The sequence below is a fragment of the Capra hircus genome, chromosome 12 (assembly GCF_001704415.2).
Source record: "Capra hircus breed San Clemente chromosome 12, ASM170441v1, whole genome shotgun sequence".
Taxonomy (NCBI): Eukaryota; Metazoa; Chordata; class Mammalia; order Artiodactyla; family Bovidae; genus Capra; species Capra hircus.
Window position 1 is genome coordinate 56,323,386 of NC_030819.1, and position 60,948 is coordinate 56,384,333.

A 60,948-nucleotide genomic window follows, 5' to 3' on the forward strand; every position below is an offset into this window, starting at 1 on the left:
CAACAGGTTGCCACACGTCTCATAAGAAAGAACTGTCTGTATGTTATCAAAATGTTCCATTTTCAGCTTGATGCAAAAAGGACATATGCACACCAGAATACTCATTGTTGAAAGGGATTTGCCAACTGCTCCCCCGCACCCCCTACCCACTCCTGGACAGTGCACAGGGAGGCATCGGTGGACACACTGTTACTAAAACCCCACAGAAATGAAAGACGGTTATACGCCGCTTCATCAGCTTTCATCTAAACTCATAGAATAGGGTTCTTGTTCCCTTGAGTCTTAAATTTTACCTTTGGCTCCCTTACATACCTAGGTTGAAATCCCAGGCGGAGAGGTCTTGTTCAAGGGCGGAACTCGCTTCTCAAGTCTCAGTTCCAAGATAAATACGTCTTTCCTGCCATGCACTTAGCTTCCAGAAACACAGCCGTGAGGAAAAGCCTTCATGCACTGCAATGCCAGAGGTGCGATCGAACTTCCAAAGGGGATCAACTGCATCGTGTTAGGAAAAGTGTAGAAAACGAAAAGTGTCTCTAAAAGAAAATCTGAAATACCCCACCACCCAAATTCATCTTAGGGAGAAGGAGGAGAAATGGAGGGGTTTCATGGAGCACCACGTTTGTTCTAGCAGGCCGTCTGTTCACATTGTGCTGGGAAGGGAGTGTGTGAACTTGCGTCCAGCCGTGTCCAAATCTACTCTTTGTAAATAAGACAACAAACACTCAGGATTCTAGTTACCATCACACCTCCAGGGCAGAAAAGGTACTGAAACATTTAAGAAAAACAAGAATTTACCTGCAATGCAGGAGACCCGAGTTCCAGAAGATCCTCCGGAGAAAAGAATGGCAACCCACTCCAGTATTCTTGCCTGGGAAATCCCATGGACAGAGGAGCCTGGTGGGTACAGTCCATGGGGTCACAAAGAGTTGGACGTGACTGAACAACTTTCATGTAATAATCACACGCTAATTTTATTCATGTTTCTTAGATCATGTCTTTCAGGAAAAAGTTAAAGACCAGGACCCTAGAAACAGATGACTTGTTGCAAATTCTAGTGGAGTCTTTCTGTTCCACGACCTTGGGTAAAGTAAGTGACCTCTCTAAGCCTCTTGTTTCCTCAGCTGTAAAACAGAGGTTGTAAGTAGCACCTACCCCTTCTCTGGTGGTTCAGTGGCTAAGACTCCCAATGCAGGGGACCCGGGTACAATCCCTGGTCAGGGAACTAGATACCGTGCAGCTAAGAGTTTGCATGCCAAAACTAAAAGATCCCTTGTGTTGCAGCTAAGACTTGGCACAGCCAAATAAATAAATAAATATTACAATAAAAAAACAAAACAAACTGTGGTAAGGGTTAAGTGAGTCATTCCACAGGAAAATTCAGGACTTATATTGGCAGATACTAAATAGCCAATAAATATTAGCACTTATCATGGTTTGATTATTTCCACCAGGAGTCAGAGTCTCGGGTCCTGCCTGGGACATGCTAGTTTGCTTTGCAAAGACATACTTCTGCCCTGTAGCTAAAATTTCTGCCTCTCACCTCAGCTAACACCTTTAAATGCATGTTTCTAAGGGCCTCAGCAAAAGGGTGAGGATGAGTCAGCTACCAAACCTCAAATTAAAGTCAGGGGCAGCTTCTCCATATTTAAAAAGCAGCACTTGTACTATGAAATAATATGGATTCTTAAGGAAGAACCATGCTGCTGCTGCTGCTAAGTCACTTCGGTTGTGTCTGACTCTGAGCGACCCCACAGACGGCAGCCCACCAGGCTCCCCCGTCCCTGGGATTCTCCAGGCAAGAATACTGGCGTGGGTTGCCATTTCCTTCTCGTGAAAGTGAAAACTGAAAGTGAAGTCACTCAGTCATGTCCGACTTTTAGCGATCCCATGGACTGCAGCCCACCAGGCTCCTCCGTCCATGGGATTTTCCAGGCAAGCGGGGAAAACTTTCCTGGAGTGGGGTGCCTGCTAGGATCATTCCAAATCCGACTTCAAGAGAGATTTGTCAAGCGGAGATGCAACATACATCACCATTCAAAATCCCCAAAGTCACACTTTGGATTTCCCTGTTGGCTCAACAGTAAAGAATCCACCTGCCAATGCAGGAGACAGGGGTTCGATCCATGATCTGGGAAGATCCCATGTGCCACAGAGCAACTAAGCCACATCTGTGGAGACCAGGCTTCACAAGCACTGAAGCGCACACACCCTAGAGCCAGGGCTCCATAATGAGAGAAGCCGCTGCAATGAGAAGCCTGCACACCCTAACTAGAGGGTAGAGAGTGAGCCCCACTTGCTGCAACTGGAGAAAAGCCCACACGGCAACAAAGACCCAGCCTGGCCAAAAAGAAGCAACTACAAACAGACAACAAAAAAGGATTTTTAAGTCACCCTTTGCTGAAACTTCAAATTGCTAAGGATGAGATTGATACTATCTTTCTAAAAATAGAAATCCCAGGGAAAAACTGAACAAAATTAAAAAAAACAAAACAAAACACACCTTACAAAGGAAAACCCAGATCCTTCTAGTTCGTAGCTGTCCAGGCTTGCTTAACACTGAAGTACTGTTTAAGAAAAAAAAAAGCCAAATCAGGTTTCATGAACTAATCTTCGTGGTTTATAAAAAGGCAATCATTCAGTTTATTAAATAGTGAGTAGCCGGATTTCCAATTTTAAATGCTGCTGCTCTGAATAATTAACATAGAAGGAAAAGTTGAGACAAATCCTGAACTTTTTCTGGGCTCCCTTGCCCTTGTTTGCTTGCAGTGAGGCTCTATTTAATACCTTCAGCATTTGCTCTTGCCTTGAAGCAATAGACAAGTATGTGCCGCTCTGTTCTAAATATGGGAACAGCGAGTACAAACAGAAGATTGAAGATTGCTTTGAAGCTGATGTTGCCAGTGCAGAGCCTTCCCCAAGTGCTGGGAGCAGGCAGCCGGGCCCTGCAGAGGGAGAGAGCTCCCTGCTTTTAACTGTAACATATTAATTCTAGGCAGTATCTGGTTAGACCGAAGGTCAAGAATCTGATTTTCACCTTAGTGCTTATCGGACTCTCATGGGAATCCTGAGAGTGGCTGAATAAATGCTATAATATAACTAATAATTAATAATGATGATAATGTCCCAAGATTCTTGTTTGAGTGCTTTCTGTCTCCCAAACGGATGCTGGGAAAGACTGAAGGCAAAAGGAGAAGGGGGGTGGCAGAGGTTAAGATGGTTAGATAGCTTCACTGACTCAATGGATATGAATTTGAGCAAATTCCGGGAGATAGTGGAGGACAGAGGAGACTGGCGTGCTGCAGTCCATGGGGTCGCAGAGAGACAGACTCGACTTAGAGACTGAACGGCAACAACAATCTCCCAAAGGTTTCAAATCACTTCACAGACCAATTGTTTCACCTCCTGTTGGCCTGTAACCCACGCAGGCATAGAAAACTGCCCCACCGTAGAGAAGACAGGGACGCTAAGCCTGTTTAAGCATGAAGAAAGATACCCACTGAAAATTTAAGTGTAAATTTTAGGTAGGCACGTTATAATTATCACCCATTGTAAGTCAGGCCAAGAAATGGCATTTAATACTCTTCTCTTTTGAAAAGCACCCAGGCAGCTTTCCTGACCATAAACAGACCTCAAATATTCATCTCCTCTAACTTAAGTTTTCTCAGCCTTGGCACTATTGACATTTGGGACTGGATCATTTTCTGTTGTGGGGTGAAGTGGCATCTTGGGCACTGTAGGGGTTTAGCAGTATCCCTGGCCTCTATCCACAGATGCCAGTAACACATACACACACACAGTTGTGACAACTGACTCTGTCTCCGTGCATGCATGTACAGTCACTCAGTTATGTCCGACTCCTTGCGACTCTTTGGACCATAGCATGCCAGGCTCCTTTGTCCATGGGATTCTGAAGGAAAGAATACTGGAAATGGTTGCCATGCCCTCCTCCAGGGAATCTTCTTGACCCATGGATCGAACCCAAGTTTCCTGTGTCTCCTGCATCACAGGGGGATTCTTTACCCGCTGAGCCATCGTGGAAGTCAGACATTGCCAAATGTCTCCAGGGGATGAAGGCGTCCTCAGTTAAGAACCACACAGATCTAAGTCAATACGTTTGCAAGGAGGTTAGAAGCTCCTGAATTACCAGGACCGTCCATTCCCACAGACTGCTTGAAGGATTCCTTGTGGAAGAGAGACACTCACTTGCTTTTAGGATTCAGAGAAACTTGAATTATGAAACAGGACTTTGATTATGAAACAGGGACTTGAAATTAGGTCTCCCATCCCCCCTCCAAATTAAAGACAATACACAACCCTAGACGATCAAATGCACACACACACTGCCCCCCCCCCCCCGCCCTGCATAGCAAGGGACCTCATCCTGGCATGTGACTTCCCCCAAAGGGCTGTCTGTTGTAGGTTATAACAGGACAGTGCTCCAACGTCCAGACATCCACAGCTCCCACCCAGCTCTTAAACTTCACAGTCTCTGTCAAGCTGCAGAACTGCACCTGCATTCAATCACCTGAAGACACTGTGGTAACAGCAGCCCCCTCTCTGACCATGACCCCTGGCTGGGGCTCCTCATATGCCCCCACGGCACCCACAAAACCTCCTGGGACCTCAGCTCCAGGAGGGTTCCCTTACCGCCTGATCCACATGCCCTCCACAGCCCAGACAGTGGAGACCTCAAACCTTCTCATTGTATTGGGTTGGCCAAAGAGTTCATTGGATTAGGGATTCTACTGTTCAATAAACGCCTTTCCTTCTTACTTAAAACCAAATGACGTTTTTGGCCAAGCCAAGAGTCTACATCACGAACCCCCACCCAGCTCACGTCTACACAAATATATTTTATACTTCTTAAACTTTTTATCTTGAACTAATTTTAAACTTACAGAAAATTTGTGAAAATAGTACAGATTCCCATATATCCCTTGCTATGATCTGAATGCTGTGCTCCTACCCCCGCCCCCGCCACCAACTTCATGTGTTGAAACCCTCTGCACAATGTGATGGTATTAACAGGTGAGGTTTTGGGAGGTGATCAGGTCATGAGGGTGGGGGGCTCCATGAATGAAATTCAGTTCAGTTCAGTCGCTCAGTCATGTCCGACTCTTTGCGATCCCATGAATCACAGCACGCCAGGCCTCCCTGCCCATCACCAACTCCCGGAGTTCACTCAGACTCATGTCCATCAAGTCAGTGATGCCATCCAGCCATCTCATCCTCTGTCGTCCCCTTTTCCTCCTTGCCCCAATCCCTCCCAACATCAGAGTCTTTTCCAATGAGTCAACTCTTCACATGAGGTGGCCAAAGTACTGGAGTTTCAGCTTTAGCATCAGTCCTTCCAAAGAACACCCAGGGCTGATCTCCTTTAGAATGGACTAGTTGGATCTCCTTGCAGTCCAAGGGACTCTCAAGAGTCTTCTCCAACACCACAGTTCAAAAGCATCAATTCTTCAGCCCTCAGCTTTCTTCACAGTCCAACTCTCACATCCATATATGAATGGAGCAACAGGAAAAATCATAGCCTTGACTAGACGGACCTTTGTTGGCAAAGTAATGTCTCTGCTTTTCAATATGCTATCTAGGTTGGTCATAACTTTCCTTCCAAGGAGTAAGTGTCTTTTAAATTAGTATCTTATAAAAGAGGCTGGAGGGCTCCCTGGCCTCCAAGACACAGCAAAAAGGCAGCATCTGTGAACCAGGAAGCAGGCTATCACCAGACACACAATCTGTCAGCACTATGATTTTGGATTTCCAACCTCCAGAATGGTCAGAAATACATGTCTGTTGTTTACAAGCCAGCCAAAACAGACTGGCTCCCCCTGGAAGAGATCCTCACCCAGCTTCTCCAAGTGTTAACATCTAATCGAGCCACACTGTAATTGTCAAAACTGTCACCTGCAAACCCAGCTGGGGTCCTGGGGGAAAATAAGATGGAATCTACATAATAAGGCCTAACCTCTTCTTTCATGCTTAATGTAGTTTCATTTGCCTGTGTCCAGCCATTTGCAGGGGGCTTGCACCTGAAGAGTTGCACGAGAGCTCCTAGTGAAGGCCGGCTGCTGTCAGACACCTCTGCTCCTGGCCATGTGCAGAAGCACCCTGAAGGCTACCATGATTCAAGATGGTGGAGGTGGCCTTGGGCAGAGGCTACAGGGCACAGCTGCACATGGGCAAGCCTCCCCAACCCCGACCACCCCCACTTCCCCTAGAGACCCTATAAAGCAGCCCCATCCCATGGCCTGCCGGCAGAGTACATCCTCTAGAGCCCACGTTCCCACCTCCCTGTTCCCTGATCAAAGGATAAAACTCCTTGGCTTCTGAGCTGAACTTGGTGTTGTTCTATTGGCTGGAATGACCCAGCCAGGACCCTTGGGCCAGGAGGACTCTTGCTGTGGATGGTCTTGGGAAAGAGTAGGTAACAAAACCAGGAAATTAACATCTGTGCAATACTGTTAACTAAACCAAAGGCCCTGGTGGCTCAAACAGTTAAAAAATCCAGCTGCAATGCAGAAAACCCATGTTCCATCCCTGGATGGGAAAGATACCCTGGAGAAGGAAGTGGCAACCCATTCCAGTAGTCTTGCCTAGAGAATTCCATGAACCGAGGAGACTGCTGGCTACAGTCTATAGGGTCTCGAAGAGTCGGATACGACTGAGCAAATAACACAACAACAAAAAGTCCCCAGGTTTCCACTGATGTCCCTTTTCTGTTCCGGGATCCTGTGAAGGAGCCCACATGGCATTTAGTTGTTTCTCCTCAGTTCTGTGAGTCTGTGACGGCACCTCCACCTTCTCTTGGCTTTTAAGATCTTGAGGCATTTGAATAGCATGGATGAGTTTTTTGTCAAACGTCCCTCAATTTTGGTTTTTCTGATGTTTATGCAGCTTGCCTTGAGGTTATACATTTCTGGCAAGAATGACACAAGAATGATGCTGTGCTCCCACCCCAAAATACATAAATTTCAAAAAAAACATGAATTTCAAACAGAAATCCACAGAACTTTATCTTTGCCATGTTAAATACATGCTGAGACTTTTCTATTATTGTTTGAAATGCTGGTTTCACAACCATATTGCTTCACAGCCAGAAAACACTGCCCGAGGCCAGCTTATGTTTGAGGCCCTCTCCTCCTCCTGCCGGTTCTTTCTTGAGTATCTTTCCTCTCTGAGACTCAGTGACACTGCACTGACCAGGTTTTCTTTCTTAGTCTCTGAAGAGCTCTTCCCTGTACATTTTGGCCTTTTTGCCCCACCCCCACCCCATGTTTACATGGTGGTGATGGGTGTAAACACTGCAAATGTTCTCTGATGATACCTTGCTAGACGTGTTTCCTCCGTGAGTTGACCCACTCCTTCCATTCTGGCTCCACACAGGTGACCCCACCTCTGCTCTCCCATCCAGGCTCTGCCTTCCTGCTGCCTTTAGGACCCAGGTGGGTGCCCTGCTCTCCTTTCAACAGGATCAAAATAACATTTATTCGTGGCTCTCCCCCTCTGATCCTCACCAACTGGATCGCCTTCCCTCCATCCTATGCCTGTCAGCATTATACCCTATTCCTCCTGTCTTATTTTGGCCCCAAGCCTGGCTTTCACAGTCTAGCACCTGGGAATGCCACCCGGCTGGTTCCTTTACTATCCCTGTCCTAATCAGGGCATTCTCAATTTAGAGAATACCACTTTAGAGAATACCACAATCACCTAGGGGGCTTCTTAAAAACTGAGCTGGGGCCCACCCCCAGAGATTGTAATTTGGGATGTCTAGGGTGGGGCCCTCAGACTGGCCTTTCTAGCGAGTTCTCAGGAGAGGGTGATGCTCCTTTGGGAACCACTGCTCTTACCACCCCCAGATAGTAATTCCAGACTCCTGAGCACTTCCGGGACCGGGCGGCAGGCACTATCCCACCTCCCCAACCCGGCCAGGAGAAGCTCATAGTAAGCCAGGCTTTCCCGGACATGGAGGGCCCAGTCCATCCTCTTGCCTTCCAAGGACTCCAGTCTCCCCTACTCCACGGGGATTCGCTCCAGATCAGCAGCCCCCAAGGCTTTGTTCTTCTCCAGCTTGCATGCAGCTGTTTCTCCTAGTGCTTGGTGATAGGAAAAGGGCGATTACAACTGCAAGGTTATTAGTCCTGCCTCTGCGAACGAGACGTGCTCAGGAAGCCCCAGGCTCATAGGAAGCTGTTTTTCCTCTGTGCTCACCGCCCTTTGCACGCTTCTTTTCATTCTGATTTCTAGTACATTCCGTCTTCACCTTGCACACCCTCCCAGACACGTTCAGGCCCATGCACGCGCGCGCGCACACACACACAGGTACAAGCACTAGTCTACGGCTTTGCCTGCAACTGTTTGCCCAAGAGCCATCTGGTGAGTCTCCGTGAACTTGAAAAAAACCGAGTGAGACCTCGCCCTGTTTTCAGGGACTCGCTGAGTCAGGACAGCGGCTCTCGGGTTCTCTGTGCCCAGCGGTTGGTGCGGGGTGAGGGGGTGGGGGACCCTGGGTGGTGCGAGTTGTTGAGGGGAAGGGGGCAGGCAGCGGGTACCTCTGGGCAGCCCTACACGGGCACACACGTCTTTTAAAATCTTCTGGAAGGGATCACGCCGAGTCCTTGGAAGTGAGACCAAGGACAGGATGGCAAAGGACAGGATGGCAAAGGACAGGAGCGTCGGGGGCTCGCGCCCCCTCCCCGCCGGCCGGCGTGGGGAGGTGGGGGGCCGCAGTGCCGGGCCCGGCCGGCAGGGGTCTCCGTCCCGAGCCTGCTGTGGACTCGCCAAATGGAGGCTCCCGGGGCGGAGCGAGTGCGCCCTCGGCGCTTCCGCCCTCACCTTTGAGACGCTTGGTGGCCGCACGGGTGCGGCGGGAGAGGGGCGAGGGGCTGGGGGAGTGGGGGTGGAGGGATGGTGCAGTGACATTGTCACGTGGGGGAGGACTTGCTTTCCTTGCCTCCCGACCTGCCGGCTCCGGTTCCGTAGCTCTACGGGCCGGACGAGCGAGGCCCGACAACCCAAGGCCAGCGGCCCGCACGGGACCGGGAGCCTAGCAAGCTGCACCCCGGGTCTTTCCTCATCTTTCCAGACAGTGGCCGGGACCGGGCCGCTGCCCTGACATCTGTGCCCTTCGGGGAAGTTCTGTTTCCTAACCTGCCTCTTGTGAAAGAGGTCCATTTGCTGGGTAATGACGGGCCGAGGAGGCGCAGGTCGGGCCAGGAGCGATCACTTTATTTCTTCATCTAACAAGTGCCCGTTGGTCATCTCCGGGTGCCAGGCACAGGGTCCCGAGTGAGCAAGGACTCAGACCCTGGCCTCACTACCCAGAAAGCCAAAGAAGTGAGTTTTCGGGAATACCTGAAAACGTATGCTCTGATGGCCCTCAGCATTAAGAGCTGTGGAGTCCTAGCCACTGGACAACCAGGGAATTCTCAAGGTTCTCTCTTTATATAGCTTTTATATAGCTCCGTTTTGGCTGTTGTTTTCCTGTGCTGAAATTATCTTTGGTCTCTCTTGCTTGCCTTTTGAGATACGTTTTAAAAATCCAGACTTCCAGGAAAGACTCTTTTTCTACATATTAGGTTAACAGAACACTCGCTGTGGGGTTTCAACCTCCAACGTTTCCAAGCAGCAGAAATCTCATCACACAGCCAGAGAAACAGTCACAAATTCCCATGACACACTTTCGGGCCGTATCTCTGCTCTTGGCCCGCTTCATGGCTGTGGGAGGAAAGGCAGTGCTCCGGAGATCAGCCGGGAGTCACTTGGAATCCCTCCACACTGATATTTTGTGCCTTCTCCCCTTGAGTGAGAAACGCAGAGTACAAGCACTGTTATGTGTTTCTTGTTTGTTTGATTTTATAAAAATACGCAGACCTCTATGTTCCCTGTTCTCTGAGTGCTGTGTTAATATTCAACATTTAGTGCTATAAAAAAGGAAAATTTTGACTCGTTAAAGGAGCATACCAGAGTCTTGCTTACTCTTTTGTCTGTCTGTTCATACCAGGATAATTCCTGACTGACTACCTAAAGTGCCTGAGCAGTTACAAAGGGATCGTTTATTTCCTTTCTCAGCTGTTGAGCGCTAAAATCATTCTCCTTAAAACAGATGCCATGACTTATCTAGAAAGGTACTCAGGAAGCAACATTTATTATTATTGACAAGGGTGGTAAGCACATCGGACACGTGAATAAGAGAAATTAGGTACGTTCTGCTCATTCTGAGGATGCCCTCAGAGAATGACATTTCCCACAACATCAAAGCCCTCGCCTCTAAATCTCATGTATTCCCTTCCATGTTTCAGAAAATGAGCATCGTTCTACGAATGGAATCCCATTATCACCTGTAACACAGAGAAGGTGTTCACATAGAAAAAGCTATTTCAGCAGACTGAATTCAAAGTTGTTTTCAATGACAGGCCGACCTGTGACCACCTCACAAAATTTTGGAGTGGAAGCCAAGTCTTCAGTATCAGTGAACGCAACTTCCAGACAATATCCCTGGCAAGTGGCCTCCTCACACTTGAGTGTGAGGAGGTGGCAGCAGGCTTCCAGAGGCAAAGTCTTTGGCAACAGTACTTCCCTGGGGCCCGAGATTCCGAAGCTCCTCTCCTCTGTGCCCACTCACCTCTCCAGCCTGGCCACGTGCGAAAAGCCTCGCCAACGGAGCAGCTCCTTCAGTGTCTGAGTAGCTCCCAGAGGCTTCTCTCTTTCAGGTTTACAGTGCGTGCGCAGCCGCTCAGGTTCCCATTAAAGCCTTGCTTTCTTCATTGTGTGTGTGCCTAGGCGCTCAGTCGTGTCCAACCCTTTTCAACCACATGGACTGTAGCTCTCCAGGCTCCTCTGTCCATGGGATTTTTTTCAGCCAGGAATACTGAGGTGGGTTGTCATTTCCTTCTTCAGGGGATCTTCCCGACCCAGGGATTGAACCTGTGTCTCCTGCATTGGCAGGCAGATTCTTTCCCCTCTGAGCCATCTGGGAAACCCTTTTATTCACTGAGTCTGTTACAGATTGCTCACTGAGGTTTATCAGGAGAGAGAGATGGAATTGGGAACCAGACAAGTCCCTAGCCTTCCTGGGACTTGTCTTCTACTGAGGAAGACAAGACACACGGTGAAACAAGTGAATGCATAATACTGTGGCAGGTAACAATAAAGGCACTGATGGAAAAGCAAGTTCCAAGACTGGGGAAGGGGAGAGCTTCTTTAGGTTGGGAGGCAAGGGAGCCCCCATGAGGAGGTGACATTTGACACAGGCCTGAGGGGATGAGCCCTGTGAATGGGAGAGGGGAGGGGAGGGAGCAAAGGGCCTGCCATGATAAGTGTGTGATATGTGAGGAATATCAAGGGGGTCAGAGAGGCTGAGGTGCAGTCAGGGGAGAGGGGTAGGAAGTGAGGTCTGAGGGGTAGCCAGGAGTTCTGTGGTCTTGAAAGGGCCTCGTTCTGCAGGATTGAGAGCAGGGCTGTGATCTGATTTCAAGCCCTCACCCATCTTAGTTGCTGCCTTCTCTTTTTCTGGTTGGTCAAAGTCTCTGTCAGAGGTAGTAACCTAGACTTGTCTCCAATGTTCCAGCTGAAGCCTGACTTGAAGAGTAGAGCAGGGCCAACCCTCTTTAATTCTGGACGTAATAGTCCTCTTAAAAATACCATCTAAGACCTCTCAGATTGCATTTTAGGAAGCCATTTATTGAATTTGCTATTTTCTTTGCACCTTCCACTCTTTTTTTTTTCTCCTCTGCATACTGCACTCTTAAAGCACACGCCCCATCTGAGTATCTTCCTCATTCTCATCCTCATCCACCTTGGCCCAATACCTTCCAACATCATGGAGCTTCAGGGAACATCCTAGAACCCAAGTGGTAGCCTACTCAGAACACTGTCTTTACAGACACATTTTTGTATTTGTCTCATCCTGGTACCATTTTAACATGCCAGGTTCCAAACACCCTAGGCTTGTTTGGATGGCTTTGGGGGGTCCAACGGTGGGATTACCTCTCTATTAAATTCTATCTTCTAAGACTTGGCATCTAGTTTTAGTTTTTAAACATATTTTTGGACCCTAAAGTGATAGCATCATAATGTATAAGCTATCTTTTCCGGATTTCTTCAGGATGTCATTTATAAGAAGACTGTATTGCAGGAGGCTGAGACAAAGCCCTGTGGCAAGTCAACAGAGACCTCCATCAGAGTTGGAATGTATCCATTACCAAGACTTTTGGGAAGTGATTGTTCAACGAGCTGCAAACCAATCTAATTGGCCCTATATCTACCCTACATCTCTTCATTACTCAACAAGGACACTAAAAGATTCTTGTCTAAAATACTGAGATGTACACGCACCCACCATCTTGACCTTCCAACCCAACCCTGCTGTAAGACAAAGAAATGAAGTCCTACGTACACCTCACATTTGTATTTTCTTTGGCATCTCTCTTTTGCCAACTCTGGACTTTTCCTTCTGGCCTGAGGCTCCCCTAACATCAGACAGTGGCCATACCTAGAAGCTTGCTTCCTTCTTTGTTACTGTAATTGTACAACGTAGTTTTGTCTTCCTGAATGCATTATACATGCACTGAAAAGTTGTGCTAACTTGAATCATGTTTTAAGTATCAGTTCAGTTCAGTCGCTCAGTCGTGTCTGACTCTTTGAGACCCCATGAACTGCAGCACGCCAGGCCTCCCATCGCCAACTACTGGAGTCTACCCAAACCCATGTCCATTGAGTCGGTGATGCCATCCAACCATCTCATCCTCTGTCGTCCCCCTCTCCTCCTGCCCTCAATCTTTCCCAGCATCAGGGGCTTTCCAAATGAGTCAGCTCTTTACATCAGGTGGCCAAAGTATTGGAATTTCAGCTTCAACATCAGTCCTTCCAGTGAACACCCAGGACTGATCTCCTTTTATTTATTTTTTTTTCTGATCTCCTTTAGGATGGACTGGTTGGATCTCCTTGCAGTCCAAGTGACCCGCAAGAGTCTTCTCCAACACCACAGTTCAAAAGCATCAAATCTTCGGCACTCAGCTTGCTTCACAGTCCAACTCTCACATCCATACATGATTACTGGAAAAACCATAGCCTTGACTAGATGGATCTTTGTTGACAAAGTAATGTCTCTGCTTTTTAATATGCTGTCTAGGTTGGTCATAACTTTCCTTCTAAGGAGTAAGCGTCTTTTAATTTCATGGCTGCACTCACCATCTGCAGTGATTTTGGAGCCCAGAAAAATAAAGTCAACCACTGTTTCCCCATCTATTTCCCATGAAGTGATGGGACAACATGCCATGATCTTAGTTTTCTGAATGTTGAGCTTTCACTCTCCTCTTTCATCAAGAGGCTCTTTAGTTCTTCTTCACTTTCTGCCATAAGGGTGGTGTCATCTGTATGTCTGAGGTTATTGCTATTTCTCCTGGCAATCTTAATTCCAGCTTGTGCTTTCTCCAGCCCAGCATTTCTCATGATGTACTCTGCATATAAGTTAAATAACGGGGTGCCAATATACAGCCTTGACATATACAGTGAACTTTTCATTTCATCAATTAAAAAAAAAATGTTAGTTGCTCAGTCGTGCCTGACTCTTTGCAACCCCATGGACTGTAGCCCACCACCAGGCTCCTCTGTCCATGGGATTCTCCAAGCAGGAATACTGGATTGGATAGCTGTTCCCTTCTCCAGGGGATCTTCCCAACCCAGGGACTGAACCCAGGTCTCCTGCATTGCAGGTAGACTCTTTACTATTTGAGCCACCAGGGAAGCCCTATCAATAAAGGTATTGGTCATTTCCTTGAAAAGTCTAACATCTCCAAATTGAAGACTCTTAAAAATACAAGTATAAAAACAAAGAAACAAACAAAAAAAATGAAATGCAAGTCTAATACTAATTTAGATTTTTGTTTACCTATACTCAATTTGCTCAAAATGTATAATATCTTCAAACACAATAATAACAGGCCAAGGCTGCTGTAACTTGAAACACATGATGTGATTCAATATCTGGCATGTGATGTCCTCCTGCCAGGAAATCCTTTAACCTCAGATCTCCAGACTCAGTAAAATAAATAGTATTTTTTTTAATTGGTAGTTCAGTGAAAATAAACAAAAGCAGTTTCCACCTTGTTTGACATTGATCCTGAATTATTTTCAAGTGTGCCCCCTTTTCAAACTAGATCACAAATCTTTTATTTTTATCCTTTAAAAGTCTGATTTATTTATTTAAAATAAAAGTTAACTTTTAAAAACAAGCAACACTCCTTTAAATATTCACATACTTCTTTTCCAAACAATAAATCAAAAATATAATTCCCTAAAATCCATACTTTGATTAGAAACTTAAACATATCAAAATGTACATTAAAAGCATATCAGATTTTCTTGGTAACTCTCTGTAGTAAGCTGAATAGTGACCACCTAAAGATATCCGGTCGTAATTCCTAAATCTTGTAAATGTTACTTTATAAGGAGCAGTGGCCTTTGTTGGTGTGATTATTTATCTCTCTTTGCTTTTTTAAAAAAAGCAAAAGCCTTTTAGCCCCTTTAATTGGCTATATCTAATCTTTTATATTTTAATTTTAATTTTTTTAAATTATGAAAGTATGGTAACAATCACAGGAGACATGGAAAATACAGAACAAGGTTACATATAGTTCTACTATATATTACAACTTTTTTTAAGTAGATAAATTAAGATTTTTAGTTGGAGTTTCAATATCAAACTCCCCAAAATTAATAGAAAGAATATACAGAGAAGTAGGTGGATATAGCAGACCTGAAAAGCAACAGGAACCAGTTCAACATAATTAAGATTTACACATTTTCACAGAACAGTAGGATACAAATTCCACTCATGTTCCCATAGACTATAAACTAGGAGACACTGGAACATATTCAGGGACATAAAGCAATGTGCAAAAATTTCATGGTCTAAAGGTATAGAAATCATACGGAATCTGTTCTCTTATCACTGTGGAATTGTTAGAAATCACTATCAAAAGATATTTGAAACTAACTCACATATTTTCAAATGACATTTACCAAGAAAGATCTTTGACTTAGCCATCAAAAACTTCAATAAAGTTAGACTGAAAAAAAACACATAGGGTGACTGCAGAGAAGAAAGCCTTTAAGTGAGAAATAAGTATCAAAATGAGACATTAATAGTAAAGATACTTTAAACAAAATCCTATGTATTTAGAAATTAAATGTCCACTTTAAATGAAGGGTGTCAGATCACAAATCTTGAGGAGGGCAGAGGTCACGCTAGTCTTACCCCTTACACCCTCACAGAGTCCAGCACAACACCTGGAACATATATAATAGGGGCTCAATACATGTTTCCTGAACAGATAAAATGAGCCATAAATGAAAGTTTGTGTACAAAAATAGTAGCCATTCATAGTTTTGCCCAGAATCAAATAGAGACATGCCCAATGCCTTCTAAAAGAGAAATTGGGGGGCAAAAATCACCATCTCAGATAGGTAAATAATAGCAATAATCTCAAAGTACGTGCGTGCTAGGTTGCTTCAGTTGTATCCTACTCTTTGCAACCCTATGGACTGGAGCCCACCAGATTCCTCTGACCATGGGATTCGCCCTCCTCAGAGGGATCATCCCAACACAGGGATCAAACCTGAGTCTCATGTCTCCTGCATTGGCAGGTGGGTTCTTTACCACAACCATTTTGGTCTCAGTACACCTTTATGCTATTAAAAATTATCAAGAACCCCAGAATTTTTGCTTATACAGGACACACCCATCAATATTTTGGGTTTCCCAGGTGGCACTATCGATGATAGGGAATTTGTCACTCAAGAGTTTAGGCAAATTCAGCCTTTAGAGTAACCCCGACTCTCACCTACACTGACCACTTTTCTATAAGAACAGTTAATTGGAATGCTTCCTAGGAAAGTCACCTTGGGAAGTGACTTTTCACTGCACTTCATTCTCCTGTTTTGGACCCTCAGCCTGCTCATGGGCCTACCTGTGGCCACTTTGCTTGAATCAGGTTGTGTGCCTGATCCAGCCTGGGCCAATCGCATCCTCCCATCTGAGAATTTGGTACTGGCCTGAGGACAACCAGTTGCTTGGCTAATAATCTCTGTAGCAGATATTAGTGGTCATAACAGTGGTCATCATAGAGGGATCATCTCCCACCCGGCCCAGCTGCCCACCAAGAGGAAGAAACAAAGTCGACTGCAGAGAGAGAGAGAGACAGGCATAAGGGACGAAGCTGGAGAGGGGTCCTTCCTGGCTGAGTGGCAGCCACCTGTCCTGGGCCTCAATGAGACATGGCTTTATCTATGTACATCCCTTCCCACTTCAGCCAGTTTAGGTTGGTGACTTGCAACCCAAAGGTCTTAACTGAGGCAAAGACAGAGCCAGAAGCATCCATGGGTCTTTCTCGACAGCCAGGTGCCTTAAAGGATTCTGGAGAGCTCTGCAGGCCCTGGATACACATTTACTCTCTGAAGACTCGACCAGACAAAAACATCTTTCCAATCCAAGGCCAACGAGATTAGGAAATAGCATTTCCTCCAGCTTTCCAGCCCCCGAGGCCAAATGTACAGATGACTGCAGTTGGCAATTGACTCTGTGGGTTAGTATTTGCTGAGGGCACACACCCAGGGACTTGAGCGACAGAAATCCCCAGATGCCAGGCAGGAGGCTGGCCCATTAAGCTTCCAAGCACTGGCCTGTCCTCCGTCCTCTAAGTCAGCACTCACCGTAGCCCCAGCCCACCATGACCGGTAGGATGACCCACTTTTAAAAGTGCCAATTTTTAGCAGCTGGAAACAATGAACATAGAGGGAGGTGAAGATGCCAGAGGATGGATTTCTCTCTGTGTGTGTGTGCACTAAGTCACTTCCGTCATATCTGAGTCTCTGCGGCCCCATGGAATACAGCTCGCCAGGCTCCTCTGTTCATGGGATTTCCCAGCCACAGTACTGGAGTGGGTTGCCATTTTCTCCTCCTGGGGATCTTCCCAACCCAGGGATCAAACCCACGACTCCCACATCTCCTGCATTGCAGGAGGCTTCTTCACAGCAAGGCCACCAGGGATTTCTCTTTACCTGTTTTCAAAAGATACTCTAGGACCAGGGACCCATTCCAAGGATGTAACGCAACAGCCATGCAAAGCTGGTACAGCTGGAGCAGCTGTGTGACAGTCGGTTAGTCCACACATCTCCCTGGGCCTCGGTTTTTACAGCTGCAGAATGAGGAGGTAGACGGAGACTGTATTTAATATCCTTTTCATCCTCAACTTTCTACAATCTTTGTGCGCTGGAGAGATTTACACAGAACTTCATCTTGTTTTTATTACTCGTAGTTCATCTTCCTCTGACAGAGCCAGCGGCAGCCTGTGCAGAAGTAAGTGGCTCTCTCTTCCAGGATGATTTAAGAGGCGTTGACAACCCCAAGCACCTTCCTCACGTTCTGTCACAGCCCAGGCCCAAAGCTTACCCATCCCACAGCCAGCCCTGGGATCTGAGCATGGTCTGTCAACTGTTGTTCAGTCACTCAGTTGTGTCCAACTCTTTGCGATCCCGTGGACTGTAGCGTGCCCAGCTTCCCTGTCCTTCACCATCTCCGGGAGCCTACTCAAACTCGTGTCCTTTGAGTCGGTGATGCCATCCAACCATCTCATCCTCTGTTGCCCCCTTCTCCTCCTGTCCTCAATCTTTCCCAGCATCAGGGTCTTCTCCAATGAGTCGGGTCTTTTCTAATGAGTCGGGTCTTTTCCAGTGAGTCAGCTCTCTGAATCAGGTGGCCAAAGTATTGGAGCTTTGGCTTTAGCATCAGTCCTTCCAAGGAATATTCAGGGTTGATTTCCTTCAGGATTGACTGGTTTGATCTCAAGAGTTTTCTCCAACACCACAGTTCAACAGCATCAATTCTTCGGCACTCGATTTTCTTTATGGTCCAACACTCACATCTATACATGACTACTGGAAAAACCATTGCTTTGACTAGAAGGACCTTTGTTGACAAAGTAATGTCTCTGCTTTTTAATACACTGTGTAGGCTAGTCACAGCTTTTCTTCCAAGGAGCAAGCATCTTTTAATGGGATCTGTTGATGGTCCCCACCAAAAGGCAGATACCTACACTCCCCATTGTTTCTCAGGGAGAGTATTAGCCTGGACTCCCCTCTGGATTCCCTAGAAACGGTACTGAGAATGGGATTCGGCAGAGGCACCGTGGCCAGAAGGGTCTGGGGCCCAGGGCACGGTGGTTCCAAACCCTCCTGGGCGGGCGAGTGTGCAGGTAGCGAAGGCTCCAAGCGGAGATGAAGCAGCAGCTCTGAGTCCACTGCACTGGCCGCTGGCTGAGACAGGAGAGTGGTCAGGTGCATTGCTCTCGCCTGAGTCTCTTCTCCTCTTCAGGGTGCCCAGCGGGAAGTAGATGAGTCTCTGGCCACCCTCCACAGGTCCTTCCTCCAGTCAGGGAGCGCCTGCCCTTAGGCCCCAAGAGATGATCCTGACAACAAGACGAGGGAAGGTGGCCACCCTGGAGACAGTGGCCTGATTCTGCTGTGGCACAGTTGCCCAGAACCACAGGTGCCCCTTGCATTGCAGGGGTTCATGGCTGCTGCCCTCTGGCACCGGCTTCCTTCCCTTCCTGGCTGTCTGCCTAAGAACACAGCTCACTATGGCACCCGCCCACTCCAAAGACAAGGCTTGGGTAGAACGTCACTGGCAGTCCAGCAACTAAGACTTCGCGCTAACAATTCAGGAGTCCAGGTTCCATCCCTGGTCAGGGAACTAACTAGATCCTGCAAGCTGCGACTAAGAGTTCACATGCCTCAACTATAACCCGGCACAGTCAAATAAATAAATACACAAAAATAAATTAAAGAAAAGAAAAGGGCTTGTATGTCAGGTTGTACTAATCCCCATTTCTGGTGGCTTCTGCTCTTAAACCATAAAAAAGGAGAAAGGATAACCAGAAAGAGAACTTCTTAGTGCTCCTATGGGGGGATTTATTTATCAATATGGGAGCTATATGAGGTTTAGGAATAAATGAGCCATCAGATAGCACCCTGAGGTATTATTCTTCGACACAGTATCTTAAACACGGATTCCCCTGCACTGTATTGGAACAGATGTCACACGTTACATTAGAGAACCAAGCTTCCCACGGACTTTCTTAGAAGGCTAGGCTTGTCAAACCTTTATCTCATTTGTGGGTGAGGATTAGGGTGTGTTCTGGTAATTTATGGGTGTGTAGATATTAAGTAGAAGTAAAAACAGCAACGGAAGCAAAAACCTTCCTTAGCAGTGTCTTGAAATTTTCTGAAAAGACACTGTGGAAGAGCCCGAGAGAACCAAATGTGTTTTACATTTCCTGGGGATAAACAGGAAAGGAACACACGTGTATGGAGAACCACGAGAGTTCCATCACCACCTTTCTCCTTTGTCTCCAGAGCAAACATCTTGTAAAGTACCCAAAGGTCCCAAATTCCAATTATTCCCAGGGGTTCTCCATGGTCCAGCAGAGGTTTCTGGGTATGTTGCATGAGTCCCATTAAACCTTCAAGTTTAACTCATCTTGGCTGGTTTCCCGCTACTGTAGATTTCCTTTGCAAGAGAACGGGAACTGGGGGGATTAAAGAACTCTTATTGGGTAGTCTAGCAATTTTGCACCAGGACACCAGCCTGGGGCCTAGGGAATTTCCCTAATGAACCCCTGGTATACTTGGGTTAACTCCAGGCAGGCATAGCTCCTCCAGCACTCGACTCTGGAGAGGGTCTAGGAATCCAGAGACTCCCGTTAATGAAAGGTCTGCTCAACATCCTGGGGCTAAAGATGAACCGATTACCTTCACTGTGAAACAGGAATCTGCAAAGAATTCTGAGCACATACCTACCTGCAAATCTACCTGCCTGTCCCGCAAACAAGGTGTGCTAAAGCCGAAACGTTTGTCTGAACCAGCCAATACTAGGTCACAGTAACAGTAGAATATGGGTTAGGAGTCACAGACATCTAGGTTTGAACCCTGGGTGGGCTACCAAGAGCTGTGTGGACGCACCCAAGGCACTCAGCCTGTCCCCTGCCTCAATGTTCTCGTGTGCAAATGGGAATAAAACAGACTCACACGATCTGGAGCTACTGAGTCTGAAGAAGTGGGAAACGAGTACGAGTATTTCTGCAGGCAGAAATACCACACACTTATTTCCCTGGGGTTTCGAGGTCCGGGCCACCTGGTCGGTACACCGACCGGCCCCTGCAGCGCAATTCCGCCCTCAAGGACCCTCCATCCCCGGCCCACCGCACCAACTTGCTCCCCGCTCTCTCTTGCCTCCCTCTCTCTCCCATCTGGCGCTCTCACAACACTTTCTAAAACAGAAAGTACTACCGCCCTTTAATCCGTGCTCAACGTCAAGGGCAGAATCGTCATGAAAGGGAGCAGTCCGGCTTTCCGGGTGCGGACGGGCAGGGCTAGAGGCCGGTCCCGGGCAGCTGGCGAGGCCAGCCCGCTTTCCCCAGCCGAATGCCAGATTCGGAGCCTGGGACCACACAGCCCGAGCGTGTGTGCTACGGCCGACACCCGGGAGGAGCCCGCAGCCCTGGGGGGCCGAGGCGCGGAGATCTGGGAGGAGGGGTGGGAAAGAAGATGCGGAGGGAGGAGGTGGAGGAAGGAGGAGGCAGGAGGTGAGAGGAGGAAGGGAGGGGAAGAGGCGAGGAAGTTGGAGAAAGGGAGGTCGGGGTTGGGGGGAGGTGGGGGAGGGAGGAAATGGGGGAAGGAGGGAGTACGAGGGAGGGGAGCAGGGGTGGGAGGAGGAGACGGTGCGGGGCCCGCAGGCGCTTGCCGGGGGAGTGGAGGGGGAGAGAGGGAGGGGGAGAGAGGGAGGGGGTGGGGGAGGGGCGCGGGGGAGGAAGGAGGAAGTGGGGGTCAGAGGAGGAGGAGGAGGGCGTGGACCCCTCCCCTGCGAAGCCGGAGGACCGGTGGATGCGGACCGCGAACACTGCTCTGGGACAGCGGCCCCACTTTGGAAGAGTAGGGTAGCACGGCGGGGCTTTCCTGGAACAAGCAAAAACAAAACAAAACAAAAAGGCGAAAAACAACAACCACCAAACCAAGCGCAGGCCGCCCCGCCCCACCCGGCCCGGGCCTCGGCGGCAGCAGCACCGGCGGCGGCGCCGGGGACATCGGGGAGCGGGGACCGTGGCCCTCGGGACGCGGGGGGCGCTCCCCGGGGCCCGCGGCCGCACAGTCCGGGAACTGGGCTCCGTCAGACTTCCGGGAGGCAGGAGGCTGCTCTTCTCCAAAATCCACCAGACTCCTCTGATGCGCTTTTCTTAACAGTGGAAAACTACAAAAAAAAAAAAAAAGTCATGAAAATAAGTGAGAATAGAACCCGCCGGCTTCACTTCCATGGAGGCTTTCTGTTGAGTCTTGAGATTCGGAGTCTTTGCGGGTGAGCCTTGTGAGCGCCTCTCTAATCCATCCACACTGATGCATGTGCGTCTCTGCTGTGTTTAACACTGGGTGACGGTGACGTGGTGACACCGTGTGAAGTTGATTTGGTGATGATTTCTGCTTTGGGCCGGTTACCTTGCTTCACTTGATAACACGACGTAAAAGCACACACGTTGCAAAAATAAATGCACAGAAGGAGCAGTAGCCTTTTAACTCTGCCTTAAAATAGATGAGGCGTCCTAAGGCGCTGCCCGCACTGAAAGAAAGAAGGGTTAAAAGCGACAGTTATGCATTGGCTCCTTCAGAGTCATTCTCCATAAGTTAACATTGTAAATCATTAAATAAAAGGGACGAAAACCCTATTCGTTGTTACAAATTTACAGTTTTAGAAAGTGTGTCATTACATCATAGGTGCTGAATCACATTATCAGGTCTGTATGTGAGAAATGATTTCTGCTCTGAAATAGAGCAGCTTTAATGCTTAAGTGCCAAGAAGTGCTTCTTAGGAAATTTCCAAATGCAATCAATTAATACAAAACAGATGCAGTAGGGGGTGCTTACTAAAACTGAAGGCTCTTCTCCCAACGAACGCACCCTATTTTCCTTTCAAATGAGCCTGGAAGTCATTCATCTTCAGTTGGCCAATGAGGTTTGACGATCACTCCAAAATCGGAATGGGGCATCTTTTCCATGGTACATTAATAGAAAGGCCCAATTTAGTTTACAAAAATGTCTTTGGGCCAGGTCTCATTCACCTGCATAAAATCAAAGACGCGGTGATGTGTGTTTTATCACATTGAACAGCAGCACTGATAGGATGGATGTTCATGGGAACAGGATGCCCCAACAGAGGTTTCACTGAACCACATCCTAGCTAATGCATGCAGAAAAGTCCCTGGGAGGTAGGTTGTAGGCTGGTGCCCCATCCTCCACTCCTGTTTTCCAGGCCTGTTTGTTTGCCCTTTGAAGTGTGTTTTAAACTTTTGAATTCGTTATCTGTATTAAAAATCAGGATATTTCACAGGGAAAGCTGGACTTTTGGCTTCTCTTTGAAATCTGAGAAGATCTGGAGCAGAGTGGCAGTGTCAGAAGTGACCGTTCGCGTGCCCACGAGCGTGCGCGCGCGCGCGCGCGCACACACACACACACACACACACACACACACACACACCGCTGTTGTCCTCTTAAGATACTTGTTTGCCCTGTACCCTGAGTTTTCTGATCCCGGACAAACTACTTCATCTATTGTTCAGCCGTTTCATAAGGATCATTAAAGTCATAGGTGGTTTTGACACTCTCTGTCTAGATCTAATGCATGTATAAACCCTCGGATCTTGACTTTCAGAAATTCATCTTGACAGATTCTGCAAATCAGAAACTGAATAAAGACAGACACAACGGAATGTCCTGACTCCTCCATGGGGCATTTCCCCCAAATGCAGCAAGACACAGGGGAGCATGTGGTCCCAGCAATTAAACTATGTACCTGCTAGGCAATGTTAGGCAAGTTATTTACTATCCTAACCAGCCCAAGTTATTTACTATCCTTACTTCCCTGGTGGCTCAGATGGTAAAGAATCTGTCTACACTGCAGGAGACCCAGGTTCGATCCCTTTGTCAGGAAGATCCTCTGGAGAAGGGCATGGCTACCCACTCTAGCATTCTTGCCTGGAGAATCCCATCCATGGAGAGGGGGCTTGGGGGCGACAGTCCATGGGGGTCTCAAAGAGTCGGACACAACTGAGCAACTAACACACCAGCACAATTCTGTAAAGCAATTATCCTTCAATTAAAAATAAGTAAATTTAAAATTAAAAAATACATACTTAAACTATCCTTTTGAATGATTGAATATTGAGTTATTATATGTGAAAGAATTTTGAACAACCCCTGGTCCATAGGAACCACCCCAAATATTAATTTCTCCTGCCCTTGGGATTTCAGTTGCTAATGCAGGTTCTTGAGAGAGAGTTATTAACTAGATTCTACTTTAGTAGAATTCAGCCTTTGGTACCTGTAGGAGATTTATCTGGAAACTCACTTATAATGCTAGTTTCAGGGTCCTGCTCCTAAGATTTTGATATAGGAAGTCTCAAATAGTGCCCTGGGGTTTCACATATTAACATTTAATTCTGGGGCACAAGTTCTCAGCCTTCAGTCTGACAGTCCCTGTCCTGGACTTGCCCTTGGCTTTTGAGGGAGAGAGGTGGGAATGGAGGCCTGGGCCTAGTCCCAGGCTGTCCCGGCCAGACTGCTAGTCCTGCAGCTAGACTGGACCCCTCCCTGAATCCCTCTTGCCAGCTCCTGGACTCCCAGGCATTTACTGAGAAGCTGCTGGAAGCACCCTGAGCTGGCACCAAGCATGCAAGACAAATGAAGCGGTTCCTGTCCACAGGAAGCCCAGGGCACTAAATTCCAAGGTCAGGCCTGGCATTTGGGTGCCAGTTTCTGCCAGTTTCTCACTGGTGGCTCAGCCAGTGAAAAATCATTCTGCAATGCAGGAGATGTGGGTTTGATCCGTGGGTCAGGAAGATCCCCTGAAGAAGGGAATGGCAACCCACTCCAGTATTCTTGCCTGGAGAATCCCATGGACAGAGGAGACTGGCGGGCTACAGTCCATGGGGTCAAAATGAGTCAGACAGGACTGAGGGACTAACACTTCCACGTCTGCTTCTCCTACGGCCCAGCATGTAATACACACCGTTCCAAGTGACGGTGCTCCCAAAGATGCTCCCCAATACCATCAGCACCACCCCTCCCCTCAGCACTGCACTGCACACCATGATAGAGTGATTTCTGCCTTACCCCAGGACACTTAGCACAGCACTGCTTAGGTGCTCATTATATATTCATAGAATCTAACTCATCAAATATTTATGAGCCAGGAACTCTTCCAGAAACGGGGGATAATAGCCGTGAGCCAAATGTAAAACCCCTGCCCGTGTGGAACTTCCCTTCGCACTGGGGAAGAAAGGCCATATAAACAAGTGATTTTGCATGCTGGTGTTGGGGGTTGTGGTCTGTACCCTGACATTGGCTGCAATCTTGTTTGCTCTCACTAATACCTCCGTTCCCTGCCAAGTGGCCTTCTTTCCCAACCCCAGTCTACACAACCCTTACTCGGCAGCAATTCTGTCTGAGGCCAAAGAGCAAACTGGTTATTTTATTGTCTTGAATCAAAGTATCTGCATATCTCCTCTAGGTGTGAACCAAGTTCAACCATTTGTTTCCAAATGCCAGAAGCTTCCGCAAAAAGTGAAACTTGTATATTCTCTTACAAAGTCTTAGGAAGGATTGATAGAAGCCTGGTGACTCTGCTGTTCCAACGCTTTTCTTTTTAAGCTTCTTAGCTATTAGTGAAAGTGTTAGTCGCTCAGTTGAGTCTGACTCTTTGCAACTCCATGGACCCACCAGGCTCCTCTGTCTATGGAATCCTCAAGGCCAGAATACTGGAGTCGGTAGCCATTCCCTTCTCCAGGGCATCTTCCTGACCCAGGGATTGAAGCCAGGTCTCCTGCATTGTAGGCGGGCTCTTCACCATCTAAACCACCAGGGAAGCCCTTATTAGCTATTATGCCAAATATAAAACCAACTCTGACTACTTTGCATTCATATTCTGTAGCTTCATTTGAGTAGACTTTTAATAATGTATCAGTAAAAGGTAATCTTACCTTTAGACATGTGATTTTGCAGAGAACATTTTGCTGCATTCTTACCGGGCTCTTTGTATTTTTCTGGGTCTGACACTTATTATAAATACAAGTCCAGTTTTGTCATAAAAATGAGAGAGGATTTCAGTATTCTATCAAGTGAGTTACATCTAAAAATTCAGGTAAACAAGTATAATTTTCATTTCTTCTCTAAGAGGCAACTTTTTGTGAAAATGCCCCCAAATGTATTATTTCTATCTCTCCGAATGTGTATATTTTTATTTATTTTATTCTGCCCCCCCTCAACCCCTGCACTATGTGGCATGCTGGATCTTAGTTCCCCAAACGGGGATTGAACCCATGCTCCCTACAGTGGAAGAACAGAGCCTTAACCACTGGGCTGCTGGGGAAGTCCCTGCATATTTTTATATCTGACCTCTATCTGGGATCATCTTTGGCTCTCAATTGCATACATTTTATCATTTCCCGAGTCTGTAAGACTTCCCGTTGAAAAATATGAACTGGGTCAGTGGAAATTCTTTGGGAAGCCAACTCAGACACCTAGGATTTCCTTTATGCTATGAAACACAAGATAAACAATTTGATTTGGACATAATATCATTCTTTGGTCTGGCAACTGGTGAATAAGCAGGTAGAATTAAAATGTGTTGGCCCATGGATGATCATCTAGCGAGTGGCCAGTTGCTGCGCTTCGCACAGTTCCAGACTGCTCAGTCAGAACTGAATTGGAGAGTCTATATATGTGCACTGTTGAAAGTGGCCATTAATAGATTCAACTACCATCAGACCCACTGGAGTGTTAAAACCATAAGGTGTGGCTACTCTGATATCAGAACTCAGGCCATCAGAATTATTATATCAGGATATTAACACATGGTCCAAACCAGACCCCAAAGTTTACTAAGAGAACCTGAAAGGAAAGAAATTACATGCTCTATTCCTTTCTAGTCTCCTTTTCTCTCACCTGGGAGTGTGGGTGGAGAGGCCAGGTGGAATAAGAGTGAAATTTTTTAACACGTATCTGTTTATTCAGCACGCCAGGTCTTTGTTGCAGCATGCAGGATCTTCTTTAAGGCATGCTGGATCTCCTGCTGTGGCATGTGGACTCTTAGTTGGGCGTCTTTAGGCTGAAGGTTGAGACAGTAGAAGGTAAGGTATAGGGGCTCGGATGACACTTGTAAAGGGAACAAACCGATGCAGATTTCACAGGCAAAATAAGGCCGCTTTTCCAGTTCTAGACTGTGCTGAGCTGCTCTGGAGGAAGGCATTGTTTATCAAGTCTAGGCTTTCATCCCGCTTAATAACGTTGTCAAGGGCTCCCCACCACCTTTTCAGGAAGATGGTTAACAAGCACACTGGGACTCCTGCACTCACCAGTTAGTGACTGGGGATAGGATTTCTCCTGTAGTACAGATGTGCATAGATTTCTTCACTCTCCCACTCTTATGATGTTATGTTAGAAACGGAGCTGTTCAAGGTTGTGTTTGAACACTTTTTGAACAAGAACTTTAATTAAGCAATCAAAAAGCTTAAGCTCACAGTTTTTAACAACTGAAACCAGTGTCTATAAATTTTCATATCTAAAATCTGTAGACACTATTATCAGCCTCACTAGCTTCTTTTACTTTCAGCTTGTAGAGAAAGTTTTCCTTCTTCTTCAGTTGTCTTTTTCACATCTGGTAAGACCAACCCTTGTGATTATCATCAGTTGGAGGAAACCCATACACCACAGAGGGCAAATGAACTCACCAAGTTGCCAAGAATTCTAGAGATTTTCTCTCTTCCCTAGTCACTGTCACAGCCAATGCCCTTTTTTTTTTTTTTTTTTGCTGCACTGGGTCTTAGTTTTGACATGTGGGATCTAGTTCCCTGACCAGGAATTGAACCTGGGCCCCTTGCACTGGGAGCTTAGAGTCTCAGCCACAGGACCACCAGGGAAGCCCTGCCAATGTCTCCTTGAAAGATGTGTCTTCATCTCATTGCCATACTAGGTGGCTAAGAGTTTTCTGGTCAATTTGGTAAACTTTGGACTATCTTAGAATTTAATTGGCTCAATAAAATGGCCAAAGGATCCATATTTGTACATATGGATGATCAATGATACAGGCTGATTGTAGCAGGTGGGCCAATCCTCCTGTTAGTCTGGGGATGTGTTTGTGTGAGCTTTGTTTTTGTTCTGTATGGTGAGGGCTACCAGTGTGGGTAAATTTCCAAACTGCCCGAGAAAATGGGAGAACAGAATCAGAAAACACACAGCTCTAGCTGAAAAATGAGCTTAAAGGAGATTGGACTGTTAAAGGAACTACAGTTGTTTCACATGCAAAGCATAAAGCAGGGGCAAGAACTAAGGCGGTTCCAACCAACTTCTACAATTATTTTATTGAATTGGAGCGACTATGACTAAGGGGAAACTTTTGTTTAGAATCGATGATTGCCATGCAGTGATGACTAGCATTAGCTGGTATAAGGGTGCATCCCAGGCTGCCAGTGTGGAACAAGCTTGTTCAATCACCCACTGTACTCCCTTCCTTCTCTACCATTTTGTCTCCAGTACGAGCATCTAAGTAAAGACAGAAAAAGCGAATACTTGGAAAGTCAGCTTTCACCCAAACAGAAGGAAAAATTTTAAATGTCAAGTGGGCTTAGATGTGGGTCTTGCCACTTGGGGGCATTTTTTTCACAGTTAGGATGGGGGGGGTGGTCAGAGGGGCTCAAATCTACTTCACGAATTTCACCTCAGAAGCTAGAGCTATCTTTCAAATAGACTTTTCTGCTTCCTAGTAACTGGACTGTAGATTTATCATGAGAAAAATTTTCTACAAGCTTTCCCGAATATATATACATTTTTAATTATTTATTTATTTAGTTTTGGCTGTGCTGGGTCTTTGTTGCTGTGCAGGTTTTCTCTCATTGCTATCTTCCTGCACCAGGGATCAAATCCGTGTCCCCTTGAATTGGCAGGCAAATTCCTAACCACTGGACCACCAGGGAAGTCCCCTGAGTATGTTTTCATTTGCACTTTGTTGGCTTGGGAACAGTGAGTAAACACTAAATGATTTCCCTTCATCTAGATTATGGACCATTTGGTAACAGAGCTTAAGAGACTTCCAAAATGAATAAACACCTACTGCTATTTAAATAGCCAACCTTCAAACTGATTCAGAAACCACCCAGGCAGGTATTCTGAGTCCCTATGAGATTCTAGACGTGATGCTGACCTTTCTTCAGGCCAAAGGGAAGTTAATGTTTCTCCCTCCCATTAGCTCGTGGTGGTGCCTTGAGAGCAGAAAAAAAATAGATATGACAAAGTCCAGTGCAGAATTTTTAAATGCCACAGGAAAAACCAGGTAAGAAGCACTCATCTTTTGTGAAATGTAGCTGCCATGTGAAAGACCCAGGGCACGCTGTCTTCTTGGCTCAGGGACACACAGATCCGACTTCCTAGAATTCAAAACCAAAGGTAGGAACGACACAGTGGAAGATTTTAAGAAAGAACACAGGGTGTCCTTGTGAGACCCATGAGGCAAGTCCTGTTCTTTTCTGATGTCGCTGGAAAGAAACTGTGGTCTACATAAAGATGTCTTATTGCTGATGCAATAAGAAAGAAAACTCCATGTTCACATGGCAAGATGTGCTTTCAGATGCAATTTCACCTCGAAAAGTGAGCACTCCTAAAGGAAGCTTCGGCTACGTGTCATTACTGGCTTTGGGAGGGGACCCTGGCTTCGTCTTCTGTCCTTCTCACCTGTTGCTCCTTCTCTAAGCATGCATACTCATGCCAGGTGAGGTCTCTTGCTGGAGGGACATGTGCATGCCTACTCTGGGCTGGAGCGGCTGTCCCCGAGCATGAGTCCTTTGATGACACACAGTTGTCTGATGAGCCAGTTGGAAGCACCTTCCACAACTTCACAGACATGCTTAATCTGAAGTCAGCCTGGCGAGAATTCTAGCCACAGAGAGACCAAGCCTTTGTCAAGGAGGAATTGTCTAAAAGGTCAACAGGCAAAACTTAAGTGTTCATTTCTTCTTGATGCGAACACCATGCTAAACACAAAACCCCACAGAAGTAAGAAAATGAGAAATGGGCTTTGCCGTGGATGCACCTTAAAGAGGTGATTAAGGTCCTGCAGGCGGCTGGCCAGCTGGTCTTCATGGAAAACAGAAGGAGGTGCAGGGTGGACTTCCCTCGTGGTCCAGTGGCTAAGACTCTGGCTTCCAGTGCACAGGGCCCAGGTTCAATCCCTGGTCAGGGAACTAGGTCCCATATGCCACAACTAACAGTTCATATGCTGCAACTGGGACAAATAAATAAATAAAATAGATATTTTTTAAAAAAAGGACGTGGTGGGGCGTGGGAGTGCATTCCCAAGTCACCCTTTAGAGTTTAAGTCTTGCCCCTCAGATGTGGGAATGTACTTTGAAGTAGCTACCAGAGGTGGACAGAAAAGTTTAAAGGTTTGTTTGGGGTTCTGTTTGGTTAGTTGGTATTTTGATCTCGCCAGAGTAGCCATGTAGTTTGAGAAACATAGCTTAGAAAGCACCAATGCCTGCTTCCAGATTAAGGTACTCTTAGATTCCCATGGAAGTTTTGGAGAAGCAGACATTTAATTTGCTTATTATGCTTTCATTAGTTTATCCAACCAACTTCACAGAGCACCTATGATGTCCCAAGGCACTTGGCTTACTGCTGGAGACACAGCCTCATGGAGACCCTAATCCTGGCCTAGGCAGCCTCTGGCCCGTTCTCCACGCAGGTTCTGCACTTGTGGTTCCCATTGTGAACATCAGAATCAGAGACCACTGATTTCTTGAACTCATCAACAACCTACTCTCACCCACAATGCTGTCTAGATATAAGAGATTCCAGTGACCTATTTTCAAAGACTTCATTTAGAAATACACTTAGAAAAATAAGTAAATAAAAAAACACTTGGAGGATTTTCCTGGTGGTCCAGTGGTTAAGAATCCACCTGCCGATGCAGGGGACATGGGTTCGAAACCTGGTCTGGAAAGAGTCCACCTGCCTGGGGACAGCTAAGCTGGTGTGCCACACTACTGAAGCCCGCATGCCTAGAGCTTGGGCTCTACAACAAGAGAAGGCACCACAATGAGAAGCCCTCGCATTACAACTGGCGAGCAGCCCCTGCTCTCGGCAATTAGAGAAAGCCCGTGCATCCAAAAAACTAATAATAAATAAATAAATAAAAATTTAAATACATTTGGAAAACAAAAAGTAAAACAGCAGACTTTTTAATTCTAAAATGAGGTGTGTTCCTGGGCACCTGTCTCTTTCAGGGTATCTGCTACAGCAGAACAGAAAAGGGGAGGCAGAGGGGAGCCCTGCGGGGGTCCTCGGTTCATCATCTCAGAATCGTCGTCCTGCTTCTCCACCTATGAGAGGCTTAGGAGGCCACCATGCACGAAAGGCCACAGAGGCAAACCCAGGTGCCATGGCTTCTCACAGTGTAAGCAGGTAGGAGAAAAAGCCTTACAGATAACGAGACCAGCCAGAGCCTGGATGCGGAGGTCATAGTCCAGTCTCGAGATGACCCCTCTGGGATTGGCCGTGGGCTCTGGCCAGTCACCGTACAACTCTGAGCTGCATTGTCCTCACTTGTAAAACGAGAGCTTCATGCTGGATGATGCCTGACAGCCCTTCTCATTGGAACCTTCTAGCATCTGTGATAAAAGGGGCAGCAGGCAGGGTGTTCTGCAATTTTAATTCGTTGATTGGGCAGTCCATCAATGACTGAAGTTGCTTCAATGCTGAGATTAGGATAATTGTGGTGAGGCTTCGAGGTTAATGATTAACTAAAATAAATGAGCCATTCACACCTCTGCCAGCCATCTCCTTTCAACTCTCAACAGGAGAACAAACAGCAAACAGTGATGAATTCATTCACAAGCAAAGATTATTTTTGGCAATTAGAAGAGTCAGACGTTTCTATTTACATATACCCCTTACATACATAAATAGGTGTATACATTTATAACTGTGTATCTCCATGGTCCCATTTGTCATTAAATGTGAATTTTCCCAAAAATTTATAAATAATAAAATTATAATAGTATGTGTTATATTTACTGAGCACATATTATGTGCCACACACTGTTAAGAACTTATTTACATTGTCAATAACTTCTTAAATAATATCTATCTATGTATTTATTTTTGGCCGTGCTGGGTCTTCGCTGCTACCCACGTTTTCCCTGGTTGCAGCGAGCAGGGGCTACTCTCTAGTTGTGCGTGGGTTTCTTATTGCAGTGGCTTCTCCTGTCATGGAGCATAGGCCCTAGGGTGCGTGGCCTTCAGCAGCTGCGGCACACGTGCTCTAGAGCGCCCGCTCAGCAGCTGTGGCGCACACCAGCTTAGTTGCTCTGTAGCACGTGGGATCTTCCCGGATCAGAGATCACACCCGTGTCCCTTGCATTGTAAGGCAGATTCTTAACCACTGGACACTAAGGAAACCCTGTCAATAACTTCTTTTCATTAATGTCTTCTGTTTCCAGTCCTAACACCCATAGTTGATTTCTCAAAATATGGAAGTTCATAAAGTTTATTGCAAACATCTCACCTGGCAGGCATAACTGTTTGAGTGTAGTTAAACGATATTTCATAAAAAGGCCTCCAATTTTTCTGAACTTTTGGGCAAAGCCTTACTAGACAGGCATGAATTTGATGGTGTTTATGTCTAGTGGTGGCGATTCTGCCTCTAAATAACTATCTTTGAGAGAGAGAGAATCTTGGAGTTTATAGAGAGTGGGAAATATTTTCATCTCTACTGAGATCGGGAGGAAAAAAAAAATCTCACTAAGGTTCAAGGAAAATTTTCCAGGCAATAAGGGTTATATTTGATAAGTTACTATGATACTTGAATCACAGCTTCTGGACACAGATTATAAAATAAATTTTTACAGATCTGAGACAATTCTGGTGTGGGTCTTTCTGGCTGGATCATACACAATCCATACTAGGACCGAAACTTCATGGGATCACTATTTTCCTTTCTGCCTGTCCATGCAGATCACCCAAGCAGTGATGAAACATTCAGCAGCATAAGGGACATGTTTCATATTATGATGATTATAATTCTACATGTTTCCCCAAAATGTACAAATATAAAATGTGCCATGTTCTACTCATATGCTTGCATATGGAAAACAGAAATAAAAATTGTTTACTCTGGCTACAACAAATGTCATTCTCTTGCTTGGTGGCTTTTGAGTTCCTTCAGCCAAACCAAACACATAGCTTCTCAAGATACCAGAATCTGCATTTAATCCAGTAATGAGTTTCTCACTCCAAGTATCTCTCTCTTTTAATGACTACATTGTTAAATAAGAAATGGATAATGTCCACTTTCCCAATAGCAGCAGTAGTAGTTGTTGCCGTTTCATAAGTAATTTAGGAAAGCAACTGAAGCATAAAGAAGCTACATTATTTATTATAGTAGTCTCCTCTCCTGGACATCATAATAACCTTCAATATTAATGCCTTCCTTACAAGTATATAGTTAGGAAATTGAAATCAAGGGGTTAAATTGGTAAATTAAACAATTATGAAATGTTTTCAGGTGAATAGTTGATTTTATCATCAAACCAAAAGACTGCCTCATTTCCTGCATGCATTATTAAATATTTATCTATCATGTATTGATGTATTCTTAACTGTCGTGCACTCATGCATGCTAAGTTGCTTCAGTAGTATCCCACTCTTTTGCGATCCCATGGACTGTAGCCCACCAGGCTCTTCTGTCCATGAGATTCTCCAGGCAAGAATACTGGAGTTGGTGGCTGTGCCCTCCTCCAGGGGATCTTCCTGACCCAGGGGTCAAACTCTTATGTCTCCTGCATTGGCAGGCGGGTTCTTTACCATCAGCACCACCTGGGAAGCCCAACTGTTGTAACGTCTTCTTCAAATGATTCACTTTGAGAGTTATACACAGCATGATTCAGTTCTCCTAAATCAAGTGCAAGCTTCAGTTCAGTTCAGTCGCCCGGTTGTGTCCGACTCTCCATGACCCCATGGACTGCAGCACGCCAGGCTTCCCTGTCCATCACCAACTCCCAGAGCTTACTCAAACTCATGTCCATCGAGTCAGTGATGCCATCCAACCATCTCGTCCTCTGTCTCATCCTTCTGACAAAACGTGGTCCCCTAGAGAAGGGAATGGCAAACCACTTCCATATTCTTGCCTTGAGAACCCAATGAATAGCATGAAAAGGCAAAAAGATAGGACCTAGGAAAGATGAACTCCCTAGGTCGGTAGGTGCCCAATATGCTCCTGGAGATCAGTGGAGAAATGACTTCAAAAAGAAGGAAGAGATGGAGCCAAAGCAAAACCAACACCCAGTTGTGGATGAGACTTGGTGATGGAAGTAAAGTCCGATGCTGTAAAGAGCAATATTGCATAGGAGCCTGGAATGTTAGGTCCATGAATCAAGGTTAACTGGAAGTGGTCAAACAGGAGATGGCAAAAGTGAACATCAACATTTTAGGAATCAGTGCAGCCTTACCCATCACAAATTCAGCGACTGCTGTAGTGCGGGAAGGACTGCCAGGACTCAGCAAAGCCCTGCAGTAATGAAAATCAGTGGTAAGAACTCCACCTTGCCTGGAGCTGGTAAATTGGGCAGTTTATAGGTTAACTCAAAATGTATGGTTAGTAGAGAGGCTTCCCTGGTGGTTTAGTGGTTAACACTGTGCTTCCTGTGTGAGGGCCACAGGTTCAATCCCTGGTTAGGGAATTAATATCCCACATGCTTCTTGGTGCAGCCAAGAAAATTTTTTAAAGTAATACAATTTTTTTTTTTAAAGATACGTTTACAAAAAAAACACACAAAACTATGGCTAGTAGAGACGTGTCCGATGTGGATGTTGTCTGGGAGTTAGGCCATTGGGCAGCCAGAGTAAGTCAGAAGAGACACAAGTTCTAATATGTTTCTTTTCAGCCAAACAAAAAAGAGTTTAGGCAGAAATCATTAGGCAAATGAATCAGCAAAAAGAGCATAGGAGATTCGTTGCCTGGTTCAGCTATCACTTCTATAGGCGTTCCACATAAAATCTGCACAGGTAACCCTGATTTCTCACCTGCTCGCCCAGAGAACATCTTGATTCAAAGAAAGTGAAAGTTGCTCCGTCATGTATGACTCTTTGCGGCCCCATGGACTATACAGTCCTGCGAATTTTCTAGGCCAGAACACTGGTCTGGGTAGCCTTTTCCTTCTCCAGGGGGGTCTTCCCAACCCAGGAATTGAACCCAGGTCTCCCACATTGCAGGTGGATTCCTTACCAGCTGAGCCACAAGGGAAGTCCATCTTGATTCAAGGAATATGAAAATACCTGAAGTTTTTCCGTTTTTTCAGCCATCTTCATAAATGAGCATCACCTCTCAGAATTTCCGAAAATGTTTTCTGAAATTAGTGACACTAATGTCATCTCCTGATGCCTGGGGAATTTTTTGGACTCTGTCCCTTACTGTCCATTTCAACTACCACTCTGACTCAGCCTCCCAGTTCTACCTTCCCTGACCACCAGCAGGACACCCTGCCTGCATGGCCATTTTGATCACTGCCCACCCCCTGTTCAGAATATACAGTGGCTTCTGCTTGCTTTAGCAACTGTGCCCTCAGCCTGACCCTTCGCTGTCTCCAAAGGCTGAGCACCTCTTCTATTCCTGAGCTAATCTATTTATTATCTCCCTCAGTGCTTGGCTTATAAATAAACCCTGAGCCCAAGTCTTACCAATTGCTATTTCCCCCACCCGGAAAATTTGCATTTCCTCCCCCCACCACACCCGTGTCCTTAAGCCACGTGTGTTGTTCCTTTTGTGTCTGACTATGCCGGTTCGCACCTTCTCCAGTGGGGGGCATATCTGCGATGGGGGCATGAGGTCTTGAGAGGCCCCTCTCCATCCCCCTTGAAAGGGGAATGAGCACCCAGTGAGTGGATGAAGGCATACGTGAATGAATATTGGAATGGCAGAGGCTGCTCAGTGCTAAAGTGACATTGCTTTCTAGCATAGAAAAAGCTAGCAATATTTTCCCAGCACGCAATAAAGAAAATGCTGTATTGAAGCAAATGAATATTTCTTAAGATTTTGTAGAGTGCAATAGGAATTGCTCTCTAAATGATGTTTGGAAATAGAAGAAGCTGAAAAGACAGTGGGGATATGAATGTGCCTAATATTTCCCAACAGACAAGGAAGGGGATATAAATTTGCGATGGGAGATACCATACCTCCGCCTTCACACACCCACACACAGTGCGATCTATGAGTAGGATTAGAAAAGCCTGATTCTATAAGCCAAAAGAGGAGGCACGACTAACTGATGAATCAGTTCAGTTCAGTTCAGTCGCTCAGTCGTGTCCGACTCTTTGCAACCCCATGAATCGCAGCACGCCAGGCCTCCCTGTCCATCACCAACTCCCGGAGTTCACCCAAACTCATGTGCATCGAGTCGGTGATGCCATCCAGCCATCTCATCCTTTGTCATCCCCTTCTCCTCCTGCCCCCAATCCCTCCCAGCATCAGGGGCTTTTCCAATGAGTCAACTCTTTGCATGAGGTGGCCAAAGTACTGGAGTTTCAGCTTCAGGATCAGTTCTTCCAATGAACACTCAGGACTGGTCTCCTTTAGGATGGACTGGTTGGATCTCCTTGCAGTCCAAGTGACCCGCGAGAGTCTTCTCCAACACCACAGTTCAAAAGCATCAATTCTTCGGCACTCAGCTTTCTTCACAGTCCAACTCTCACATCCATACATGACCACAGGAAAAACCATAGCCTTGACTAGACGGACCTTTGTTGGCAAAGTAATATCTCTGCTTTTTAATATGCTATCTAGGTTGGTCATAACTTTTCTTCCAAGGAGTAAGCGTCTTTTAATTTAATAGCTGCAATCACCATCTGCAGTGATTTTAGAGCCCCCAAAAATGAAGTCTGACACTGTTTCCACTGTTTCCCCATCTATTTCCCATGAAGTGATGGGACCAGATGCCATGATCTTCGTTTTCTGAATGTTGAGCTTTAAGCCAACTTTTTCACTCTCCTCTTTCACTTTCATTAACAGGCTCTTTAGTTCCTCTTCACTTTCTGCCATTAGGGGGGTGTCATCTGCATATTTGAGGTTATTGATATTTCTCCCAGCAATCTTGATTCCAGCTTGTGCTTCCTCCAGCCCAGCGTTTCTCATGATGTACTCTGTATATAAGTTAAATAAGCAGGGTGACAATATACAGCCTTGACGTATTCCTTTTCCTATTTGGAACCAGTCTGTTGTTCCATGCCCAGTTCTAACTGTTGCTTCCTGACCTGCATACAGATTTCTCAAGAGGCAGGTCAGGTGGTCTGATATTCCTATCTCTTTCAGAATTTTCCACAGTTTATTGTGATCCACACAGTCAAAGGCTTTGGCATAGTCAATAAAGCAGAAATAGATGTTTTTCTGGAACTCTCTTGCTTTTTCGATGATCCAGCAGATGTTGGCAATTTGGTCTCTGGTTCCTCTGTCTTTCCTAAAACCAGCTTGAACATCAAAGTTCATGGTTCACATATTGCTGAAGCCTGGCTTGGAGAATTTTGAGCATTACTTTACTAGCAGGTGAGATGAGTGCAATTGTGTGGTAGTTTGAGCATTCTTTGGCATTGCCTTTCTTTGGGATTGGAATGAAAACTGACCTTTTCCAGTCCTGTGGCCACTGCTGAGTTTTCCAAATTTGCTGGCATATTGAGTGCAGCACTTTCACAGCATCATCTTTCAGGATTTGAAATAGCTCCACTGGAATTCCATCACCTCCACTAGAATAGGTTAGTCCAAAAGACAGCTCCCAATGGCCCACTGGCCCTACCCCCTAATTAAAGTAACTTCCAGAAATAATTCTTCTTCAGATTGAATTATCTATGCAAATGATTTTTTTAAAAATTTTCTTTATTATTATTTCTTTATTATTTATCTGACTGCATTGGGTCTTAGTTGTAGCATGTGGGATCTAGTTCCTTGACCAGGGATCAAGGGCCCCCTCATTGGGAACCTGGAGTCTTAGCCACCAGATCACCAGGGAAGTCCTCAAAAGATTCCTTATTAATAATCTACATCAGGGTTTGGCAGACTCTCCATGGGCCCAATCCATCCCACCTCTCCACTCTGATTGGAACACAGCGCACCCCTTCATTTTCCTATTGTCCACGGCTGCTTCCCACCATAAGGACCTGGCTGAGTAGTTGTGACAGAGACCCTGTGATCCACAGACTGAAAAATGGCCTTTCAGGGGAAAAGTTTGCAGGTGCTTGACCTGCATGATTTAAGGATATAGTCATTTGATCAGAAGCACCATTAACTTGCTTTCTCCAGTGGGAGTGTACTAGGGTTGGATAGATTACTTTCTGAAATAAGTGAGGGATTCAGACTTCCCTTCCTTCTTACCAGGGGTAGACCTGGGGCCTGGAATCTGGTTGGCTGGCTAAGGGAGCAGTAACCTCCAGTTACCAAGGATAGTAACCCACTTGCCCTGGTTTTCTGGGAATTGTCTTGGTTTTCAAACTGAGCCCCTTGTTCTGGGCAAACCAAGACAGTTAACCACTGTGACATGTAGTGAACAGTGTACAGGGTCTGGGGCAGACTGACGGGGTCAAATCCCACTTATATGACTTTATGCTGTGTAGCCTTGGGTAAGTTACCTAACCTCTCTGAACCTCAACTACCCTATTTGTAAACTGATTCTATTCTGAGAAGTGATTGTAAAGATTAAAGAAAGGACATTATACACAGAAAGAGCCCAGGATAGAATAGGCACTTATTAAATATTCATTCCCTTCTTACCCTTGAGACGATTATCAGCTAATATTTTTCCCCAATCTTTTTTTCCCCAATCTTTAGCCAAAATTCATTTTTTCATAAAATTATCAGAAGGGAAATTTAAAAATACTGTTCTGTGCCCTCTATTTTCTAATGATGTTGTTTCTTTGCCCTTTACAAATAAATACCCCAATAAACAAATAATTAGTATGGCAGTGAGGGAAGTAGCCCACCCATGCAAAATTGCCTGGTTTTCAATTTGACAACTGTTGTATATTTTAAACATAAACACCTGGAGACAAGTGGTGGCTGAATTCTGTTTTGTCCAATTATGGATACATCCCAGGAAGGTCTGCTGTACCCAGCCAGTTAAAGTAGCTTGTGATAGGAGATCCCTGGTGGTCCAGTGGTTCGGACCCAGTGCTTTCACTGTGGGGCCTCGGTTCAATCCCTAGTCGGGGAACGAAGATCCTGAAGGCCACACAGCGCAGCCCCCCTCAAAAGAAAAAAAAAAGTAGCTTGTGATGCCTTGCGTCCATGACCAGATCCAGAACTTCTGGAAGACAAGATTCAGGGGCTTTTTCTAACCTGGTATTGTGTGCCTCTAATGGAGAATGTTGATAGAAAGCAAGCTGATAGAGGCTGTGAGTGCCACCTCACTCATGGTTTCTCTGAGGGATCACTGTGACCCGAGTGCTAAGTGGACCAACATGCTCATTAATTTTTTAAAGAGGTTAATAATACACAGACAGTGGTGTCAAATCTGATAGCAACCTGCATGCCATCCAAAGTCCCCGAGATGAGATCAAAGGGACGAGACAATATTAACCTCATTCCAACTCTCAGCATTTTGATTTAACATCCGGTGGGTTAGCAAATGTGCAGGATGGAATTCAATAACGTGTACTTCCATAATAGTGTATACTCACCATTACACTTAAAATCCTAGTTGGTCCCCAACAAATTCAATTTCTTTAACCTGTAGTTATAGGACTTTGAGAAATCAATTTTTTTTTTAACTAAATGAATTGGTCAAATCAATTCAAAACTATCAGCATTTAATTTAATATCCAGATTCTTACTAAATGTACAGAGAGGAATTAAATATTGTGGACTTTTATGGTAATGTGTAACCTAAAAACTTCCAAATACATACACAATCCTAGCTGATTTCCAATAAATTCAATTTACTTGAGGCTGTGGCCATGTGATTTTAATGAATCAAACTTTTTAACCGAATTAATTGGTCAAATCAGCCAAAACTTATAAAGTCAGTGAAAATGTCAGAGGATTGGCTGATTTGAATGGCTAATGCAGCAAAATAAGTCAGATTAGTAGCTCAGAATACAGACTGCTTTAATTTGATTTAAACTATAGACATCTGTTTGCCTTTTTGATTGAGACAACACCAAAAAGCACTAGTTTCCAAACTTGGCTGATTCTACATTAGAATCACCTGGGGAGCTTTCAAAATGTCCAAAGCCCAGGCCACACCACAGACTGTTAAATCAGAATCCTTGTGATGCTCCTGACTCACGCATCCAGTCCCTTTGTAAGTTCTCCAGGTGATGGGGAACCACTGGCATCAAGTTCAAATAATTAGGGGTGAAGCCACCATAATATGTTTTAGATTAAACTGAAAGCCCAAGTTGGAGGAGAAAAAACTTTGTAGTAACATACAGTAATTATATTAATAAGCAATCATTTATTATAGAATTTGTTTTGTTATGTAAAAATAGCTTGCTATTTACTGAGTTCTCACCAAGTGCCAAACATTGTGCTGGATTTTACATGGATTATTTTATTAAATTTTCACATGTGACTGAGAAGCCTTATGAAGCTGATTATTTTACCCATTTTGCAGATGGAGAAATTGAGGCACAGGAGGTTAAATACTTGCCAAAAGATACACATCTAGCCGGCTGTCAGGTGAGGGCTGGCACAAAGCAGTGTGAGTTCAAAGCCTGGACTTGAATGATTTTTGAAAACCGTTGACTTGAAACTCTGAGCTCTGTAGGTCTTTGAACTTCCCATTATTTCTTTGCGGGCATTGCTTTGGGATTTTGTTGTGTTTTTCCCTTTTGTTTCTGGATGGAAAGGCCTTTCCAAACAGTGCACAAAAGCAATTTTTGATGCCCCTGGGGAGGGAGGTAGCCTGACTTTATGCATATAATAGGCAGGGGAGTTAATATTCCACCTTAGAGCTCCTCTCAGGGGAGTTTCTAGCAGACTTAAAGCTCTCTCAGGCCCCAGAAAGAGAACCTGAAACAAAACCTCCATGTCAAGGAAACGGATGTATTTGCTAAAGCATGTTTAAATTTTAATCTAAAAAGAGTAACAATATAATGGGGCTTTCATTCACTGCAAATCTGGTTATTTCACAAAATCTTCACTGTTGACCTTTCAACCTGGATGGGTTTGTTTCAAGGTTTTTGAGTTTTGTTTGTTTTTGAGGCCTCCTAAATAACATCAAATAATATCCACTCAGTACCAGCTGAAATCTTAACATTTAACTGATAAACGTTGACAGTTTTTGGTTGCACAATGAAAAACAAAAAAAAGAAAGATGAAAATCTAATGTCACGGTCATTGGCAGCTGTTTCCTGTGACAATTATGGCGCTGTACACTCATTTCTGCTCAGTGTCTTCTCTATCCTTTGCACACAGAAGGTGAGAGAGGAGCTGAAACTACCCCCAGAAGTTCCCCCAGGACCAAGGCCAATCATCAGAGCAGAATCTGGGCCAATCTCAGCATTTTTTTTTCTTCCGCCCACTTACCTCAGGAGAGCAAACAGTTTGTCTCCTTCCAAGGACCCGCCCACCCCCAGCAACGTCTGGGTGGGGTTCGCGCTCTGCCTGCAGCCCCCAGGCTTACTGGGTGGGGACCTGCCACTCCAGAGCAACTTGAACTTGACCTTGGAAGAGACCGGAAGTTCTTCTGGCAGCAGGCACCAGGGAGGGGCTGGGGGGAAGCGACCTGACCCTTGGAAGGCTGGGTCCTGGCAGCCCAGTGCTGCCAACTATACCCACCTTCGAGAAGCGGGAGGACCCTGGGCTCCAACAACGCTCTGCGCCCCCAGTGTCACCTCCCACTCTCCTTTGTGGGAGAAGAGCCCGGGGCTGGAGGCGACCAGGACCCATCCCTGTTTCGACTGCTTGTGGGCAGAGCAAGGGGTCCGTTTAAATTTCCTTTTAGGCGTCCTTCTTAAAGGACTGAACTTGCGGGAATCCCCTGGAAGTCCAGTGGTTAGTAGGACCCGGCGCTCTCACTCCCGCCATGCGTTCGATCCTTGGTCGGGGAACTAAAATCTTGCAAGACGCGCGGTCAAAAAAACAAACAAAAAAAGATATAAAAAGGTACTGGCAATGGTGCTGTCTAAATAAGACAGGTTTTCGTTTTAGGAGTGTGGCCAAAGGAGAATGTGAGTCTTGTCACTAGCAGGAAAATCAAGGGAAAAATTATTTTAAGGCGATGATGTCAAAAGACTGAACGACTCTCTGGGGTCAGGCCAGGCACCGAGACCCTCGAGGGGTGGAGTCAGCTCTGCGCAGAGGGGGGGCCCGTCCCCCCTCACCTCGTGCAGAACAGGGGATCCCTGGTGCTGGCCGTCGTGGAGGCGGGCAGCGATCGGGCTCCTCCACAGCCCCGGGGCGCACTGTGCGGGGGGCTCCGCGCCGGCAAGGCGGCCTCGGTGGGCGCTGGGCGCTCCGCGCGGCGGCTCCTGGCCCGCGTGGCGGCGGCTGGCGTGCTTCCCGGCGGCTCCCGGCCGCAGCTGCCGAGCTATTTGCAGCCTCCACATCCTGAGAGCCGAGACCAGGCCGCTCCCCAGGGCGACTGGGAAGCGGGAGGCCAGGCGGGGCCTTCCTGGATCAGGAGGAGGGGGGCAGGCAGTTCGGAAATAGCGACCTGCAGGGTCCGCAGGGGCTTCTGCTGGGGCTGCCCGGGGGAGTCCTGAGCCTCAGCCGCCCCCACGCCTCGTCAGAGCCCCAGAATGAGGGTTAGCAGGTGGGTGACCACCCCAGCTGGAAAATGAACGAACTTCCCGCTGCAACGCCCCAGGGAGGCCTTTCCAGACGGTTCCCACCCCCCGCCCCCGCCCCCGCCCTGTTCTCCCACTTCCATCACTCACCTTTATCAGCATATCCTGAGCAGCATCCAAAGTGCTCTTTCTTACGTGTTTGTTTACTTGTTCATTGTTGGCCTCTTCCAGAAACGTGCAGGCTCCTAGAAAGTCCTGTGGAAGACGCCTGTCTGTTCCGCTGATCGCCTGTCTCCAGGGCCAAGGAGGGGTGCCTGGCTCCTTTGTAAGAATGAAGGGATCCGGAAAGAGAGGCGGCCTGCTGAACCATCAACGAGCCGGATTTCTCACCTTTCCGTTCGGAGGAGGTGTTGTCATCAACCTATAGAGAGAAACTGGATTGATTTGGGGGGTAAGGAAGTTCATTCTCCCTGGCTTTATATATATTTTCCAACCCACTGCTAAATGTTAGTGGTCTTTAGAGTCTTTATGTGATGTATACCACTTGTCAGTATTTATTTAATGTAATCTATGTCATTTAAAGAAGGTTAAATTATAGGGTAACTAGAGAGCAACAATAATATAATTTAAGCACAATCATTTAGAGGAGGATTTCCGCCCTAAAACTTGGTTAAAATACATTTGAGACAGACACAGTTCAATTCATTGCACAGATTTGACTTTGTGACAGCTCCAACATAGTCTGTTGTATTTAATAAGAATTCCTGCCCATAAAAGAAGATTTAATGACATTAATGAAATTGCCTTTATGTATTAATGGAACCCAAGGAGTCTTAACTCTAAAAGCGAATGTTCTTTAAACCTAAATATTTGATACTCAAGAAAATTAGCGAGAAAAAACTTGTTGAAAGTGATGGTTCTATCTGATAATGGTATCCACATCTGGAGATAGTGTGACAATTACTTTATGCAGTTGAGAAATTAGTGTCCATTCTTCTCAAGGTCTCAGAGTTCATAACTTATTTTTTATACTTATAGTGAAATGTCCCCATTTTTTTGCAAGCTTTATCCCAGATCCCTCTAGGCAACTGGGAGGTAGGGTATGTCAACCTAAATTTCTAGAAATTGTATCCTATTTGGTATTAAAACCCAGATGTTAGAATTTGTAGTTTGCCACAGGGGAGAAAATGAATTCACTCCCAAAGCACTTGTTGAAGATCACGCATGTGATCCAGCAGTCAAAGGAGCATCCCCCACCCTCCTAGGACTGACAGCCCCTAGTGGAAAACCATCACCCCGTCGTTTGAACGGAGTGACAAACAGTTGTTTAATTTGGGTTGCATTCTGACTGCCTCTCTTTTAAATGGAAAATAGAAATCTTGTGCAAAAGAACTTGGCTTTAAGGTCACGTGTCTTAGACATAGACATAGGGAACTGGAACCCAGCACCCCTGCCGGCAGATTTGGGGGGAGGCTGCTATAGTCCCACTGGGGATGTGCACTAACCCTAGAGGTGTTGGAGGTCCTGAGTAGCCCCCTCCAGGGGCCACAGGTACCCTGTTTCACTGGAGATTTGGGTCAGGAGAGGAAGGAAGTAATGGGATAGGCAGAGTCCACCTGGGAGGAAAGAAGAGACTTGGGATATCTCATCACAAATTTTACAGATCCCCAAGGGGCTCTTCCATACCTTGGACTCTTTCTCAAGTAAAGGACATTTGAGTGTCTGCCCTATTTTTATCATTTTATCTTATGTTAGAAGTCATGCTAACTAATTAGGTAGTGGGCCACCTACACACAGTAAAATCATATGTTGAATGGTACAGTATCTTATACTTGTAGCAGCCGCATTTCAATGAATAAAATTTCTTTTAAAATTCTTGTATAAAAAAATTGAAAGACCTCTTTATACTGGATGAAAACTTAGATTTCTTTTTTTTTTTTAATTGAAAACTTAGATTTCAAACCTAATTTTGATCAGCTTTATCATGAATACATTTTGTGAGTTTATTCCTTAAAAATCTTTCTCAGGCTTTCTTCTCTTAACTCTCTAAAGTGATACCAGATGGGTTTTATTTTGTTTTTAGCTAAAATTGGATCCTGGGAAAGAATCTAGTGTAGATGTAAGAAGATGACTGTCATCTGACAATTTCCATTACTTACCTGACTCCCTCCCTGGATTTAAAAGAAACCAGAAACTTTATGGAGACCTGCATCCCCAAACCTTTGGGAGGAGAATAACAGTTCTGTGTTTCCAAAAATTAGTAATAGCTATTCCTTGTAAGCAGATTGCAGTGCAATCACAAAAACCTGCCTATCTCTAGGAAAAAAGTTTCCAGATTTCCTTTCCCTGGAATGTGGCTCCAAAGAGGCTATTTCATTGCAAAGAAGGTGCTTTGACTGGGTGCTCAGCAGGTCCCTCAACAAGGCAGTGTCAATGGTTGTAAGCAAAGTTCCCTAGAACTATGGAGGGTATAGGCCCTCCATACCCATTAACAGGAGCTCCTGTTTAAGTTTTCGGCTGGTTACCCTGCTACCATGCAGGCTGCCACCCTTGGCCCAAGTGTTGTCTGCTAACTTGCCACCAACAAGTCACTGAAACAGCATCAGACTCCCGAACACTATCCCAAGCTCCCGGGCAAGTCCACTTATTTATCGCATGCTTTCCTCTTGGTTTACAGCTTTACATAAAAAGAACTAAAGCACATATTAAACTCTGTCATCAGCATTTATTCATCTTGTGGGTTATCCTTTCATCCTACTTGATGATAGAGGCATGAAAGCTAATAAAGATATATTTTGAGGTTAACTTCTATTTGTACTAGCGGTTTCTAAATAATGTTCCCATTTAGAAAATATATTTATAGTAAAACAAAAGAGAAATGTTTTTAATGATGTTTTAAACTTTGTTATTATTATTATTATTTTTGGCTGCATCACGAGACGTGGCATCTTGGTTCCCCGATCAAGAACTGAACTTGTGTTCCCTGCACAGGGAGCACAGAGTCCCAACCACTGGACCATCAAGGAAGTCCCATTTTTATGATTATTAATAATTGCCTACTAAGACTCCTTGGTTTTAAAGGTGAGAAAAAATTTTATTGGGCCTTAAAATGAAGACATAGCAAAAAAAACAATAATAATAAAACTATATCTCTGTTGTTTTTTCCAAGTCAGTTTGATTCTTAATTGTTATTCTTTAAAAATTCTCAAGACCTTAACATTAAAAAAAAAACCCTTCAAATATTAGATTTACAATAACATATCTCTTACCTAATTTTTAAAAATAAAATCAATATTACTTCTAATGGTTCATTATAATTATCTGTAGAAACTCAGTATATATAAATTCATGATATAAAGTTTTACAATGTTGATCTCTAAAGTTTTGGTTCTTAAAAAGAAGGGAAAAATTTATATTACTTTTCAGGTTTGATCCATATAGTATAAAATCCAATACTTATCAATGTATGAAATAAATTCCTATGGGACTGACTAAAAGATAATTTTTTAAAAAATAATTAATCCAATTTTATGTTGACCTGTTGACCACTATTTGATAAGACATGTACTCCCTAGAAGAATTGTTGACCTGTGTCTCAGTGTTAAATCACATGTGAAAACACAGTTAAATGTATTTAAAGAAAATAATTCTGATACAAATGACTAGTAAGTTTTGGAAATCATGTAGATTATTATGAAGAATACAATTAGATCCAATGAAACGAAAAGCAAGAAGCTCTAATGGTTTTGCAAAAATTTCAAAGTTTTTTCACCCATTCCAATTGATCCACACGTTCTCTTTTTGCAGTGCTGCAATTACTTGAATATAAAAGTGCTTTCTGTTAATCTTCAACCTGAAAAGTAGTAAAATAACAGAAGCATAAAGGGGAATGGACATTTCAACCCAACAGCTCTCCAGGTTTTTCAGGCTTTTAATCTGCTTGCTTTTGAAGGCTTACCCCTTTCACAGTTTCCCCCACTGCTTTATAGAATCTTAGAAATCGTGAACCTACGTATCTCTTATATGTAAAATTGTCTCAATAGCCTTTTAAAAAGTTATTACATTTGGGTGCAAACTTGCTCAAGGCAGCTTGGTAAAACCAAATTAATCGTTTCACTTCATTCAAAAACTGACTTCAAATTCATCCATTTAACTTTGAGGAATATGTATAACCTAACAAAATAATCATGGACACAAAAGTGTGGGTATAAGAAAAAACGAGTCATCTTAGCCTTATTCAAAATACTTAAAAAATCAATAAACAAGGTCCTTCCTATAGAAGGGAAACACAGGGAACTTTATTCAGTATCGTGTGACAAACCATAATGGAAAAGAAAATGAAAAAGAAGGTATATGTATGTATTCATCACTTTGCTGCACAGCAGAAATTAATACAACATTGTAAATCAACTGTACTTCAATAAAACTAACTAAAAAATCAGAAACCACACAAATGTCCAATAAGATGGGATTGACTAGATAATTTATGGTATTTTAAAAAATTAATTTATTTGGCTGTGCCAGGCCTTAGTTGTGGCACATGAAATCTTCAGCCTTTAGTTGTGGTATATAGGATCTAGTTCCCTGATCAGGGATTGAAGCTGGGCCCCCTGCATTGGGAGCTCGGGGTCTTGGCCACTGGACCCCATCAGGGAAGTCCTCCAGCAACATCGATTTAAAATACATTTGGCACAGAATGTATGATATTTTACATTTACTCAGTGGAAAACCATGGAGGCAGTAGAAATGATGCAATGCAGAGCACAATAAGAATATATGATGACAAAGTTAGTGTAAGAAAGATTGTTTTCAGTAAAAGTCATTTTCAAATAGAATGTTTCTAAATATGTTACCATTTTTTGGTAAAACAAATATATATAAACAACTCAAAACAACCCAATTTGAAAATGGGCAAGGCGGACTTCCCTGGTAGTACAGCGGGTAAGCATCCACCTGCCAATGCAGGGGACGTAGGTTCGATCCCTGGTTCAGGAAGATTTCACATTCTGCGGAGCAGCTAAGTCTGTGTGGCCACAACTACTGAGCCTGTGCTCTGCAACAGGAGAAGCCATGGCAATGAGAAGCCCGTGCACCACAGTGAAGAGGAGTCCCCACTCTGCAACTAGAGAGCACAGCAACAAAGACCCAGGGCAACCAAAAACTAAGTCATCTTTTAAGAAATTGGCAAAGGACTTAAATTAGTTCTCCCAAGAAGGTATGCAAATGGCCAATAAGCACATGAAAAGATGCTTAGTAAATTTATGACCAACCTAGACAGCATATTCAAAAGCAGAGACATTACTTTGCCAACAAAGGTCTGTCTAGTCAAGGCTATGGTTTTCCCTGTGGTCATGTATGGATGTGAGAGTTGGACTGTGAAGAAGGCTGAGCACCGAAGAATTGATGCTTTTGAACTGTGGTGTTGGAGAAGACTCTTGAGAGTCCCTTGGACTGCAAGGAGATCCAACCAGTCCATTGTGAAGGAGATCAGCCCTGGGATTTCTTTGGAGGGAATGATGCCACAGCTGAAGCTCCAGTACTTTGGCCACCTCATGCGAAGAGTTGACTCATTGGAAAAGACTCTGATGCTGGGAAGGATTGGGGGCAGGAGGAGAGGGAACGACAGAGGATGAGATGGCTGGATGGCATCACTGACTCGATGGACGTGAGTCTGAGTGAACTCCGGGAGTTGGTGATGGACAGGGAGGCCTGGCGTGCTATGATTCATGGGGTCGCAAAGAGTCAGACACGACTGAGCGACTGAACTGAACTGAACTGAATCATTAGTCATTAGGGTAATACAAATCAATACCACAAGGAGATACACCCAGTAGGATGGCTATCATAGATATATATGGAAAATAGGAAGTGTTGGTGAGGTTGTGGAGAAGTTAGAATGCTCATCCATTGCTAGAGGGAATGTAAAATGGTTCAGCTGCTGTAGAAGACTCATCTTAGCCATCATGGCCCCTCAAAAGATTAAACATAGAATTATCACGTGATCCAGTAATTCCACTCTTACATATGTACACAGAGAACTGAAAATAGGTATTCAAAACAATACATGAACATGCATGTTCATAGGAGCACTGGTCAAGTGTCCATCAATGGATGAATAAATGAATTGTGATATATACTGCCAATGGAATATTATTCAGCCACAAAAAGGAATGAAATACTGATACATACCACTATGTGGATGAACCTTGAGAAGCAATGCTCAGTGAAAGAAAGTAGACACAAAAGGTCACATATTGTACAGTTTCATTTATATGAAATACCCACAATAGGTAAATCCATGGAGACAATGCAGATTGGTTTTTGCCAAGAGTCAAGGGGGTGGTGGGAATTGATGGTACAGGATTTCCTTCTGGGGTGATGAAAATGTTTGGAACTAGTGGTGGTGTTGCACAACACTGTGAATGTACTAAGTGCCATTGAATTGTTAATTTTATCTTATGAGAATCTCATCTCAGGTTAATTAAGGAAATATACACACATATATTTTATTTATTAATCACATATATATGTGTTGCATTTCCCAAGTGGTGCTAGTGGTAAAGAATCTGCCTGCCAGTGCAGGAGATGCAAGAGATGCAGGTTTGAACCCTGGGTCAGGAAGATCCCCTGGAGGAGGAAATGGCAACCCACTCCAGTATTCTTGCCTGGAGAATCCCACGGACAGAGGAGCCTGGTGGCTATGGTCCATAGGGTCAAAGAGTCGGACACGACTGAAGCGACTTAGCACCAATATACGTGTATACAGCATGTTATATATATATATATAAAACTAGAAGGGCACATAATATGTTAATTGTTGATAGAATTGTAGATTTTGGGTTTCTTGGTGGTTTTCTTTCCATGAATGTAAATTTCACTCACAATAACAGTTTTTCAAAAGAGATTGCAGTGCATTGCAATCCGTCCCTCTGGAGTTCAGGCTGCAGTTCTAAGGACTCATAAGCAGCACACATTCTTCTGGGGCTTCCCAGCCCTTTAGAATCAGGCGGCTTATCACTTTCTACATGATTGACAGTATTTTAGTTTTGTTTTGCCTGCAAGTGTCCTGAGTCCAAGTAAACAGAAGGAGGAAGGCCAGAGAGGAATCACAGGAATCACAGCAGTGTGCTGACTTGCTGGAACATCCACAATCGTAGCCAAGACAGGGGAACCCAGGCAGAAAAAGGAGAGTTAGGGAGGAAGGCTCCCAGCTGTGGCACTCCCCCCACACACCCGGTTCCTGTCCTCACAGGGAAGGGGAAGAAACTCGTAAATTGTTTTGCACCTGCTCTTAGTCTGATGCTGCTAGATTGTTTTGATACTGCTTTTGCTCCGAGCCAGCCTTTGAATTTTGGTGGGCCTCTACCAACTCACTGCTCTGTGCAAATGCACCAGCTGGACTCCAAGAGCCTAGAGCCTTTCACTTCTAATGTGCTAGGACCCTATAGTGGCACTATGCTTTACTCTTTGTTGTCATTCAGTCGGTAAGTCGTGCCTGACTGTGACCCCGTACTGTAGCCCACCAGGCTCCCCTGTCCTTCACCATTTATTTCCCAGAGTTTGCTCAGATTCATGTCCATTGAGTCAGTGATGCTATCCAATCATCTCATCCTCTGTTGACCTCTTCTCCTTTTGCCTTCACTCTTTCCCAGCATCAGGGTCTTTTCCAGTGAGTCGGTTCTTCACATCAGGTGGCTGAAGTATTGGAGCTTCAGCTTCAGCATCAGTTCTTCCAGTCAATTTTCAGAATTGATTTCCTTTAGGACTGACTGGTTTGATCTCTTTGCAGTCCCAAAGCAATGACACCTCTTGTTCCTCTTGCATTAAAAAAAAAAAAGACTTCTCAGCCTGTGTGTGTCTAGCCCACTCACCATGCCCAAGTCCCAGACAGGTGGACTCCAAGTGGCAGAGCAAGACTTGAGGTTCCCTGAAATTTAGGCCGGATAGTAGGGAGGGGGCTGCCACGTCCTTGCTCTGAACAGCCCCAAGTTCTTACTCTTCACAGTACTGAGTAATGTACAGCTCACCCCCAGCCATGCTTATTTGCTTTAGGACTTTTCTTACCTGATTATGTTCAGAACACTTTATAGGATGAACCCTAGTTGAAACCCAATGAAGGAAAAGTATGATAAAGGCTGTAATTGGAGATTCTATGTAATTCTAAGGAGCTTAATTCCACTTTAAAGTCTATTAATACAATTGCACTTATAAATGCATTTGCAGTATGCCCTTTTCCTAAAGTACCATCTCCAGCAAGGAGGTGAAGCAGTGGTCATTTTAGCCCGTTTAAGGCAGATCTCAATATCCATTCCTCTTTTCCAAATAACCTATTATCTCCTAGTGCCTGGAGTCCGGCCCACACAATCCTTGACTATAGTTTGTTTCCAAAACTATTGGTTACAGCTTCTGTAAAGATTGACACACAATCTCTGCTAGAAAAATCCCTCCCCAGGTAAAGCTCCTGGATTCAAGATGCCAAAATACGAAGTTCCTTATTTTCACACAATGAATTCATTATTGCAGTAACTTTATAGAGAAACAATTTGTTCAGTAAACAGTCTAAATAGTCAACCCAAGGGTCTCTCATGTCTGATTCTACCTCCTTGTATTTGGATGGCTCTGAACAAATGACAGTATTTCAGTATTTTAATTTCTCATCTTTTAAAAATGGAGAGTCTGTAAAGCAATTATCTTTCAATTAAAAAAATTAGGAAAAAAATAATGCAACAAGGGGGAAAAAAAGGGAGTCATTTCATAGAGCCAAAGAATATAATAATCAGTAAAAAAAAAATCCTCATTTATCTTAGAAATCATTTCTAAAAACTTTTACAGTAAGGATAGCCTTGGGGAAGGGGTCATTTTGTCAGTAACTGCCAAATTTTTAATGTACTTATCTTGACTCAGCAATTCTATTTCAAGGTGTTACACTGTGGTAGTTAGGAATAGCAAAAAATAGCAAACAACATGAATGACCATCAGTAATTATCAAATGTATTATGGAACATCATACCATGGAATGTCACTTGTATGTTTGAATTGTGTGACTGAAGAGGAAAAAAAAAGTACGAGAGTCTCTTTAACCCTTTCTCACTGATTTTCTCATCACTGTTGATTGGCTTTCATTCTCTGGATCCTGGACCCTGCCATCGTTCAAGCTGCCATAATTCCTCATATTATCCAGATCTGTACTACTACTTCCTCCTTTTCAGCCAGTTACATCTATAGTCCAAACCAATGACATGACTCAGGCTTCCCTGGTGGCTCAGATAGTAAAGAATCTGCCTACAATGGAAACCCAGATTTGATCCCTGGGTTGGGAAGCTCCCCTGGAAAAGGGAATGGCTAATCACTCCAGTATTCTTGCCTGGAGGATCCCATGGACAGAGGAGCCTAGTGGGCATGTAGTTTGTGGGGTCGCAGAATCAGGCACTGAGTGACTTTCAATTTTACTGGTAGCTGTGATTCCAGACCAAATCCTACTAGAAGGTGGGGGCATGTTCTGGAGTATGGCCCATTAAATTATGCCTGTCATCCCATGTCCCGCGCCAGGGTGTATTGTTAAATAGCAGTGTTCCTAGAGCAAAGCCACGTTTTGCCTTGTTACTCCAGGGAGCAGCTTGGCTTAGACCCAGGGAACTTCCCAAGTTCTGGCAAGTGTTAGCTGCTCATGTCTTCGCTGTAACAAGCGGGCCAGTGAACCAGCTTGCATCTCTTGTTGCACAGGTATCCAGTTTCCTAGCTTTTATGTTGTTTTAAAAGCATTTCGAGTCAATTTATAGAAAATGGCAATGCATCAATGTGAAAAAATTTTAAATAATTTACCACTTAACAGACTAGTTACTAGCCAATGGTTCACACTTGAGCAGCGGTTAATCCCAAGATTTAAACTGTAATGGATTTGTGCTAATTTATAGTTATACCATCAGTTATTTCAAGCCCTTTCAGAAGGCCTGTTACACTGAACAGACCTAAATTTGAACTGTCATGATTTATATGATGCCAATCAAGGGAGTCGCCCACACTTTCCATTCAGAAATTTCCGTCTTATATTTCCAGTGCATCTTCAATACATCTGGATACTACCCTAATGTCAAAAAATACTGAAAAAAATCCCCCAGGCTGTGAAGGAAGTATTTGCTGAACATCTTGTCACTCAGGCACTTTTCATCTTTGAGTATTACCCCTGCGGTGCACAGGACACGATTTCCAGATTAAGAAAATTAATACAGCAAATATCAGTAACTGATAGCAAGACCACAAGGACAATCATAGTAACTAACCAGCCAACAGCTCCCAACCTTTAGGAAAACAATGTTTTAAAATCAGCATGCCAATTTTGTTATAGATTTTTAAAATGCAGAAAATACTATTTATAGTTTAATCTGATGTGAAGAAAATCTTTATAGCCCATAGTGCTGTAACTATTTCTAAACACTGAAATAGTTCCGTGTGAACTTTTAAAAAACCAGCTCCAGTTAAACAAGGGTTTTCCACTAAATTATCTAAATTGCCTCCTACCTTCATTTATATGTGTTTTGGATACCCAAGTTCCAGGGTGTATCTTTGAATACTGAAGAGCTAGTATGTCTGAAGATTTAAGAGGGTTTTTGTCCATGTCTTCCTGTCAAGACCTGAATCCAGTTAGTTAACCCCAATAAAATCCTTGTTCCCATTCTCAACATCTTCTGCCACATAATACTCACTCAAGTTCCTCAGGGCAGAATTTATCCATTTAGGATTGCCTACTAGCAACAATTTCTATAGCTATAGAAAACTTGCATGTAAATCAGAGATAACGCCTTGTTCCTCTTGACCAAAAATCTGGTAAATTTTGACAATTTCAGCCTTCCTTTGATGTTCTCTCCTTTAGCTTAGAAAAGGGAAGTTCAGATTTATAATCACTATTCTCCTGCTTTTTACTTACATGTGCCTTGCTTTGGAAAACTATCTTATTCAGTAGTCTGAAAGCAAAATTAGTTTTTTCCTAATTCGTAGATACAGCAGCCTGAGAACACATGGAGTGTCTCATGGAAATCTTTTTTTATCAGCCCATTAACCTATTTATAAGGGTGAAGTGAGTATTTTTAAAGGGATAAACTTTGGCAGCCCTTACACTTAAAGGATGTTGCTAAGAGATATTAAGATAAAATATGTATATAACAAAAATCTTAAGTGAAAGCCATTTAACTAATATTTAAAACCTCTGCAATTATTAGTTTATTAGTATCATTCAGGACTCAGATGTTCAGTATTCCTCCTGAAATTACATAAACAAATGCAAATGGAAAGAATCCAAGTCAAAATTATATAACAAAACAGCACTCCATCACAAAAGCGTGTAAAATTACAAGAACGCTATTTTAAAACACTGGCACTTTAAGAGAACAATAATCTCAAAAACCACAAAATTGCCAAATTGTTCCCTAAACTGCTAAGCAGATAAACATATGACCCTAATGAATGAGCTGGAGTTTTGTAAAGAAAAGTCAAATTCAAATAAATCAGTTAATTCATACTGAAATATAAAGTGTCTTCCTCCCTTGTCTATTCAATTTATAAAGGGGCAAACCATAATACAGGAAAATATACCTGATTTAAAATGTGGCATATAACTTTAAAAGTCGGTCTAATTAATTAAAAATACCTTTAACCAAGGGTCTCAAGTTTCCTAAACAGTCTCTACTTGGATAAGCAGGAGAAGACATTTACAGCCAGCACTTTTTCCCAGAGCCTTTGCTGGGACAATCAACAAAAAAACAATATGGCAGTCTTGTATTTTAAGCTCACGCTTTTGGGGATACATTCTCGGGTCTTTAACGTGGGAACTGCAAATATAACTGCCATTACATGGTAATGGGAGTTAAAAAGTGTAGAGTCCTCATGTAAAGATTAGAACATACTTTTCTATTAGTCCTTCAAGGACAGACTTTCAAAATGTTTGATTCTAATAATCCCGTGCTGTGAATGGATTGGTTACTCTTCACTTGGTAAATGTAACTGGGCTATGTGAAATCCACTATCAGCTGGTCAAGATCTAAGTTTCGGTTATCGGTGAAAGCTGTCTCAACTCAACTTTTATTACCCTCACCACGGGTATATGCAGGGTGTGCAGACAAGAGCTGTCTATCAGCTAACTATATGAAAGAGAAACAGTGTAATAATTCGTGTGATCCAAAATGGGCAAAAGCAAAAGACTAGCTTCCCCTTAAGAAAAATTTTCAGACCTATGAAAAGGACAACAATACTAATAAAAAAAATTGTATTTACTTAGAAGCATTCAGAATGTCAACAAAACAGCTGCAACTTTTTTTCTTTTTCTTTTTTTGCAATTACAGAGTGGTATTCAGTTAACAGAACAACAATTATTCGTAGAAGCTGCATCAGACAACTGAAGATGAAAAAACTACCATCCCCATATATAACTAATTTGTGCTGTGCACCAACAAGAACCTGCTTTCAATTTCCATGCCAATTTACAACCCCCATACTGTACCAGGCAAGGTTAGTGGCTATTGAAAATACCACCAGGACAGGGCTATCTAAAGACACATTCGGTAGTGTGTTAACTATACAAAAAAAGACACTGTACAGTTTAAAAACAAATCTTACACAGCCTTACATTTCAATTTTTTTTCTTTAAAAGGAGTGAGTTGTGTACAGGGGGGTTAAATGCTTTATAGACAAGAAAAAAAAAACTGCGCTAGAACCAACTTATTCATCATCATCATCTTCTTCTTCCTCCTCATCCTCTTCATCTTCTTCTTCCTCCTCATCCTCTTCATCTTCCTCATCTTCCTCCTCTTCCTTCTTTTTCTTGCTTTTTTCAGCCTTGACAACTCCCTTTTTTGCTGCATCAGGCTTCCCTTTAGCTCGGTATGCAGCAATATCCTTCCAAAATAAAGGCAGGAACAAAGTGGGACGAAAGACAAAACAGTTAAGGGGAGAAATAAAAGTAACATGGCAAAGCTTTATGGAAAAAACAAGGACTCAGATACACTAAAATACCATATATCTGCAGATTCACACCAACTTGGACTTTCACAAACACTCATAAAAATATTATGATAACTGTAAATAATCCAGAGCTCATGGTATGACATTGTCTAATATTTGCATTGCTATGCCTCACTGAAGTACAACTATGTACCACATCCAAACTTTAGTTTATTAAAACTAGAACGTAGAGACTGATTAAAGGGTAGACACTGCCACCTTCTGAATGCAAAAAAGCATTCTACAGGTTTATACTGACAGACCCTAATCTGTAGCAGGAAATCTTTCCTTAAAAAAAAAAAAAAGTTATCTGCCACCAAGCATGCAATTAGGTTCAGAAACATCTAGAAATGGATATATTTCTCCAAAATGACTAAATAACCTAAAATCTAACTTTACTTAATATTTCAATTAAAAGTATAAGGGGGGGCTTATAGCTTTTTCTTGTATCAATTTACTGTACAGATCAAAATATTTTAAACTTTCTAACTTACTCAAGTTTTTATATTAATATAAGGGAGAGAACATAAGTGTTTCAGGGTGTTTATGAACATTATAGATCTGTATTACTTGGTCCAGTCTATTTTTATGTTGTGTGCCTGAACATTTAAAATGATGACAGTATCTGACTCAAAGTGACTACCAGAATTTTCATAAATTCACATGGTGGAGAATAACAAAACCAGCTTAAGTGTATATGGCCCTTGCCCAAGACAAATTACGTTAAGTCAAACAACTTTAACAATTTATTTGATCTACATTTTTTGAGAGATGGAAAGGGACCTGCAGACTACAGCTAATGGTGCAGTGAATAGTTGTTATACTCAAAACTGCACCACATGTATCAGAAATCATAAAATAGGAAAATAAAGCTGCAGTACCAAGTACAGCTGTTCATCTAACATCTGGCATACTCTTTCATCACTACACCAAATCTGCACTGCTTACCTTTTCGTATTTTTCCTTCAGCTTAGCAGCCTTCTTCTCATAAGGCTGCTTGTCATCCGCAGCAGTGTTATTCCACATCTCTCCCAGTTTCTTTGCAACATCACCAATGGACAGGCCAGGATGTTCGCCTTTGATTTTTGGACGATACTCAGAACAAAACAAGAAAAAGGCCGAACTAAAAGGAGAGATTAAAAGGAGAGATTGAAGTTTAGAATTGCAGGTTTACCAACAACAATGTTGTACTACTATATAAAAGCTGCTTCTAATTTCTACCACATATTTGACAGGGTACAATGTTATAAAATGCTAAATATCCCTCACTAGACTTAATTTACACCATTATTTTAACTTACAACATTACTAGTTGAACATATACTATTTATTAGTGTTCCAAATGAACATTCTGCAATTACTCTTATGATTTCTCAAGAAATAAAAAGAATCAAAACTACATTTAGAAGACATATTGGGTGAGGTCAGTATCTAATTTCACTGCTCTAACTAAAACTGCCACCCAACAAAAATTTTACAAAATTTAAATATACCAATACCACTTAGCTAAGAAACTTTGATTACAGACTGGAGATCCACAGGGTGGCTTGCTAAATTTGTTTACTATAAAATACTTCCTGAAAAATCAAAACAGGCAAGATACTTACGGAGGCCTCTTGGGTGCATTGGGATCCTTGAACTTCTTTTTTGTTTCCCCTTTAGGAGGGATATAAGTTTTCATTTCTCTTTCGTAACGGGCCTTGTCCGCCTTTGCCATGTCTTCAAATTTTCCTTTCTCTTTAGCAGACATGGTCTGTAAAAAAAAAAATTGTAAACTTAAATAAGTTAACAAAATTTTAACCAGTTGTGAAGTGTGGAAATGAATAAAATCAGTATCCTTTGCTAAAGAGATTTAGTAACCTGTTCCAACATCAACACCCACATTATGCAAATTGTACCAAGGCTTAAAAAAAAAAAAAACAAAATCGCAATTTGGAATTCAGCCTTTATTACTTACTCAGTAGGTGTTCAGCCCTCTTACCTTCCACCTCTCTGAGCACTTCTTAGAAAACTCTGAGAAGTTGACTGAAGCATCCGGGTGCTTCTTCTTGTGCTCCTCCCGGCAAGTTTGCACAAAGAATGCATATGATGACATTTTGCCTCTCGGCTTCTTAGGATCTCCTTTGCCCATGATTAATTATTTTTCTAAAAAATAAAAAAACACAAGTTTAATGTTAACAATGAAATTTATGGCACCTAAGAGCACTCTAACTTCTTGGGGAGTCAATGAACAGCATGGCACTGGTTATTAAACACGGCACCGGCATTAACCCCTCACAGTATCAAAGAAAATGTCAGGGATCGACAGTTCCTAGAAGAGTCTGCACCAACCCATTAAATGGTCCTCCAGTGGGATCTCAAAAAAAGTGTAGACACAATGGTACGCTCATACCGTATTTGTGACTTACGTTCCTGCATCTGTTTTGAATGTAATACTTAAGTGGTCATTAAATATTTTTTTTTCATGTAAGAAATCATTGTTAATCAACAAATCCAAAGGTCAGAAAAGGAATGCTGCAGATTCATGCAGCTACATAAAGACTAGGTAAGAGCCAAAGTTGAGTAGACCTTTCCGGATTACGGGCCAGATTCCCCGTTCGTCTAAAGTTTTCCCCATGATTGCTTTAAAATATTCTCTTCTCGGCACAAAACTTTGCCGGGAGGAGGGACCGTGGAAGCGGCAGCTCGGACCCAGGCTGGGGGTGGGGTGGGGTGGGGGGGTTGGCGGTGCTATTTGCGCGGCTGCCACTGCCAGGCAGCCTCGCTTCCTATCGGTTTGGCCCCGAGATGTATTTCGGTTCTGACTAAACACGTCCGGTCTGAAGTTTCTTCGAGTAAACAAGGATGAGGGACAAAAGCCACTCCTGCTCGTGGCTCGGGCTGCCCCCCGCCCCCACCCGGGGAGTGTATATATATATATATAAAAGCCACGAAAAGTTGGGGCGCCGCGCGGGGCGGGCTTCGCACACCTTCCCGCCACCCGGGTCCCCTTACTCCCGCCCGCTCGCCAACTTCGGGGCCGCGCGCTGGGAGGCCGCCACCCCCCCGGGGGGGGTGGGGAGAGCGACCGGGCCTCCAGGCCCGGTTCCCCGCGCGCGGGGCCCGCCACGTGCGCCCGCCGCCCCGCGCAGGCCCGCCGGCCTCCCCCATTTTGTCGGCTCGGCGGAGGGAGCAGCCCCGCTCGAAATGGGGGCTGGCTCCGCCCGCGGCCGCCGGGGCCGGCGCGCACGGAATGGCCGCTGCGCGTCTTCCCCGCCTGCGCCGCCGCCGCCGCGAGGGCGAGCGAGAGAATATGGCTCCTTCCCTTTGTGTGTGTATGTGTGTGAGTGTGTGCGCGAGAGTGAGTGTGCGAGAGTGAGTGCGAGCGCCGGCGGGCGGGGTGCGCGGCGCGCTCTGGCGCACACACTCGGCCATGACGGCCGGGGGGAGGGGCGGGGGGCGCGCGGCCGGACCCTCCCCCTCCCCCGTCCGCGGTGTGTGTGCGAGGGGGGGGCCGCCTCGGGAGGCGCCCCCGGCCCGCCGCTCCCCGTCTCCCTCCGCGCGGCCCGCCGCCCCCGCACTCGGGGGGACGCGGGGCTGGCAGAAGAGGAAAAAAAAAAAGTTGCCTCGGAACTGCTGCGCCCAGCTTCCCCCCCGCCCGCGCCCGCCTTGTTTTCTCTCCAGCCAGCAGCGCCGGGCCGAGTCAGCCATGTTATCCAGCGAGCGCCGCGGCGCCGCTCCCCCCCGCCGCCCGGCCGCCGCGCCCGGCCCCGGGCTCGGGCTCAGGCCGGCGGGCCCGGCCCCGCGCCGCCGCCCCCGGCCCCGGCCCCGCGCCGCCGCCCGCCCGCAGCGCCCGCCCGCCCGCGCTCGCTCGCCCGCTCGCCGCCGGCGCCCGGCTCTGCGGCGGCCAATGCAGCCGTGAAGCGCCGCCCGCCCGCCCGGCGGCCCGCCGCCCCCCGCGCACGCCGGCCGCCCGAACGCTCGGCCCCGAGGGTTCAAAAACACGTTAAAAAAATTTTTTTTAATGGAGAAAAAAAAAAATTTTTTTTTTTTGCGCCAGTCAGCGCGGACGCCGCCGAGGGTGGAAACTCGCGGGGCTCGGGGCTCGCGGCGCCTCAGGCGGCCCCGGGGGCCGGGGCTCCGGCGCGGGGCAGGGCTCCCGGCGCCCGAGGGGAGGCTCGCTCCGTGCGCAGTTTCCCCCCACGGTCCCCCCTCATTTGCCTTTGTGTGGATCCTGACCCGCCGGCTCCCGGCCGCGGGGATCCGGCTGCCGCGCGGGCTGAGGAGCTGCCGGAGGCGCTCTCCCCGCCGCGGCGCTGCCCCGGACTCACCCTCCGCGAGGCACAGAGTCGCCCAGTGCCCGTCCGGCTCTCACTTGCCCCGGCGCTGTCTCTATGGAGCTCAATGTACTGCAATGGCTGTGAGAGCGGGAGCCAGACGCAGCCTCCTCACTCTCTCCGCTCTGTAACATTACTCTCCAGCCAGCGCCGCGCCTATTGGCTACCGCCAACTCACGGGGCTCGCTCATTGGCCCGATACCTCCCATTGTCCTGACCAGAGCCCGCCTGCTATTGGCTGTCTCCGGGGACACGTCATCAAGGATTGAAACAGCGCGCAAATCTGAATGTGTGTGTGTGCCGGGCAGAGAGGCTGAGGCGGGAGAGGCAGAGGCAGAGGCAGCAGCTGCTACGGGAAAGCAGAGCTCTATGGTGTATGTGTGCATGTGTCTAACCCAAGCCAGCCCCACACCCGAGCGGCCGCCGGAGCGAAAAGGGCCTGACTTTTCCACAAGTGTCTCCAACTCCTCAGGCAAAAGAGACACCCACAGACCTCCCCCCCCTTCTCACCCCAAACTCACTTCCACAGCCGTTGAGATAAGAGGCCCCAGACTTTTAACAGACCTTCAAAAGTGAGAGCGACACGATGAGATCACGGTCCCCGAAAACCGGGGTTTCTGCTTGTGCAGAGGGGCGAAAGCAGCCAAGATTCGAACTTCTCAACCACATACGGTTGCATTACACTTTAGATCTCTGGAAAGGCAGGGCTTTTCCTATAAGAAAGTGACAACGATCCAGTCAGCCGCTTTTAAAACATCCCTGTTCTGGGCTATTAAGCCCGCACCGTCAGGTTTGCAGAGCAGCTGAAACCTTGAGTCACCCAACAGGCATTTAGTTTCATCCTTTTTCTTGGTTTGCTCGAGTTTCACAGCTTGTCTGGAACTTTTTATTTAAATACAAAGCCCTGTCTTAACTTCCTGGAAATCAAACGATTCTTCCATGAAATTAAAGTACAGCCACTTCATTTCGATACGGGGTACTCTAGCAGGAAATGTTTGGGAGGGCCTGCTAGAATTAGCAAATTCATTAGAGACCACATTTTTAACTGTTGGGCTGTTTTATTTGACTTGGTGTGGATTACTGTGATAATCAAACGAATCCTTGTGATGCTATCTTTCCTTCCCATCGCACCACTTAGTGCATCCATGTAACTGCTCTAGGGTTACAGGAGTTGTAGGTATATTGTTACCCGGAGGATTAGATGGAGGCAGAGAGTGCCCATGCCCAAATCCATAGGCTGTGGCTTCCCTAACCCACCAAGTTGGCTGGTTTTAACAGACAAACAGATTATGTCTGTGAGGAAAATGTGTGGGCTCTAATAACCAGTTCTGGAGACCATACGGTTATATCGGCCCTTTATGAAACTATTATCTATTGCTCTGTAGCCTGAGCAGACCACACCCCTATTCAGTTACAACAGACTTCCCTTTTTTTCACTCTCTAGTGGTATATTTATACACTTCTAAACCCACCAGCCAATTTCTCCAAATTTAACAGACCAAAGTTAAATCATTTTGTTAGTTTTTTTCATATATCCCATGTAAACATCCACAACATAATATGCTTTCTCAAATTTATTAAGCTACATGAGGACAGACAGAGAGATAACCTCTCCTAACTATGATTTTAATGCTTACTCCTTTTAAAAAAATACATAATTGCTATCAGAGTTTATAGTCTTGGTGAGTGGACAATGCATGCTATATGAACATGAAAAGAAATAATACTAAAAATATATAAACTAGTATAATGTGCTTAAAGTTATTGGTGTTTAAAAAAG

General features: G+C 44.9%; 1 protein-coding gene and 2 long non-coding RNA genes across 4 annotated transcripts in view; 1 reads left to right on the forward strand and 2 right to left on the reverse strand.

The window, feature by feature from the left end:
* Positions 1-756, reverse strand: part of LOC102186317 — a 3,924-nt gene extending 3,168 nt beyond the window's left edge. Inside the window, exons 1-2 of the long non-coding RNA XR_310447.3 lie at positions 313-756; positions 1-36 (exon numbers count right to left, since the gene is read on the reverse strand). The exon at positions 1-36 is cut by the window's left edge and continues 107 nt beyond it. This is a non-coding gene — a long non-coding RNA (uncharacterized LOC102186317). The remainder of the gene's footprint in view (positions 37-312) is intronic.
* LOC102186026 lies at positions 8,324-12,966 on the forward strand. The gene is made up of 4 exons (XR_310445.3): positions 8,324-8,376; positions 10,302-10,875; positions 11,008-11,142; positions 12,926-12,966. It is a non-coding gene; the product is annotated as an uncharacterized LOC102186026 (long non-coding RNA).
* HMGB1 (high mobility group box 1) lies at positions 53,053-59,876 on the reverse strand. 2 transcript variants are annotated; one of them, XM_018056617.1, is made up of 5 exons: positions 59,733-59,876; positions 56,834-56,997; positions 56,460-56,605; positions 55,801-55,975; positions 53,053-54,747 (listed from the first exon to the last, which is right to left on the reverse strand). In XM_018056617.1, the coding sequence occupies exons 2-5, from the start codon at positions 56,981-56,983 to the stop codon at positions 54,571-54,573; spliced, it is 648 nt and encodes a 215-aa protein (XP_017912106.1). In that variant the 5' UTR covers positions 56,984-56,997; positions 59,733-59,876; the 3' UTR covers positions 53,053-54,570. The 2 variants fall into 2 exon arrangements, with proteins under 2 accessions (XP_017912106.1, XP_017912105.1); XM_018056616.1 differs by lacking the exon at positions 59,733-59,876 and adding an exon at positions 59,163-59,318.

Coding starts and splice junctions, on each gene's coding strand:
- HMGB1 (XM_018056617.1), bottom strand. CDS start 56,983: ATGGGCAAAGGAGATCCTAAGAAGCCGAGAGGCAAAATGTCATCATAT. Junction 56,606..56,833: donor AGTGCTCAGAGAGGTGGAAG/GTAAGAGGGCTG, acceptor TTTTTTTTACAG/ACCATGTCTGCTAAAGAGAA. Junction 54,748..55,800: donor TGAAGGAAAAATACGAAAAG/GTAAGCAGTGCA, acceptor TTATTTTGGAAG/GATATTGCTGCATACCGAGC.